The sequence below is a fragment of the Prionailurus viverrinus genome, chromosome A3 (assembly GCF_022837055.1).
Source record: "Prionailurus viverrinus isolate Anna chromosome A3, UM_Priviv_1.0, whole genome shotgun sequence".
In the NCBI taxonomy this organism is placed as follows: domain Eukaryota; kingdom Metazoa; phylum Chordata; class Mammalia; order Carnivora; family Felidae; genus Prionailurus; species Prionailurus viverrinus.
In genome coordinates, this window is record NC_062563.1 from 27,203,823 (window position 1) to 27,273,578 (window position 69,756).

The 69,756-nt window shown below is 51.8% G+C and overlaps 2 protein-coding genes and 1 long non-coding RNA gene across 10 annotated transcripts in view; 1 reads left to right on the forward strand and 2 right to left on the reverse strand.

Moving 5' to 3' along the window:
- Positions 1 to 857: 857 nt before the first annotated feature.
- On the forward strand, positions 858 to 11,017 carry LOC125161766 (uncharacterized). 2 transcript variants are annotated; one of them, XR_007150744.1, is made up of 4 exons: positions 858 to 1,199; positions 8,041 to 9,288; positions 9,972 to 10,184; positions 10,657 to 11,017. It is a non-coding gene; the product is annotated as an uncharacterized LOC125161766 (long non-coding RNA). The 2 variants fall into 2 exon arrangements; XR_007150743.1 differs by having other exon boundaries at positions 8,041 to 10,184.
- On the reverse strand, positions 3,993 to 43,790 carry HM13 (histocompatibility minor 13). Of its 5 annotated transcripts, none has more exons than XR_007150742.1 (13): positions 43,515 to 43,790; positions 34,656 to 34,754; positions 28,863 to 28,945; positions 23,705 to 23,793; positions 21,726 to 21,811; positions 21,522 to 21,647; positions 20,658 to 20,715; positions 17,394 to 17,477; positions 14,256 to 14,292; positions 11,570 to 11,672; positions 7,234 to 7,319; positions 5,302 to 5,504; positions 3,993 to 4,454 (listed from the first exon to the last, which is right to left on the reverse strand). XR_007150742.1 is itself a non-coding variant. In XM_047851816.1 (13 exons), exons 1-13 carry the CDS (start codon positions 43,695 to 43,697, stop codon positions 4,352 to 4,354), a joined length of 1,284 nt encoding a protein of 427 aa, XP_047707772.1. In that variant the 5' UTR covers positions 43,698 to 43,790; the 3' UTR covers positions 3,993 to 4,351. The 5 variants fall into 5 exon arrangements, 3 of the variants coding, with proteins under 3 accessions (XP_047707772.1, XP_047707771.1, XP_047707770.1); XR_007150741.1 differs by having other exon boundaries at positions 21,726 to 21,865; XM_047851816.1 differs by having other exon boundaries at positions 5,358 to 5,504.
- A 24,190-nt stretch (positions 43,791 to 67,980) lies between these two features.
- The window catches only part of REM1 (RRAD and GEM like GTPase 1), an 8,551-nt gene continuing 6,775 nt past the window's right edge, over positions 67,981 to 69,756 (reverse strand). Inside the window, exon 5 of one of the 3 annotated variants that reach the window (XM_047854256.1) lies at positions 67,981 to 69,224. In XM_047854256.1, the coding sequence (XP_047710212.1) occupies positions 69,166 to 69,224 (59 nt within the window). In that variant the 3' untranslated portion in view covers positions 67,981 to 69,165. Of the gene's footprint in view, positions 69,225 to 69,268 lie in introns of those variants that run through there. The other 2 variants (XM_047854255.1, XM_047854257.1) reach the window with 2 other exon arrangements.

Sequence of the window (69,756 nt, forward strand, 5' to 3'; positions counted from 1 at the left end):
GCAGGTTTCAGACCCTTCCTGAGTTTTAGATGCCTCCTTTGCCAGAGGCAGATAATAGTTAATATTTCTTTCTGCTGGGGTTGGATTTCTTTTTATTCTCCATTTCATTTGTATTATTTCAATTGTGTTTGTTTTTGAAAAGTATGTTCACCTGGCTCAAAATTTTAAAAATACAAAATATACAAAAGAATACCAATACAACAGAATTTTCCTCCTAAGCTGACCAATTCCTTTTTATCTTTCTGGCCCTCAAATTTACCCCAATAATATCTCTTTTTACACATCTGGTAGATGCTTTGGTAAATATCATCTATGGAGGACCTATTACGTGTGCTTCCCGTGATGATTTCACTTAATCCTCACGGCCACGCACGAGGTAGATGGGGAAACAGGCTCAAGAGACAAGAAGCCACTTGCTTGAAGCTATACCTCTGGTAAGCGGTGGACTCAAGGCAACGTGTGTTCGTTTATGAAGTGCCTACTATGTGTCAGGCCCCTAGGGTACTGAGTGTTCTCATCTTTCGGTTATTGGGCCAGGTTCAAATGGTGGCGAGGGCGGCTCAGCCCTCTCAGAGTTGGTATTCTAGTGGAGATGGCCCATCACCGTCACCCCATTTCCCGGGTAAGGGAACAAAGGAACAGAAGGGCAAGAAACTGCCCCGTGTCACGTGGTGCTGAGAAAAGAGCTAGGAAAAGCAGACCCGTTCCACTGGTGGGGAAACTGAGGGCCAGAGAAAGGGAGAGGTTTGCCCAAGGGAGTTCAGGGACCACACCCGCTGACCCGACACCACGCTTGGCCGCTTGGCCCCTCCCCACAGGAGGCGGCCCCAGATCGGGCCCCGCCCCCGGTGCTCGCGGCCGCGTCCCTGGCAGCCCGGGCGGCCGTTTCCTGCCTGCGTCGCTGGGCGGGCGGCCGGCCCATCTGGCGGCCCCCAAGAGGCGGCGCGGGGAGGCGGCCCAGACTCGCTGGAGCCAGGCGCCGGCCCGCGCCCCCCGCCCGCCCGGAGAGCCCAGGTGTGGCCGCGGCGGGGGTGGGGGTGGTGCCTTCCTTCCCGCTCGGCCCTTCCTGACGCACCCGCGGGCAGGATGCGTCCGCCTCCCAAGACCCGGCCTGGAATCGCGGAGGGAATCCCAGCGGTGGGAAAGCCGGCTGGGGTCGGAGCACCCCTCCCCAGTATCCACTCCTTGTGAGACCCCGGGTAAGGCTTGCCCTTCCTTGGCGGGGTGGGGCCCAGTCTTCCCACGTGTGCAAGGACAGATGAACTCTGACCTCTTGGATCTCGAAAGCTCTCGCCTTGCCTCTAAGGGACCCCGGACAAGATTGTGGAAACCGGAGGCACCACTCCTGCCGCAAGTGTTGACATTATTCACTTTTTCAGCCGTTTCAAGTCTATTTCCCCATCACAGTTTCAGCTCGGGGGGGGGGGGGGAGGGGCGGGGGGGGGGGGAGCTGACCTGTGTTCCCTGCTGTGCCCACTGACTTGACCGGTGCCCAGCTCATTCCTGGTGCTGAGCTCTGACAGGGTTATCTCAAGGCTTTAACCCCAGAGGTTGGAGCGGCCCTGGGAGGGTCTTACCCATTTCACAGCTGAGGAAACAGGACAGAGCGGGCAGGCCCCTCCAGGCACAGGGTGGCAGCCAGCCCTGCTCCGCCAGATGCTGACCCTCTTCTCCAGCGCTGCTCCCAAGGAAGGGAACCCGGAATCCAGTATCCTGATTTATGTCAAACAGCACCTGTGGTGAACACCGTGGTCTTGGAAGCCAGACATCCTGGGTTCAGATCCCCCCCTGAGCACTTAATGTCTCTTTGCTTCAGTTCCCTTTATCTGTAAAAATGATGGTACTACCTTACAGGGTTGTTATAACGATCACATAAATGTTTTTAAAATACATAATATCTTGCTAGAAACATGTTAAATACAAAGGAAATCGTATCAGGGCTCTCAGCAGGGCTGGTCCTCCCCATTGGAGCCCCCTGCTACCTACTGTAGTCAGGGGAAATGGGAGGCCAGAGAGGAACACTTCCTCTATCAGGGACAGAACTTGGGGGTTTTGGAGCAGTTTGTTTCCCAAGAGTCCACCCCTACCCCAGGGTGAGGCTGGCACCAGGCCCACCCAGAGCCCTGCCCAGCCACCCGCCCACCCCCACCTCTCCCGCGTGCAGGCCCAATCCGTGCCCGGCCTGGTGCCATTTTTCCATGGGACTCTGGCGGTGGCGGTTCACATCTGGAGTCTAGACTCGGAGGCTCTGCGGGCCGGGCCTACCGCCCGGGCTGGGCCACCGCTGCCCGCTGTTTGCTCAGCTGAAGCTGGTTAATTGGAATTAGAGTGGCCTCTGCGGTGCCGGCTGGCCGGGCGGGCCCTGGATGGCCGCTGCCGAGGTCTGTGGAACATCTGGCCGGGCCAGGACGGTCATTAGGTGGCAGGCGCCCGGCGCCACTGCCACCTCAGCCTCCGCCGGGGGCCGGCGGTGACTCAATGAAGCCTTTGTGGGCCCTGGGCCGCAGAGCCAACCATGCTGTGTGCCTGGGCTGCCTGCCCCATCTGCTGCCCTCAGAGGGGCCTTGTTCCAGGACCACACGGCCTCCCCTCTGGAGGCGGCAGGAGCCGGCAGAGATCCGAAAAGCCCCTGAAAGGGACCCCATGGCTGGGAGAAACCTTTGAGATTTCCTACCCTTCCTTTCCTTCTCTGTAGGCCCAGAGAAATTGGGCGGCTGTCTCAAAGGTGCCCAGAACAACAGTCAGTGACGCAGGCCCAGGGTCTAGAGGGGAGCTGCACAGTCCTTAGGAACTTTGGAATTCAGCGTGGATTGCTTGAGGTCATATCCACCTCCGTGGGCAACCCACCTCAATTGTCTCACTTGCACAAGGGGATTAATACTAGCACCTGGAGCCTAAGACGGAAATGAAGTGAAATCCCGTATGGAGGTGTGATTATTATAGAGGTACTTCCTATTCTCTGCTCATACTTGTCTTCTGGCCACCTCCAAACTGTCTGGAAGCCACTGTTATTTCCAGCCTTTGAACCCGAAGCCTGGGCAGGAGAGCTCTGGAATGGGAGTTGGAGGCCTGAGTCTCAGACCGGTGGTCACCCCCTCCCACTTGTTTCTCCACCCAGTGACCCCGCACCAGGCAGGTGGAGAAGGGCGGTGCCCATGCCTCGCCTGGTCCACTGGAGATTCTCCTACAGGTCTGGGCTGCTTGCTGTCTTCAGCAAACTTTGGAGAAACGCTGGCTCTGAGATCTCCAGCTCTCGGGCCTGGATCACCTCCCAAAAGCACTGGGCCTCCTGTCCTCCCACTCTAGCCTCTCAGGGGCCCTGGCCCCTGTGCTGTGAGTGGCGTCAATGTGGGGGTGGGGTGGGGTGGGTGGCTTCTAGCAACAGCATCTTCCTGGCCTTGCACAGTCATTGTGGGAACAACCCTGGGAATGAGCAGAATAGGAATGATGGGGGCTTGATCTCCAGGGTGACCTAGAGTCCAAGTGCTCTCCAGCTGAAGCCATATGGACATCAGGCCCAGAGAAGCAGGCTCCTGCCAGCCTGGGAATAAAATTTAAACTCATCCCTGGGGTCCATGAGGCCCTGCACATTTCACTAGCTTTGCAGATACTGGTCCCCTTGCAGAGTCAGGTCGGCTTTTTGGTACTTTCCTTGTGGACTTGCTGGGATGGGTGGGTGACACATAGAGCACCTGTCCCATAGCCTCATAGCCCCCAAATGTTGGAGGAAGTGGCAAGGAGAACTGAAAGGGTGGGGGGCGGGAGGGGGGGGGGGAATGAAGGCAGGCTCGTGGGCCCCCTCTGCTGGCTAGAGGGTATCCATGGGAGGCTGAGCTAGCCAGGCACTGGGTGGGCATCCAGGAGTATGGAAGGACCTGGAGGTCGGGACCTCTCCCCCAGGTTGTGAGAGTTCACAGTCCCCAGGAAGGGGCTTGCAGGGAAGTTTCTGGGTGGGAGGGTGAGAGCTAGTAAAGTCAATGCAAGATGCTGGGTGCAGAGAACCCCTCCAGGGGCACAGTGGCCTGCCCGGGCAATGGGATGAATTTTTAATGTAAGGCAAAGTCAGTCCACAATACAAAAGTCTAAAAATCAGACCCACTTTTCCCACCTGGCCTCTGGGAGGGTGGGGGAGTTTAGGGGCTTCCTTTGCCTGCAGGGGATGTGAAGGGGCAGAAGGCCAGAGAAGGGGGAAGAGGGAATCAGGCCATGGGAGGCCCTGCTGGAGGGATCCTGCTGCCCCCGCCCCTCTCCCAGAGCTGCCAGGCCTCCTGCGCCCTCTGCCCGTGCAGGCCTATGCTGGTCCGTCCCCGCCTGCCTGGTCTGGCCCTCAGAGGGTCAGGCACCAGCCGCATCATTTCTCCTTCTTCTCCAGCCCCTTCGATGCCGAGGCCTCTGTTCCCTCTTTGGATCCCTCTGTCACTGCTGCTGGATCCTTAGGATTTGACTCTTCATAACTGACCGAAAAACAAAACAATAAAAAACAACACCTTTAGAGGAGGCGGAGGGCAGAATCTCTGGGCCCCGCCTCCCCACCATCCCAGGAAAATCCCTGGGCACACGAGGAACACCAGCCTGGCATCCATGGCCCAGCACCTTCCAGTACTTGGCCCTGGCCCCACTGTATGCCCTCCTCGGACAGGCTGCTCTCTCCTTTCTCTGTGCCTGGTGGTGCCACGAGGTGGCAAGGGCAGTGGCAGATGGAAGAAGGGCTGGTTGGGCTTGGGTGGACTAACTTTAAGCTTCTTGAACTTTCCACTGGAGAGAGTGGGGAAAAAATGGGGCAACCAGGACGAGGCTATGGAGATGGGCTGCTTCCCAGAGCACATGGCAAGGGTCAAACAACTCAGCCCCAGGGGTGCAGGCAGGTAGGGGATTGCTCTACTGGCAAGTAGCAAGGTGCCACTCTCGAAGGCCACCACCCTGGCTTAGCTCTTGCTATGGGCCCCATTTATTGAACAACTGAGTTCACACCAAGGATAGTACCTGTATCTCTTCCCCAGGTGAACCCCATGAGGCAGGAATGTGCCCACTTAACAGATGAACAGAGCGAGGCTCCGGGAGAGGAAAGTGATCTGCCCAGGGTTACATGTAAGAGTATCTACCCCTGGACGACAAGGGCTGTACTGTCCGCTCTCTCGCATGAGCCCCACGCTACCGGTGAGGACAGTGAGGTTCTAGAGGCCTGTTCTCGGCCCTGAGGCTGGGTGTAGTGACTGCCTCATGGCTGTGGAGGTGCCACTTGCTGCCTGCCCCTGGCAATGCTCCCTGCCCCGTACACTGGAGCTGGGATGTCTGCCCTACCTTGGGCCCCGGGGCAGTGGGGGGAAGCGGGCAGGTGGACACCCGCCGGGCATTACATGGCGCTGGGATTCTGCGGGCGCCGGCGGCGAGGGCCAGCTAGCTTCTGCTGCATGGAGTCGGCCAGGCTGGCTGGGGAGCCCGAGACTGTGGGGAAGTGGGTGAGTCTCGGGGTGTGAGGCAGGATTTCCGCCGAGGACTCGTAGCTGTGTGAGAGACAGAGAAGACAGAAAAAAGAGATGGAGAGGAAAAGACGGGGGAGGACAGAGACTTCTCTTGCAATGAGCAGGGAGCAGAGCCGTGTCTTAATTTTGTCTTCCTCTGCACTTTTGGACTCCGTGGAAAGAAGCCGGAATTACTAGGAGAATAAAACGATGCACCCGTACAAGGGGACACTATGCAGCTGTGCAAAAGAGCAAGGATGCTCTAGATGTGCACGTGCTGCTGCAGAAACGTCTCTGAGATCTACCGTGGTGTGAAAAACCCAGATGCAGAATGCTCGGAGAAGGCCACCGGCTGTGCAGGAGCGTGCATGCGCACACGTGCTGTTAGGAGCAAAGTGTTCTCGGAACGTCTATGCGACAGAGCTCTGAGATGGCTGGGGTGTCAGGGGGTTTTCCTTTCCATGGCTATGAAATTTGGAGCCATGTGACTGTGTTACCTATTTAAAAATAAACAAGTGAATAAAAAAAGAGAGAGCCTCGTAAGGGAAAAGTAAAATAAAAGGTAAGGTGGAGAATTAGGGAGAGATGGAGAAAGAGAGAGACCACCTGCTTTTTCACCTTAACCAGAGGATATCCTGGGGGTGGGGGGTAGAAGGGGTGTAGAGTGCCTAAGTGGTAGAATATTCAGGGGAGCCCAGCACCGAACAGGTGCCCTGGCTGTGGATATTCAGAGCTTGGCCCAGTGTGGACACAACAGGACTGGGACTGGCGGGAGGGGGTTACCCCAAGGCAGGCGGGTGGCTGAGAATGGATGGGCCAGAGGGTGAGGGCAGGTGCTAAGCTCAGACATCAGATCCCACCCCTGCCCCCAGATCTGCCTCCAAGTTCATCCCCCGGCCTTGCGTGAGTCCACAGGGCTTTGCCCGGCCAGGAGATTCGGGCAGGCAGGTTGGGAGCCTGGGGCTTCTAGGCAAGACAGGGAGGGCAGAGGCAGGTACGGGGGAGGGGGTGAGTCACAGGTTCCCCTGCAGGCAGCCAGGTGCACAGATGGCCCTGGCAGGCACTCGAGGGACAACTTGGAGGCCAGGCAGGTGGAGCTGGGTGGAAGGCCCCCGAGTGGGCAGCTTCAGTCGCAGCTGGCAGCTATTTCTGGGTCCCTGGCAGGCGGGGTCAGTGGTGCTGGGGAACAGACACCTGTCAGAGTCACGCAGGCCTTGGGGTATGGGTGGGGCTGTGCACAGGGCGTGGCAGGTGTGCGTATGGCCACGGGGAAGGGGTATGTGTGTGAGTGAGACATTGGCTGAGACAGAGCTGTGGGTCAGAGCCATTGAGGCGGCTCAACAGGGACTGACATTTGATTTCCAACCTGGGGCACCTCCCATCACACTAGGATCCTCCCTATTACTCACATGGGAAAGCTGAGGTCGGGGAAAGGAAGGACATGCCTGAAGTCATGTGGCAGAGTCAGGCTGGGAACCCAGGGCTCCTGACAGTGGGGCGGCCTGGGGGGAAACTCTCCCAGCCAGTCCCTTCTCAAGACCCAGCAGGCATCTGGATGTGGGGGCTGCCTTCCCCTGGCTCTCGGCCCGAGGAAAGGTGCCTGCTGGCGCCACAGGCCAGGCACCCACATGCTGGCAGAAAGGACAAGAGGTGGGCTGGTGGCAGGAACAATGTTCCCCTGGAGACGTGTACAAGCAGCCCCGGCAGGCCCCACTAGCTGCCTGCAGGTGCACCTGGGCCATGCGGACGTCCGCCCCCTGCCCTGCCTTACCTGAACATCTCTGTCACTTCTCCCTTGGCCAGTGCCACCAGGACGGGAAAGCCGATGCAGGCGGGGACCAGGTATAGAAGGGCAGGCTATGAGAGAACAGAGGCTGGTGACAAAATGCTATAGGGTACCTGCTCAGGGCCACGCCCATCACTCCAACCCTCTTCTGGGAGCAACTGAGGGACAGTGACTGCCCAGGTTCCCAGAGCAAGTCAGTGGCTGGGCCCTTACCTGGGGCTCCTGGCTCTCTGACCAGGCTGCTCCTCCTTGGGAGGGAATGCAAGGAACCCAAAGAAACTCAAGCATGCAGGGCTTTAAGGGTCCCCAGGAGTCTGGCTGGCAGTATCCTAATCACCTGGGACATCAGGTTCAAACAAACAACCTCCTGGGTGGGTCCTAGTCCCAGAGACTAGGGGGGTGGCTGAGAACAGATGAGCCAGAGGGTGAGGGCAGGTGCCGAGCTCAGGCTTCGGATCTCACCCCTGCTTCCCGAGTCTGAGGGTGGAAGTCTGCGTCCTTAACAAACACTCCAGGAGCTGTTGTTACAATAACATGACCCAGGCAGTCTGGCTCCAGAGCCTGTGTGTGGAGACTCCTGCTGAAGCTGGGTTTGGAGGGCAGGATGGAGCATGTGCTGGACACACTATGCTGAGCTCAGCCTCCCAAGGAACACTTCAGCCCATCTCCAATTCCCTATGACCGTCCTCTTGTTCACAGGAGGAAGGCTGAGGCTTCGGGAGGACAGGGGACAGCACAGGCCTCAGCTATTAAATGGTAAACTGGGGACTGAACCTATTCTTTTCCCCACAGCATCCGAAAGTTGGACATTACTGCCCAGCCCTCCATGACCACCAATGTTCCCAAGGGCCTGAAGAACCCGTGAGACGTGACCCCACTTCCTTCTCCAATGTCACCTGACCTGCCCTACTCTGGCCACAATGACCTGATTTTGGTCCTCCTTGTCACCTCCAGCCACAGGACCTCTGCACCGGCAGTTTCTGCTGCCTGCGATGCTCTTCCCACCTTTGCCTAGACTCCTCCTCCTCGGACCTCTGCTCAGTTTTATTTCTCCGGGGAAGCCTTCCCTGGCACGGAGCCAGGCCCCCTTGTTATCCACTCTCAAGGCCCCCTGCCATGCCCTGCAGCATTCTCTGGCAATGTGGAGTGGAACACTGCTGTATCATTGCAGACTTCAGCCTCTCTGCTGCTAGGCTGTGAACTTCATGAGGGCTGGGTCCACGGCTGTCTTGGTCACTACTCTATTCCTGGCATTTCGGGAGGAGGCCTGGTAAATCCTAAGCAAGCGGCTTCTTCATGGGTGCTCGCAAAGTTAAGAGGGTGTCTTGTAGATGTAAGGTGAGACCTCACTCCGAAGGGGAAGCCAGCCCCTGCTCAGAGGACAGGACTCCAGAGCCCCCCAAGCCTGACCTTCAGGCCATTTCTTGGCACCTGCCACGCATGGGTCATGAACCACACCGCTTCATATGTATTACTTTTGGAGCTAGTAACACAATCTGAGTTCTACAGACGATGCTACTGAGGTTTAGATAAGGAGAAATGACTCACCCAAGGCCACACGAGGTGTGTAAATGGCTGAGCTTTTCTCACTATATTAGGTGTTTGCGGAGTCAGGACTTGGGTGAGTTAGGCTTTAGGCCTTTTGGAGAGCGATAGAAATGACAATGACTAAAGTCCACACCAAAACCTGTGAAAGGCAGCCACAGGAGTACTCAGAGGAAAATCTATAACTCTAGGTGCGTTTATTAGAAAACACCAAAGACTTGAAATAATTTTAACTTTCAAGTCAAGAAGCCAGAAAAGAATAGAACACCAAAAAGTAGAAAGCAAATAATGAAGGCGAAAAGCAGAAATTTGTGAAACAGAAAATGAAATAAATACAAACTTAATAGAATTTAATTCCTGAAAAGATCTCCTTATACTTTACAGATGAAGAGACTGAAGATCAGAGGAGGGAAAGGACTGCCCTAATCACACAGCTGGCCAGGATGTGGCTCCAGGGGCCTCTGTCTCTAAGTCACCAGCACCAGGCTGGGCAAAGTACAGGGCTTCCCGGGGGAGGGTGGAAGAAGTGTGGCTCCCTCCAGGCCTGCCTCACTTGAGGGCCGGGGGCCACTGAGGCTCCTCTGAGAGGTGGCGACTTTGCTATCATCACAGGAATACACGCCTACTATTTTCCTTCCTCTCCAGGCACCAAGGAACCTCTCCAAAATTGGCGCTGAGGAGAGGCTAGGATGTATAGCTTGGGATGGTGAACTGGGTGTCAGGCTCCCGGCTTTCCATCTGGCCTCTGCTCTACTGTGTGACCACAGCTAAACCGCTTCCCTCTCTCTGTACAATGAGGACACTTGATCATCTTGGAGGGGCTTTTCTAGGAGGCTGCCAGACCCCTGGCTTGGAGTGGGTTTTTGGTAGAGGCTACATGGGTTGAAAACCACTTAAGCAGCACCACTGGGACTTCCACCTAGGGAATTACTGGCACTGGGATTGCCTGTGTCATGGAGAGGAAGAGGGTCTTCAAGAAACAGGCTGCCCTTGTGTCCTGGATCCCCTTCCCAAGATTTCCAGGGGGAGGCCCAGGTGGATGACGGGGCAATGGCTGCGCTGCTGCTTAGGGGGCAGCACAGGCCTGGGGCCAGGGGTCAGGAGTCCGGGGCTCCAGCCAGGGCCCAGCTTAACTTGCTGTATGACCCAGGAAGTCTCCTTTTCTCTCTGGCCTACAGTGTCTCTGCACAGAGGACCACCTCTCCAGCCAGTATGGGAGCTCCCAACCAGATCCTCCAGTCTAGCCCAGGCAGCGGGCTAGGCTGCCACCTGGTGGCCTCTCGGGGAATGGCTCCGGGCCTGGAATCTGGGCTGGGAGCAGAGACCTCCCAGACCACTCTGAGTTCGTCCCCCAAGCCAGGCCCAGTCAGTCTCGGAGACCTTCTTGTCAGGTGTGTGTCACTCTCGGCTTGCAGGCCATTTGGGGTAGAAGTGAATAAGACATGGCTCCTCACTGGTTCTTGGTTTCTCTACCTATAGGCTAGGGGACTCTGGCCCTTGGACATTCTGTAGAAAGAGACTACTATTTGGTTCATAAACATCATAGGTACTGTAGGAACTAAATGAGTTAATGAGCAAAAGGGTTTAGCACAGCGCCTGGCACAGAGTAACTGCTCAACAAACAGCTCTTGTGATTAATTCAAAGGTGGCTTCTCTGTGGCTGGTGCCCTGGGGAGGGGAGAAAGCGGGGGAGCAGAGGGAGTGGAGGATGGAGGGGACAGTGACAACAATGACAGCTACTACTACCTGGGCCAGGCACAACCGTGAGCACTTTCCTTACGCTAACTCATTTCGTCCTCAAAAAACTCCAAGCTAGCTACGATTAACTAATCTCACTTTTTTTTTCTTAATTAACTACCACAGGAAATCAAGCAGGACTTCTGCAACCTGCCCACAGTCCTGCTCTGAACAGATGGGGGAGTCTGGACTTCCTCCCCCGAGTCCCCTTGGCCTCCATTTCGCCCAGCCTCTCCCACTGCCAGGGGTTCAGAGCCTGGGCTTGGTTTCCCCATGTCACAATCTGGGATCCTTGCTCTAGCACATGCTTGCCATGTGGCACCTGACTTCCAATTCCCTTACCTGCTCGTGAGGACCCTCGGGAAGAACTGAATGGAGACTGGTATACGGGAAGGGCCCTGCTTTCCAGTACTCAGCAAGCCCATCTGCTGGCGGTCTCCTCCTTGTCGCCCCCTCCTCAGGTCTCAATAAAAGCTCTCAGCCCTCATCCACCCTGCTTCACTCTGCGGCGGCTCAGTACCCATCTTGGTGGGAGGAGGAAGCAGAGGCTGGATGCTTGGGGAGTCAGGGAGGGCCCCGAACAGCTTCTCCCTCATCCGGTAGGGTGGGCACCGGGCTGAAACACTCAACACCCACCCGACACTGTTCCACTGGCCCCACTCCTGAGGCTCAGAAGCTGCAGCCTCTCTTTCCCAGGCTCCCTGCAGTAGGGGCCACGTGACCCTGATCTGGCCCATGAGATTCGAGCAAAAATCTGACAAGTGTTCCGGGAGAGGTTCTGCCTTCCTGATGAAGGCCACGGGCGTGGCTGGTATCCGTGCTCCTCTCCCTTGCCACTCATGTGCCTGTGCTCCCTGGAGAAGCAGCAGCATCCTGCCATGGGGGAAAGGCCAAGGGTCACAGGCGTGCGCACTCTGACATCGTTGGGGAGCACCTACCTCTGGGTTGCTTGTGTATGCGACAGACAAGCCCCAGGTATGTAAGTCCCTACTACCTGCAGTGAGAACATTCCCGAGGCACCGAGCACGGTCCTACTCACCTGAGCGTGCTTGAAGATGTGCATGATGAAGATGGTAAGGCCCAGGCCGAAGATGTAAGCCGCGAAGCTGGTGTAGAAGTACGTGTGGGTGTTCTTCTTTAAGCTTCAAGAAGGTGTGGGGAGAAAGAGGAGGAGGGTTAGTTACAGGCATGGGAGCAGCGCCACCTCTTCCGCGGGGAGAGCCTCCATGGAGGCTGGCTGGGACGGCTGAGAGTTTGGCACTGGCTGTGTATTCAGGTGCTGCCCCAGCCGTATGTCTTTGGACAAGTCACTTTCCTTCTTTAGGCCTCAGTTTACTCATCTGCAAAACGGGAAAACCACGACCCATCTGCTCAGTGGTTGCGAATATCAAGCGCCATGACCTGTAACAGTGGCTTTAAGACTTCAGCCAACATACAAGTTCCCTAGAAAGCTTGTAAAAAATCCCTCAAAACCAAAAAAACAGCAGACTTTCAGGTCCAAATCCCAGGGAATCTGATTAAATAGGTCTAGGGCAAGGACCAGGAACCTGCATTTTTATTTATTAAAAAAAAATTTTTTTAATGTTTTATTTATTTTTGAGACAGAGACAGACCATGAGCGGCAGAGAGAGAAAGAGGAAACAGAATCCAAAGCAGCCTCCAGGCTCTGAGCTGTCAGCACAGAGCCCAATGCAGGGCTCAAACCCACTAACTGTGAGATCATGACCTGAGTCGAAGTTGGACACTTAACCAACTGAGCCACCCAGGCGCCCCCAGGAATCTGCATTTTTAAAAATTATTTTTCATATATTTTTTAAAGTTTATTTTTGAGAGAGAGAGGGAAGGAATGCGAGTGGGGGGGAGGGGCAGAGAGAGAGGGAGACATCTGATCCGAAGTGGGCTCCACACTGACAGCAGAGAGCCCCATGTAGGGCTTAAGCCCATGAACCATGAGATCGTGACCTGAGCTGAAGTCAGGCACTCAACCAACTGGACCACCCAGGCGCCCCTACATTAAAAAATATATATTTATTTTGAGAAAGAGAAAGCACATGCAGACGAGTCGGGGAGGGGCAGAGAGAGGAGAGAGAGAATTCCAAGCAGGTACTGTGCTGTCAGCACATAGCCCGGATGCAGGGCTCGAACTCACGAACCATGAGATCATGACCTGAGCTGAAATCAAGAGTCAGATGCTTAACCGGCTGAGCCACCCAGGTGCCCAGGAATGTGCACTTTGAAAAACCACCCAGGAGAATCTCACACGGGGGAGTCATGCTTTGAGAAACACTGACGCAGGAGCTGCAAAGCTGAGTTATTACTTTTCAGTACAGTGGATGTAACAGTTCAGCAACCTGTTCTGTACGCTAAATAGACCCTGACTACCATGGATAAAGTGCCAGTAGCTTCCTGGAGGCAATTCATCCAAGATCAGCCTCAGAAGGGCTGGATACATTGCCATGACGGGACTTCCCTTTCACATCAGCTCTATGACCTCCGTGTGTTCCCAGCACCATCTGTGGAGTGAATGAGTCCTTCCAGTCCTTTTTCTCCTTGTCCTGGCTGCTGCTGAGCCCAGAGCTGCAAGTGCTCTCGAAGCTATGCTGCCGTGGACCCTGGGGTGAAGCTGACCACTTCGGGCATGCCGCCCGGATTCTGGAACCAGCTCTGAAGGGCTAGCTGATCCTGCAAATCCAGGCTAGGAAGGAGATCCCGCCTCTGAGGATGCTGGCAGCCGAATGTGAATCTGTGTCCCTAGCCAGTGGCCCAGGGACTCTCCTGGGGTTCTCTCTGTATTGCCTCTGAACATCCAGGACTACAGCCAGTTGGCACAGATGTGCCTCTGCTCACAAACTGGCCAGGTCCCTTCCAAAGGCCGTCTGTAAGCCCATGTTCGTGAGCTCCGAGTGGTACCACACAAATAACCCAGATGTACGTCGGCAGGGTCAAGTTTCATAGGCCAATTCGATTTCAGTGACACTGGTACAGAGTTTCTTGCTATCACTGTCAACACCATTACTGCTTTTGCAACTACTGGGCACGAGGAGATTAAGAAAAGTTCATGAACCACCTCGAAATTCAGCATATATGCTGCCAGCGTTACACAGGGAAGACCGGGCGCCACCTGCTGGTGGGAGGCCCAGGGGCCCAAGTGCTTAGTTAACAGTGCAACCTCTTCTGTTGGAAGTGGGGACTCAAGTTGGCCCCCTTCCCTCTCCCTGTGCTCACCTCCTACAATGGATTGAAAAAAATCTGAGTAAAGAGAGGGCGGGAGCAGCTAGAGCAGCTGGGATGCAGTGACCCGACCCTCGGTTGATAATACATGACGGCTGACTGGGCTGCAGCTGGGTTGCCCTGAGGCCCTGTGCTTACTCCCTCCAGATTTTCTTGGTAATACACTACATTCAGAATGCGAAACCTTAGCACAGAAAGGTCAGCTCACTTGGCAAGGACACACAGTAAAAGCACTGTGAGTACCACTAGGACCTTTCACGTTTAAATCTCTCGGACCGTGATCCTTTTTTCTTTCTGGCCGTAGGCTCTCTGAACACTCAGACGTCAAGTGCAGACAAAATCAGAATTGCACTGGCTGCCGTGGAGGTGGAGGGTCTGATCTCCAAGTTACTCTTCTGGGCGTCTGAAAGCCTCTGGGAAGCCCCTGGAGTACCTTGCCCAGAGAAGGCCCCCCACTCATGGAGCTTGAGGGCTAGAATTTCCAGGTAGCTTACCTGATGTCAAAACGTAGCAGCAAGGCAATGAAGATCCCTGTGGGCAGAGAGCCAGGGTTAGACGGTGGCAGGGAAACTGGCACTCAGGAAGGCTCGGGGATGGAGTCCCCTGCCTGGGATGGGGAGGAGTGGGGGGTAGTAAACTAACACGCAACCGGGTCCCCAACCTCGTGTTCCCAGTCATGCAGCAATCACTGGGGAACAAGGGTGTGGCCAACACTGCCAACTGCCAGCAGAAATCCCGCTTCTCTGCCATCAGGCCACCTAGAACAATGAGAAGGTCCCAGGGGTTTGCTTTGGTCTGGGACCACACTGACCCGGCACCTCAGAGCACCACACTGTGTCACACTGGGCCCATCCACCCGTATGTGTCTTGAGGCCTCCTAAGTACCAGGCACTGTAGGCAACAGTAAGCAAGACCACTGCGCACACAGAGCTCAGCTGAGGTGGCAGGAGGTAGACAAGCTGATCAAACAGTAACAAAATGCAATGTAAGATCATACCGTGAAAGGGTGCTTTCTGTGTCATGGGAAGGTCTATCAGGAGATATGCCAGGCTAGGGGGAGTGGACGGAAAGAGGAAGGCAGGCTTCTTTGAGGAAGTGACACTTGCCAGGGAGAGGGAACGGCACGTGCAAAGGTCCCGAGGAAAGAGGGGCTGGAGTTGTGGCAGGGGTCAAGGCGCCAGCTGAGATTGCACGCAGCCCAGAGCAGGAGATGCAGGGGCTGGAGCAGCCATGCAGGGAGGGCCATGGGGCACAAGGAGGAACTGGGTCTCCATCCTGACTAAGGGACCACGTGGAAGAATTAAATTACAAGCAGGGGAAAAACCTAAACAGATTCTGAAAACAAATCATGTGGCAATTGCTTGCTTGGAGGGAGTAGGAGCAAGAAGACCACCCGGAGGCCCTGGGGGAGCGCAGGAGAGGATTAACTCTGTCTGCCCGCTGCACTCCTATTCGCACTTCAAAACCCAGCCCAGACACCCCCAAAAGCCAGAGTCCCCGAGACACAGCAGGCTAGCCCAGACTCTGTATGCTGTTCACATACCAATGTCTGTCCCCCTTACTGGTCTTTGGGCTCAGACAGGGCAAGGGCTGAATCTCGTTGAGAGCAGGCTCTCAAGAAACAAAACATTCTGTACTGATCAGAAGCACCGAATGGCAACATACGACTCTTTTTTATTTTATTATCTTATTTTTTACTTATATTTTTAAAAGATGCTATCCTTAAGCAATCTCTACACCCAATGTGGGGCTCGAACCTACGACCCCGAGATCAAGAGTCACGTGTTCTGCTGAGCCCGCCAGGCGCCCTGACACAGGACTCATATTAAATTGGGAAATCAATTAATCCTCCCTGAAGACCATGAGGCTGTGTGTGAGAAGGAGTGGGCGGGTGCAACGAGAAGATACATGCTGCCTTTCTGGAAACAAAGCTGGGAACCCAGTGCCCTCCCCCCCGCCCCCCACGGCCGAATTCTACATCTGCTCTCCTACCAATCCAGGGGCCAGAGTTCTGCTAAGAGCTTTCACTCCTAGTAATGCATCTGGTCCTCAAAACAACGGTCTGCAGCAACCCGTTATCCTCTGAAGAGCATCACTGGGGCGCTGTGAGGGTGCCATCAACCTCCACCTACAGAAATTGCTCAAAGACTTAGATACACAGGGACGTGCAGTGACGCCCCGTGCACGCCTCAAGTCCAGAACTATAGCCAACAAGGATACCGGGGAAGTCTGTGGGGGTGCCTGGGGCGGTCGGTGTCCTGCACAGTGGGTTGACTGCTTTCCAGGATTCAGTTTCTTCTGTCTGACGGAACTGCGTCTCCCTGCCTCCCAGCACTGCAAATTATGGAAACTCCTGAGTTCAAGACCATACCCCCACGTGCCCAGGAACGTGAGCAAGTCTCTGAATCTCAGTTAACTCATCTGTAAAATGGAAATACCCTCTAGCTCCCTGGGCTGCTAGGAGCAGCAAAGACACTGTATGAAAAGCATCCGGCAGGGTGGTGGGCACGAAACAGGTGCCTGGCGAATGGTAGCTGTGCTCATCATCCTCTTCTCACTGTAACTGCTCGTAGAGGGCAGTTCTGACAGTGAAGCCCTTCTCTGCGGACAGACAACTTGACCTGAGTCCTGGCCCTGGCCCTGAGCCAGTGTGTGAAGGTGTGTTAAGTCCATTTACTTCTGAGCCTCAGTTCCCTCACTGGTAAAAGAGAAAACCGCTGCCTTACCGCACACAAAATCCAAGTGTCACGACGGAAGTGCCTGTGCCACCTCAGGTTATTAGACCTGCTGTTACTTCTTCGAGTGAAGAATAGGTTGGCTTTTCATTTGTTCTTTCTTTCAAGCAAGCACCAGGGGTGCTTCTGATCCTTTGAGTCTGAGCCTCTGGACTACAGGAACAAGTGTCCCCTTTGGACCCCTGTCACCAGGATGTGCGTATCCCGGGCACAGTCGCTGCAGCTACGCGCAGAGCAGCAGCTCTGAGTCTTCTGACTGGTGGTTCAGGCTGCCGGCACCCCAAGGCAAGGCTGTGGGCCCCCAGAGATGCATGCCCACGGCCACTGGTGCACTGGCGCCCACATGCAGACGGTTCAAAGGTCAGCTCATGTGGACGAGCAGGCGCGTGCCACACGTCCCTCTGCCCAGAGTACAGGAGCCCACGCTCACGGCGCCGGTGTCCACACACCCGGGCACATTCTCCTGGGAGCTGGGGGAGGAGGACCACAGGGGCCTTGGCAGTTCTAGCATATTGGTAATACCTATAAACACTGGCAAGGGAAGCGTACGTGTGTAGGTGTGAGAAGGGTCATGAACTGTGTTTGTCACAGAACATGGTTCGGTCGGCCACAGACACTCTTGCAGCTCTTGAGTAAGGTGTGTTCCGTCAGATCAGAAGCTCTGTGGGGACAGTCTCACTCACTGCCGTCCCTCCAGTACCCAGCTCAGGGCCAGGCATGTGATTGGCGCTCTACAATGTGTGCTGAGACCCTGGGCTGAGCCACGGGGTGGGTGTCTGGAATCGCCCGGCCTCACCCTTCCAGGTTCCCGGCGGGCGAGACTGTCTCACAGTGCTCCTGCCCCACCTTTCAGTCCCTCCACCACTCGCACTGCGGCCCCCACCCCATCCCCGTCACCTGGAATGACGATATCTCCAAGTCCCAGCATGGCAAAGTTGTCTGCCTCGAGGCCCTTCTCCAGCAGGTCCTGGGGAAACACCACTGTGGGGGGGGGGGGGGGGGGGAGGCGGGGATGTAAGGAATCGGCGAAAGCCCAGCTCTGACCACCTCCCAGCCTCCCCACCTCTGTGACACAAAACTTGCACACCCGCGGTCAAGGGGGCAGGGGAAGTAAGAGGATGCTGACAGGTTGAACGGCAAAGCCTCCACCTGGAATCACGGCCGGTTAGAAGAGGAAGAATCGAAGCTAAGACTCGCACACCATACCCTTTCGGTGACCTCTGATAGCTCTGGACCCCTTTGGTTAAGTGGGATTGACCCTAAAGCCACATGTACAAAAGAGACCAAAGAGCCCACGAGGTGCTGACATCTCAAAAGGCTTTCCGTCTCACTACAGCAGGGGTAGAGACAGGTGGTGGGCCTGGTCCGCAGCAGGGAGCGCCCCGGCTATGGGCTCCTTCTGGATATGCTGAATGGAAAAGGCCACATTCCTACACTCTCTGTACTTAAAGCCCCCCACTCGAAAACCACGCTGACCCACCTGCTTATTTATATAAACACACACTGAGATAAGTGCCTCCTTCTGTGTCCAGTTACGGCAAGAGGTGGCTGTCACCGGACTTCACCCACAGCATCTCGCAAGCTATGCAGGAGAGCAATTAGGTGTGGGCTTCAGGGTCAGACTGAGTGGGTCTGAATCCTGGCTCTGCTTGTGACTTTGCACAGGTTACTTAACTGCTCTGTGCCTTAATTTTCTCATCTGTGAAACAGGTATAACAGAACTGACCCCATAGAGCTGTGTGAGGATCAGACGATTTGCACACATTGTTAACCGTCACCCCATGCCTTCTTTTTTTAAATTTAATTTTGGTATGTTTTTATTTATTTTTGAGAGCGAGCGAGCGAGCGAGCGAGCGAGCAGGGGAGGGGCAGAGAGAGGGAGTCACAGAATCTGGAGCAGGCCCCGGGCTCTGAGCTGGTAGCACAGAGCCTGCTGTGGGGTCTAGCTCTGACCAATGATATGCAAGCAGAGGTAAACTGGGGGAGGCTTGTGCCTCCCTAGTGAACACCCAGATGCCCTTCCCCTCCTACTTCTTCCCACATTGAATGCACAGTCAGTGATTTACAGATCTCATGCAATCTTCCCAATCCTGCTACCATCCACTTCGAAGTGGCGGATGTGGAAACCAGGCCCCAGAGAGGCGAAGTCTCTTGCCTAAGGCCACACAGCCAGCAAGTGTCAGATCTGGGATTCTAGACCAGGCAGCCTGACTTAACCACTGTGCTATCCTTCCTGAGCTCTACGCCTAGCAGTGGAGGGCAATGGGGCTTCTCCCCACGCTGGAACCCAAGTATGATAGTGTCACTTCCCCCTTCAGAGTCTTCCAGTAATTCACTCACCGCCCACTGGGCAGCCCAGGCTTCTTGGCACGATACTCTTGACTTCCCCAACCTGGCCTCTTTTCTGCTGCTCCCCTAAACTCAGCCATGAGAATCCCTGCCCGATTCTCTGCTCCCGGGGCCCTCCATGCATTTCTGTGCCTCTGCCCTTTGCATACTGCTCCCGCCTGCTCCGCAAACATGCGTTCATCCTTCATGAAAGCTTTCCTGGCACCCTGGCTGGCTTCATCTATCACAGCACGTGGGGAATAGCTGCTGTTCCGGCTGGCCCAGCATCTGTTCTTCTGCTGGAGAACTGCCTTGCTTTACATCCTTAGTTCTGGGGGACGGCCAATTCAAATACTGTGCTCCCAGACACTGAGGAGGGCAGTGACCCAGGCCTGTCCATTGTGATACCCCATCTTCCCAGTGGGAGGGCCTGGCTCATGGGCTGGGTTGGGCCCCATCAGTTTATTCAAGCCCAAGCTGGCAGAAACTCCTTTCCTCGGGGTCTCTGAGCCGGGACCATAGCATCTGGGAGCAGCGTTGGCCAGGAGCCTGTCTAGCTCATGGAGGCCAGTCTGCAGCAGTGGTGGGTATGACTGTGAGAAGGACAGTTATTTCTTGCTTCTCCAAGGCTGGCTTCACCCTGGCTGCCAAGTGCCCATGGCGCTCACTTCTCAATGACGATGCCTTCCCAACAGGACGCTATCCTCTTCCTTGCGATCGGCCTGACTCATCCCATCTTCTTCTTTGGGTCTCGTGATCCCAGGAGGTGACTGAGTGGTTTGAGCCTTAAACGTAAAGCTAATCATACTTTTCCCACCTCCTTGCTGATGACCAGTTTGGATTTGGGCCTGTGGGGGAAAAATTTCTCTCCGATGAGAGAGACACAAAGTTCCCTCTCTGCCCCTGGACACGGGCAGTTAGTGCTAGGAACTGCGGCAGCCAGCTTGGGACCACGGAGTGATGAGCTGAAGGGACAGGGGAACGTGTTGAAGACGGTGGTGTGGACACGGGAGCAAGCCAGCTCTTGGGGCCTCCACCCTGTGAGGGTCATTAACTCACTCCTGAGACGCTCTGCCATGGGCCTGCTATAGCGTGAGATAAAATTTCCGCACTGCTTGGGGCGCCTGGGTGGCTCAGTCGGTCGAGCGTCTGACTTCGGCTCAGGTCATGATCTCACGGTTGACGAGTTCGGGCCCCGTGTCAGGCTCTGTGCTGACAGCTTGGAGCCTGGAGCCTGCTTCGGATTCTGTGTCTCCCTCTCTCTCTGCCCCTCCCCTGCACATGCTCTGTCTCTCTCTGTCTCAAAAATAAATAAATATTAAAAAAAAAAATTAAAAAAAAATTTCCGCACTGCTCACTGACGCCTAGGTGCCTACAGCTAGACTTTCTCATATTTATACAACGGGTAGCTACACCAAAGAACAAAACCTGAGCAGTGGGAGGGGTCTGGGACAGACGGCGCCCATAGCTAGGCATCTAGTGAGGCTTCAGGTCTCAGCGTGGAATCTCCTTTCCTGGAGAGTCCTCGCACGCCCCACCACAGGCTGTGTCAGATGCCCCCTCTGTACTGGCTCCCCTCCAGCTCATCCCGTGTCACACTCCACCGGGCCCGAGCGGCCGGACGCCAGGCCCTGGGCAGAGGGTGGCTGCGCACGAACACAGCCAGATGAGTCTAAGAGGGGAAAGAAACCAGCCTGAGACACAGGGCAGCCTGGGGGAGGAGGAGGTGCATGGGGAAGAGCCAAAGGAGAGGTACTGACCACAACGGGACCACGAGGGGAAGGGCCATGAGGCAGAAGCAGAGGGGCTCCCCACAAGGATGTGGTCACTTACGTTTTATTGGTGCCTCAAAGGACTTGGCCACTGTCACCATCACGTTGGTGCCAAATACCTAGGAGGAGAAGACAGGAGTCTGGAGGGAGGTGAGGGCCAGGTGGGAAAGAATGGCTGTCCTAGGGGTTCTGGATGCGATGCTGCCTGAGATCCGCAGGGAGGGGCAGGGAGTGAGGAGGCGCTCCAGAGCAGATGTGAAGCTGAGATTAGGTGGCCACCGATACTGGTCACATGGACACCTCATGGGGCTCCTGGTTCTGGGCAACAAACGGACGCTTCGAAGGAGCTGGAAGAGGGCCTCCGATGGCCACAGCCAGGCCTCCTGCTTGCCCAGGGCTCTGCCCCTCCCAAGAGATAAAGTCCTTCAGTACCACCCACTTAAGGTGGAGAGAGGCTGCATGAGGCCAGGGAAAGGGGGCCTAAGTCAGGCTGACCTTGATGCCTCGGCAATGCCTGTCGGGAGTGTGCGTGGCAGGTCCCTCGGCCCAGGGCTGGTGTGTGCCAGGGCGTGCTGCCAACAGCAGCCTCTGTCCTCGGATCAGTGCCCTCACTGGGCCCATTCATCATCATTAACCGCCCCTGCCTGAACTCTGAGTCTCAGTTCGCTTGCTGGGAAGACATGGGAAAGGAAGTGCCCTGCCAGGGCCACCAGCGGGAAGAGGCGAGAGTGGCTGGAAGGCACCGGGCACACCGTGGGCTCGTAGCCGAGGGGGGAGTCTGTCCTCTCATCGTTTCACAGAGGAGGGCAAGCGGACCCAGAGAGGACCCGCTCCGGGGTCTTGCCTTCCACCAGATGACTGCCACCGGGGCCAGAGAGACAGGGAGGAGGCAGCGAGGGGCCCTCTGTGTCCCTGCCCGACTCACCCAGAAGACATCGTAGATGAAGAGTCCGCCCAGCAGGATGCAGCCGGTGCTGACATTGTTCAGGTGTAGGAGCTCCACCCCGTTAAGGGAGAAGGCCAGGCCGAAGAGGTTGTTGGCAATCCAGTGCTGGGGAAAGGGGGGAGTGAGATCAGCTATCTGCCCCCTCTGCCCCCACGTCCCCTCCCCCGGGCCCTGGCTCCTTACCTTCCTCAGCAGGTACCAGACGCCCACAATGCTGCTCAGGCCCAGGCACACCAGGTCCTTGGCGTCAAACTCATAATTGATGATCTCTGGGCAGAGAGGCCGGGTAAGTCCACTCCCCGGGGCGGGGCTGCCCCTCCCACCTGTCAGCCCCTGGACGGAGGAGGGCATGGCTGTGGGCACCGTCAGAGCCTCCCCAGCACCCCCCCCTCCCCGATTTCCTAGCAGAGGGACTGGAGGCCCAGAGAGAACTCAGGCCTGGCACAGGGTCAGTGGGAGGTGGTCCGAGGTGCCGGAAGCACAGACACAGCATTTGTAGCTGGGTGACCTTGGGGGAGGCAGTTCCCTCTCTGAGCTTCAGTTTCCTCCTCTGTAACAAGGGGGTTGCAGCACCTCCCCGATAGAGCCGCCACGGGGACCAAGTGAGATGGTCCTTAGAAATCACTCAGCACAGTGCCTGGCACACAGTGGGTGCTCAATGAATACTAGCTGCCACTGAGCCCCAGTCTTTAGCTAGGTCCCAGTTCATTCAGGAGTCTCTCTACTTTGCCACCAAAGGAAACCAAGAAGGTTGCTGGCAGCCCTACCTCACCAGCAAAGGAGGAAGAAGAAGTAGGTAAGAGTGGGAGGCCTGGAGAGAAAGCAGGAGGGAGTCCGAGTCTGCTCCCGTGGGGAGCCCTACGGTAGACGTCCCTTTACAGCCAATCTCTGTCACTTTCAAGTTTCCTAGTGAGGAAGCCTAGGGAGGTGGTGGGGTTTGCCCACGATCACGGAGTGCAGCCATTTCTTTCAGATTCTGGAGTGGAGTGGACTGCTGGTTGGCCCCAATTTCTGTTCTCTCCTCTGCGGTAATAGCACCCTGGCGATTTTTTTTTTTTTAATTTTTTTTTTTCAACGTTTATTTATTTTTGGGACAGAGAGAGACAGAGCATGAACGGGCGAGGGGCAGAGAGAGAGGGAAACACAGAATCGGAAACAGGCTCCAGGCTCTGAGCCATCAGCCCAGAGCCCGACGCGGGGCTCGAACTCACGGACCGCGAGATCGTGACCTGGCTGAAGTCGGACGCTTAACCGACTGCGCCACCCAGGCGCCCCCACCCTGGCGATTTTTAACTGGACATGAGGTCAGTTAGCTCACGGCCACATCTTCTGGCTTGCCCTGTAGCTAAAACGGGCCCATGATACAGCTGCCTCTCCCTCCCTGTGGAGGGACGGTACATCATCCTGGGCCTAAGGGCCACCCGAGTGTGGCAGAGTACAAGACAGATGAAACCTGGGACCCCAAAGACTCTGTGGTGTAAGCTTAGCCTTTTTTTTTTTTTAATTTTTAAAAAATGTTTATTTATTATTAAGAGACAGAGCATGAGCATGGGAGGGACAGAGAGAGGGGGAGACAGCAGAATCCCAAGCGGGCTCCAGGCTCTGAGCTGTCAGCACAGAGCCCGAGGTGGGGCTCGAACTCACGGAGTGTGAGATCACGACCTGAGCTGCAGTCGGTCGCTCAACCGACTGAGCCACCCAGGCGCCCCTCATAGTTCTCAATTTTTTTTCAAGCCAAAGAACCCCTTTTCCAAGTCTTGGTGGGAGAGTAATCACACTAAAAGTAGGTATGACACAAGGAGCCATGACAGCTAGCTTGACTGAGTGCTCCTGTGAGCCAGGCAGGGTGCTGAGTGCTCCCCTCATCACGTACTCACAGTCCCAACAACATGCCTATGAGGGAGGTACTAGATTATCATTTTCATTTTACAGATGAAAAAAAAAAAACAAAACCCAACAAAACACCCAAGGCTCGGAGAGGTAAAGGCGTTCACCCAGAGTCCTATGTGTAGGTAGCAGCAGAGTGGGGAGGGGAGCCCAGGCGGTGTAATTCGAGAGCCCACCTTTTCCATCACTCGCTTTGTTGGAGAGCCCCGAATTTGGAGACAAAGGGGAACGGAGGTGGGAGATCCCCAAGGCAAGGGAAAGCGGGCAGCACTGACCTTCCTTGTTCTCCCCAGAGCCCTGTGTGAAGAGCAGCTGGTACTGTCGATTCGGGAAGTTGGCTGGAAAAAACTTATTCATGAAGGGGCTGGAAGGAAAGACAAAGCAGGTTGGCAAACTGGGCCCCCACGGGCAGTCACAGCCCCAACACCACCCCAGCGGCACCCACTCACAGCTCTTGCCCTCTGGCACCCTCACGGCTGCCCTGGTGGGGAAGAGTCATTGTCCCTATTTTACAGATGGAAACAGAGACCCTCAGAGAGTTAGTGACCGCCCGGGGTCAACACCTGAGGGTCTCTGAGCTGAGACGCGAACCTAGGCCTCTGGACTCCTAGTGCTTCCACACTGCCTCTTGGTTATGGTCCAAGAAGCACGAAGCAGGGGCAGACTTCCATGTAAAATGCACTTTTAGGACAGCAAGAGAGGCCAAAGCCTGGTCCGCTTACTGTCTCTGTGAGAGTCCTTTGTCAAGAATGCCTATTCTTTGACTCCCTTCCAGACCTATCAAGTCAGATGACCTGATGGCTACTGCCTACCTCTGACTCCATGACTTGTCAGGCCTGGATTTTTATAAACTCAGCTGGACTCAATTAGCTGGATGAATCACAGCCCCAAGGTGGGGGGTAGGGGGTGGGGGGAAGCACCTCACATTCACTTCTTCCATGAGGCCTCTGTTGCTCAGGATGGGCTTAGCTTCATCTCTGGAAAAACTGTCTCTGATTATCCAGTGTACTCTATGCCTTGGCCAGGCAGGCAACGGAAATTCTTTTCTGGATCACCTTCAGAGAAAGATGAGCAGATAAGGACCTCTTGGCCCAGCCTGGCCCTGGGGGTAGCCCAGCCCGGAAGACTATTCTGTCATATACCAGGCTGTGTGGCCTTGGGCGACTCACTTCAGTGGCTCATCTCCTCAGCTGTATGTCAGGGTAATAATACCACTGTCTGAAAGGGTTGCTGTAAAGATAGAGAGAAGGCAGGGAAGAGGGTTTAGTCCAGCTCTGGACCCACAGCAGGGAGGTAAGAACTGTGAGTGTCCATCAGCGTTGGCACTTGTCCAGAGCATGAGCTCAAAAGCATTTGGCAACACCGGATCAGACTGACAATGGCAGATGAGGTGGGCAAATCCAGGATGGTGCTCCCGACTGGTAGGTAAATGGAGGCAGGCCAAGAGGTACCCAGGGCACAGCAGTAAAGGCAGGGAAAGAGAGCTCCCTTTCTAAGACCCTGGAGGTTAGAGAAAGAAGATGTGGAGTTAAGAACTATTTTAGGGCCTCAGTTTCCCCACTCATCACACAGCCAACGCCTGTCTGCAGGGCTGTGCCACGAACGAGAAGGCTTTGTGAACAGAAGTGTAGTGGGCACAAGGACGGAACCGGGAGCAGGCTTCCACAGGAGGGCTCTGAAGAGGTGGGGGGGGGGGGCAGAGGCTGGGACAGGTAAGGCTGGAAACTACTTTCAGCTCCGTTTGCTGAATCATTTTTGGGAGACGCTGGGCCAGAGCTTGAAGCAGAGGCCGAGAAAAGGCGGAGAAGCTAAGCCCTTCACCGCAGCTCGGTCTCTTCCTGAGGAGCTTGATGCTGAACTTGGGAACCAGCAGGGTGCAGTGGCTGAGAACACAGACTCTGGGAGCCAGACTTCCTGGCTTTAAATCCTGACCCGGCCACTGATTAATTGCGTGACCTTGGGAAAGCTGCTTAACTGTTCTGTACAACGGTCTCTTCATCTGGATCATTTGGAACACTACGATAATATCTTTCTCTTAGTTATTAAGGGTATTAAATGAATGCTCGACACCCTGTAAGCTCGACTGCAGCTTCGACTTAAAGTAGGAAGTCTCTAGACCGACGACTTGGTTATCCCTAGAAAAGAAGGGCTGCTGGAGGACATGGGACAGGAGTCAAGCAACCTGGCTGGTGAGGCTGAACCTGAGAGTAGGGGTCCTGTCTCATCACCTTCACCCCCACCCACCACAGGCCTGGTGCCTGGGAGGCAGGTGGTAAGCAAACGCTTGCTGAATGCCTCTGAATGCAGACTTGGTAGCAGGCAGATTCTTTCTGGCCCTTGATGGTTCACATCAAACCTAAATAAAGGTCACCGCTTCCTGCTGGGAAACCACATCCTGGTGCCCTTCTCCCCTGGGAGTGGAAAGCAAGGGGCAGTGAAACTGGCCTTTTCCTCCCGGGGTGGCAGATTTTTGCCTTGTGGGCCCTTTTCCCTCTAAAGGTCAGCGCAGATATGATAAAAATAAGCTGAGGTTCCCTTGGCAGGAAGGGTGCTGGCAGGGGCTCGAGTTTCGGTGGCTGTACGAGGTGAAGGCAGGTGGCCGGCCAGGCGATGGCAGCGGGGGTGGAAGGATCCATGAGAATCTCCCCCCGGGGCTGACCTGGCTCGGGGCGGGCTCTTCCAGCCCTTCAGCAGGTCTGTTCCCCACCCCAGTCCTCTGGGGACCGCAGGACTGCTCCAAGGGGACAGCCAGTCACCCCCTCCAAGCTCTGCTTCCCCTTTACTCTCACCAAATTGGAAAGAACATGGGCTGCAAAGTCGGACAGACCTCGGCTCAAAACCCCGTCTGCTCCCACCAGCTGTGAATCCCAGTGGTCACACAACCCCTTGGAGCCACACCTTCCCCGAATCCCACCTTCAGACCCTCTGGTTTGGATCCCGACAGAGGTCTGACTCCAAGTCTGGATATAAACAGCTCATGGAAATGCTAACAACACTGTAGACTTTCTTCCATAAAGTATTTGAGGAAACTCAATTTGACTGAAGAAGAAAAATAAATTTAATTTTTGGCTCAGCTTTCTAAACAACGTGATTAAATTATGCCCTCCGCCCTTTTTGCTAAAATTATTTGCATCTGATCAGTTCTTTTCCCTGCAAATTTTCCAAAGCAATTTCTTTCATGCCACTGTTTTTGGTCCATATGCAATTTTTCAGAGGACAGCCCTGACCCTGTGCGGTGAACACCTTGCCTGTCCCTGGTCATCTGTTAGCCTTAGGATGTCGGATTTTCCCATGTGTCAAATACTGTGCCCTCAACTTTATCAAGAAAATGACTCCTCTGTGAAGTTTCGGTCACTGATGTAGTTTTTACTACACGCGCTTCCATTTGCTGTTGGTTCTATTCCCGTCAGTAACTTCTACCAGGCAAAATCACGAATTAGTTAAAAGACAGACAAACAAAATATACTGGGTTCTCTCATTCTGAGGTGGGGGTTGGGCCACCAAGAGGCCTGGGAATCTCAAGCCTCTCAGATGCAGGGGTGGGATGGGTGAAAGGGGGGGAGGGCGATCCTAATCATCATGGGGAAGGAGGGGTCTCAGTGCCTGGAAGTGACTGCCCCCACCCCACCCCAGATCCATCAGATAGAAAGGTCCGCCCTTTGAGACCGGGTCTGCCTCTATCTTGCTGCTAGGTCCAAGTTACCTAGGTAGGTTCTCTGAGCCTTAATTTTAAGGATGGGGCTGGACTAAAGTTCTCATAAGATGGCCAGAACAAGATTCTGTGGCTAAAGGGTAGGTATAGTTGAAGACAACAATGAACTCCGTCAAAAGACCAGAATTCAAGTATGCGACCCTGGGCCAGAAGCACAACTCACAGTGTGCCCAGCACCGAGCTCCAGGCAGGTGATAGATGTGGCTCGCTTGCTCCTTCCCACGCCCCAATGAGGAGGTGCTGTAGTGCCTCTGTCTTATAGGTGAAGAAACTGATGCTCAGATGGCTTGAGAAACTTACACAAATCATGCGGCCGGCAGAGCCGGCCTTGGTCCCAGGGCCAACTGTCTCTTGAACCCACGCTCTTGATTACCAACCACACTGTCCTGCCAGTGTGCCTAGAGGAGCAAAGCCAAACTCAAATGGCTTCCAATGCCTTTGGTGAGCAGGCCCTGCGCTTCCTCTCTAGCTTTCTCTCTGACTACTGTGGAAAGATCGTGACTATGCCTTCACTGGATACAGACCTTCCAGCTCCTGGCTTCCCCCTCTCCTTCACACCTCTTCCAGGTCTCCTACCCTTCAAAGTTGACTACAAATTGAGTTCCTTCCTTCTGGGAACTTCCGGGTCTGCTGGCCACCTCATGGTCAGTGGTTCTCAACCTGAGGCTGTACCACCCCAAGGGATCAGGTGAAAACAGCTGGGGACGCTTTTGTAGTCACAAGCTAGGGGATGGGCTGGGGACACAACTCCCCTTTGGTAAGCAGGGCTAGGGATGCCAAATGTTTACAACACACGGAGAACTGGCCTGTCCACAACGTTAACAGCAGCACCCCCTGAGGGCCTCTGGCCTAGGTCCTTCATCCCCACAGAACGGACATCAGCACGTGGCAGTCTTAGCAGGCTGGCAGTGAGAAGATGGGCTTCTGGGGTCACCCAGACCTGGATTTGAATCTTGGCTCTGCTGCTTATCCAATGTGTGATCCTAGCCAATTCCTTGATCTCTTTGAGCTTCAGTTTCTGAAGATAACACAGGACTAAAAGCAACAGCTAACCTCATAAAGTGACCTGGCAGATGAGCCCAGGTAATAACAGCAATGACAGTTAAGTCACCGGACACATCAGGTGCCAGATGCTATGCGAAAAGCTTTCCACACGACCCACGAGGAAGGTTCCGTTATTTTCCTCCACGTTCAGGTGAGGAAATTGAGGCCAGAGAGATTAAATACCTGGCCCAAAGCCACAGGGCTATTAAGTAGCAGAGTCTGGATTCAAATTCAGGTAATCAAATTCCAGAGCCTGCACTCTTCTCACTATACTGCCTCTCTCTCATTATGAAATAAGATCACGTGGGAGAAGCCGGGCTCAGTGCTTGGTGCACAACAGCCTACAACACCTGGCAGGTGGCACTGGTATTCCCCACCTCAGCACCGTGACGACTGACATCACGTTACTGCTCACAAATTAACTTTCCCAACAACCGTGCTGGTGGGAAACACCCACTGGATACTCTTATGACTCCTTGTAAGGAAACTGTGTCCCCCAGAGGTTAAGGTTCTTGTTCTAGGTCATCCACGGTGTAACACAGGGGAAAGGTGCCCTTGGGTTTTACAGCCAGGATTCAAACCTGGCTCTGAATGACGCCAAAGGTCATGTTCTCATCCAAGACCCTGTACTGGTTCCTGAGAAAGCTGCTTCAAATGTTGCAGAGATGCCTTCTGACCTGATGGTGTGGGACAGGGCCAGGATCCCCAGCACGAAGAAATACATGGACAGCAAGAGGTTGATGTACTCCTGGGAAAATATCTGAGGCAGAAATAAAAAAAGAAACAGGAAGTCAGGGTTGCCAGTGGCTAGGAGGAAACCAGAGTCCCCGCTTCTCTTCTCCAGGCTGGTCTCACCCGCTGGAGTTAGGGAACGGTGTCAGGAAGAATCTCAGGGAGTGCTAGGGGCCTTCTAGCTCCTGTGGCTAAAGAGAAGAAGGGAGGAACCTCAGGTCCCCAGATGCACTCGCAAAGGAGTCTGTACTTTTGGGCTTGGTGGCCCCGCTATCGGGAGACAGGCAATAGATTTGTGCTCAGTGTCCTCGGGTGGGAATCACGGGGGAGGACAGTCTGGAGTGCAGAGTCCCAAGGCAGTCACCTGAACCTCAGAATGCCCTCTTCCAAGTTTCCTTCTCCTTGCCCAAATATCTAGGGAGCCCCCTACGGCGGCCACCAACGCCCCAAGCACACTAGTTACAAGTCACTCGTGCCTGGCTCCATCCTCTACGTTATGTGCTTCTGGATGACTCCTCCCACGGTGAGGGCCGGAAGTTACGACAGCAGGCCCGGACTTCTGCTTCTCGGCCTTACTGTCAAGCTCTCTTTCACCGTGTTCCGAAGCCAGCTGTCACTGTTGTGAATTCAGGAGTCTGGGAAGCCTCTGCCATCTCACTCCATGTTTTCCGCACCCTCTGCTGAGTTTGTTTTTAGGAGGGTTTGTAGCCGTGGTATGGGGCAAAGGGGCACCAGGCACTCGCAAGGAGGCTGTTACGCAATCTGTCTAAACGCCTATCTCCCCTCGCTGCTCCCCTACTTCAAGCCTCGCTTTCAGAAGCTCGAGACTCCTACGCTCACTTCGGCCCTCACCACCCCCGACGGTCACTGCAGACCTTCTCAGCTGCGGCTCATGCCACACTGTTCTCCTTCTACTTGCTGTGGCCACAGTGGCCCTTCTGCGGGGCCTTGTCGGCGCCACAGCCCCGGCACAGTTAGCCAGCCTGTGTACACGCTCTTCTCTCCTCGCCTAGGCCACTCTTCCCTCCTTAGCTCTCAGCTCGGAGCAGCTCTCCTGGGTACAACCACCCCTCATCAATTCAGCTCACATTTACTGATTGCCTACTATGCGCACGGCATCGTGAGAGCCCCTGGGGATACAGCAAGGAATGAGGCATACAAGTCCCTGCCCTCACTGAGTTCATGAGCCAAAGAATCCCAAAAGAAACAAATATGCACTATATTTGGTCAGGGGGTAATGCTGCTCAGAAAAGCAGAGCCGGGCAAGGAGACAGAGAGAAGAGGGGAGAGCTGCTCCTGTAGACAAGTGGCCAGGGAAAGCCTCCCAATGGGAAGATATTTCTGTTGTTCAGGAGGAGAACCTTAACGAAGCAAGAGAGCTGCTGTGAGGATACTGGAGGGCCGGGGGGCGGGCAGGGGAAGCATTGGGGGCAGAGGTGAGGGTGAGTGCAAAGGTCCTGAGGTGGGTACGTTGCTTATGTGTGTGGGGAACAGTGAGGGCCTGTGAGCTTGGAGCCGAAGGAGTAATGGGACGGTGTATCAGGAGATGAAGCTGGGAAGGTAAGAGGGAGAGAAACCCTGCAGTGCCACGAGAAAAACTAGATTCTTCTGGGTGAGGCAGGCTGGTATTGGAGGCTGAGGGCAGGGCTATGACTCGATCTGACGGCGTGAGAGGATCCCAGGCTGCTGTGTGGAAGACGGACTCCACAGGGCAAAGGTGGAAGCAGACAGCCTGGTGAGGAGGGCACTGCATAGTCTGGCAGATGGAGGATGGTGCCCTCAGCTGGGGGACGGAGGGAAGGGATGAGCAGCAGTCAGATTCCAGATCTGTTCTGGACCGGCAGAAGCGGAGGTGCTGCTGTCTGAGATGGGGGGTGCAGGGGTGGGGTGGGGGCAGGAGCAGGTTCCCGCTAGCTAGGCTGGCTTTTCCGTGCTTCCCTGGTGCTACAGACCTTGCCCCTGCGATGCTTCCCGGGACCGTCACTTCACATTTATCGATGTGATTGACTGGTGTCCACCTCCACCAATTAATATGAAGCTCCTCGAGGGCAGGGATGGGTCAGCTGTTTTTCTCACTCTGGGCCTTGTACATAGCAGGCACTCAATAAATGTTTGCAGAATGAATAGATAAGCAAAGTAGTGGCCTATGATGCGACTAGGAAAAGAAAAGGCCCCATGGACATATTCCATGGCATGTGGGCCGTGTCTTAGAAGATGCGGCATAACCTCTCGGCTGCGTTCCTTTCACGTGGGCCCTTGGCGAAACCTCTCTGGCTGCAACTCTGAGCTACCCAGTGGGTTGACTGTGCGGCCTGTGAATGGTGCACCAGATCTGGCTTTCTCTGTGCTTTAGCTGTTAGAAACTCAGAGCCACATGGGTTTCAGAGTCACTCTGACAAGAGTACAAGTCTTTCAAGTTTAGAGCCTGGGGTCAGGGTGTGGTCCTTACCCAAGGCTTTGTTTTCTCCTGTTTTAATTCTCTCCTTCACCCCAATTTCTTCCTTTACTTTTTTTCCTTACACTGTTGGGTATAATTTTTATAAGCTGCCTCGAATAATCAGTTTTGAATGAGGTAAGGAGAAGATAAATTTTAGGATATTGAAAAACGTTACAAACTCTCTCTGTCCCACCCGGCGGGAGAGGAGGAAAGGGGCTGAGGGCTACCACCGTTTGGCAAACCACTCCACAAGCTGCCAGCCCAGAGTTTGGTGAGAATCCGCTGGCTGTGTTGTCCAGCTGCCTCTCAGAAATCTCAGTATGGACCCTCTAGAGACGTGGGCAAGAGGTATGCTGTGTCCTCTGCCACAGGGTAGGCTGGGGCTTACCTACCTGGAGAGGGGGACAGGCTGAGCATCCAGTACTTTAAAGAAAAATGCCCATGCCTTCTGCTGCCAGAAATTTCTCTCAGAGGGAACCTGGCTGAAGGAAAGAATCCTAAGTAGTAAAAACGTTAGAAGGTCTTGAGGCAAGGGCCTGGGTATGTATCCCTGGCACTCAGCACGGCAGAGACTTGAGAATTATCTGCCAAAAGCCAAGTTGGGGGCAATGGGCTGGAGGTAGAGACAGCCACAGAGCGCTCTCAAAAGTATAGGCGCTGGGGCGCCTGAGTGGTTCAGTCGGTTAGGCGTCCGACTTCGGCTCAGGTCACGATCTCACGGTTTGTGAGTTCGAGCCCCGTGTCAGGCTCTGGGCTGACAGCTCGGAGCCTGGAGCCTGCTTCGGGTTCTGTGTCTCCCTCTGTCTGCCCCTCTGCTGATTGGACTCTGTCTGTTGCATTGTCTCAAAAATAAAATAAGAACATTAAAAAAAAAAAAAAAAAAAGAAGTATAGAGGGGAGAGAAAACATACAGGGAGATGTACCACACAGTTCTAAGTAGGGAAGCTAGACTCTCGACACACACAGATATACTAACACCATACATTTTATAAGAAGACACACATCTGAGGACATAAAGCAAACGCATCAGAGCAGGTGCTGCTCGTGGAGAGGGAGATGAGGTGGGAAATGGAGGCGGGCACTAGGGGTGAAGGGGAGCCTGGCACAGACGCATGATCGTGGGCTGTGAACCAAAGCAGGAATAAATTCAACTCTTCACCCGAGGTCCAGGAAAAAAAAAACATCAGTCAGTACCTAACGTTATTTGATGCACTCTTATTTTTAAGAGTAAAAACCGGGGTGGCCTCTTCTGTTTAAAGTGAGGGGGATGCTGGAGGTGAGCTGTGGGGAATCTGCTTGTGGGGGTATCCTGAAACCGTTAAGAAGTGCAGTTCTGATCCAACAACGAGGGAGCGATGGAACAGCAAACCAGCGTTAAAAATTATGTTTCTGGGGCGCCTAGGTGGCGCAGTCGGTTAAGCGTCCGACTTCAGCCAGGTCACGATCTCGCGGTCCGTGAGTTCGAGCCCCGCGTCGGGCTCTGGGCTGATGGCTCAGAGCCTGGAGCCTGTTTCCGTTTCTGTGTCTCCCTCTCTCTCTGCCCCTCGCCCGTTCATGCTCTGTCTCTCTCTGTCCCAAAAATAAATAAACGTTAAAAAAAAAAAATTATGTTTCTGACTCACTCACAGACTGGGAAAGAATTCGGATACTGCTCCATGCAGGTGAAAGTACAGGGGAGTCAGCATACTCCTAACTGTTAGAGGCAATGTAAATGAGCGCAGTCTTTTCGGAGGGATCTGGCACTATCTATTCAAATGACAAGCGGAGGTGGTATGTGACCTGCTTCTCCCGCTGCAGATACACTTGAGAATACGGGCCGGGCCAAAATACTGTGCGTGATGTTCACACGGCCCTGCGGTGATAGCCCAGCATTAGATATCCCTCGGGGCCACCTCTGTAAAATACAACCACAAGCAGCTGCTAAAAAGAATGAGGTAGATGTGACTTTTGCTGATACAAAAATATCTCCGTGGTAAGAACCCTTTATCTGACACAGATCTATGCTTCTAAATTTTCGCATAAACGTAGATCTATGCGTATGACTCACAAGACGCTACGCTAGGGAGAAGCTTACGGCTCACTGACACCTTCCCTTAGACTGAAAACAGTGTTTTAAGTGTATTTTTAAAATGTAAATTAGGGGCGCCCGGGTGGCTCAGTCGGTTAAGCGCCTGACTTCGGCTCAGGTCACAATCTCCCAGTCTGTGAGTTCGAGCCCCGCGTGGGGCTCTGTGCTGACAGCTCAGAGCCTGGAGCCTGCTTTGGATTCTGTGTCTCCCTCTTTCTCTGCCCCTCCTGCACTGTTCTCTCGCTCTCAAAAATAAAAACATTTAAAAATGAAAACATGTCTTAAATGTAAATTAAAAGTCCTTCTTGAGGAACTTTCAGTGACCAGGACAAAAGCGCGTGTGACGCAGCACTACCGCAAAACCAAAAGACACACCGCTTCGGTTACAAGAGGACGATTAATTACGTTAAAAGCGTGCGTGTTAAAAGCCTGGAAGGAGACCTGCCCAAATGTTAACAGCGATCGTCACCTCTGCGTATTCTTCCCCCTCTTGATATCTTCCCCTCCCTTTAAGTTTTCCGCAGATACCACTGCTTTCACAGTCGTGGTATATTACGTGCTGCGTTAAAAAAAAACATGGAAGCGTAAGAAGAGTTTGAGGTCACGTGAGCGAATGCCCATGACGTCATTAGTGGGGAGGGAAAGCAGCAGCTACGCAAGTGAGTACGCCAGCCGCGCGGCCACAGCGACGGACAACCACGCACCGGGAAGACAGAACAAGGACACACCTCCAAAGGGAATCTGTGATTGTCTCTGGTGGTGGGGTTTTGGATGACTGCTGTTTTCCCCTTTTTACTTTTCTGTGTTTTCCAGGTTTTCAACACTGAGCCTGTGTAACTTTTATTGGGAAAATAAACCTCGGTAAATTAAAAAAAAAAAAAAAAAAAAAAGAAAGAAAAAAAAAAAGAAAAAGAAGGCAATTAGTAGGGCAGAGGCGTGGCGGAGACACAAGCTACACACCCCGTCCCAGCATGAACACGACAGTGCAACCAAAACAGCGTCGTGAAAGCAAAACACAAGAGCTACGTGGAGAAGAGAAATAAAGACCATGGGAATGAGTTCCAAACACCGTCAGTGGTTATCTCTATAGAGTCGGTCTAGGGGTGAATGATTAATGGCTTTCCCCCTGCTCTTTATTTTCTACAAATGAACATGCATGTCGCCTGTGATGGGAAAAACAAAACAAAATAAAGTTATCGAAACCAAATGACACACAGGTGGCAAAGGACTTACTTTGAAAAAGAGATAGAGCCCCAAAAGCGTGCAGCTGGCGATGATGGGGAACCGGGCGGCGTCCCGGCTGGTGATAGTCTCAGGCATGTCCGAGGCGTTCTGGAGCAGACAAGAAAGGTGGCTGTGAGCAGGGGTTGTGGTTCGGGCCTCCAAAGGCCACAGCTCATTCACCTCCTTCCCCTCCACGTCTTCCGGACCCAAGACTTGTCCGTGTGACAAAGACGGTCTGGAGCAAGATGGTCTACCCTGCCGTTTTGCCATTGGGGAGATCTGGACCCCGACAGGGACAGTCCAGGGAGGACACGGGGCACATGTGGCCCATCTGGGGAGAAGGGTGACAACGAGAGCAGTTCCAGCATATGATAACTGAGACAAAAAACCCTGGAAACTGGTAACACTAGAGTAGTCCTAGACCTCGTGAGAACTATTCCCAATTTCCTTCTGGATTAGCTCAACAGGATGAATTTTTTATCCAATAGGTATGAGTAGAAACAAATCAACAACAGCTGCGGACACCGTATGTGGGAAGACACCAACGTGCAAGAAGCAAATCTGGACAATACTTAAACTTAAGGAATCTGACTGGGAAAAGTGAATCTGGTAAGAGTCAAAGCCACAATTAAATCTACAATGGCAGATGCCATAGTTGGCGACAATGCGATTTGGGTGAAGAGATGACAGAGGATAAATGTTTACATGAAAAAAAACCCGAATGTAGTCAAAATAATGTCAGTACTTTAAAAATGGAAAAAAATGAAAGTAGAGCAACAGTGCAGCACAGGGACTGTATCAGCTTCATAGAATTCCTGCCAGAAAACGTTCTAATGAAAATCCACCAACGGTAGTAGAATTCTGGTTTAAATTTATAGTAAAAAGACACAGAGTCAACAGCTTTCAAGATCATCACGCTCTCCATGCCCTCTCTGCTAGGCAGGATCCTCAGTCCTCAAGGACCTGGCCAATGTCCCTGCCACCAACCTTTCCCAGATTTCCCACCACGCTAAGCCTACTCCCCCCAAGGCAATTCCTATTATATGTGTAATTCTATTTATAACCTAGCTACCTGAAGTCCTAGCAATGCCAGATGAGACTTCTGCCCATGTCAAAGTGAAGTTCTCTTGTCACGATGCCCGAGAGTCCACCATCACCACATCTGTCCTATGAGTAAGGTACCAGCACGCCTGGGACAAGGGATCATGTTCAGCCGTAGAGTCTCATTAATTTTTTGGCTCACAGCTGCCTCTTAAAAACCAACAGGACAAAACATGCTCAAGGGGAAGTTGCCCAGAGAGGGAAGATTTTGGCTCAGGCAGGCCTTCTGCTCAAGGATGGAAGGAAAGTTGCAGGAGGGGAAGGTGAGGGGGGCAGAGAGCAGCAAGCCCGTTAAATGGTTATGAGATGGAGATGGGGGGGCGGGGGAACGGGGATGCACATACACTGTAGGTTTCAGTATACACTGGTCCAGCCTTTTGAGGAAGACGACTTAGCAGTTGCATCAAATTGTAATTTGCACATGTCCAAGGACAGAGAAGGTTCCCAGAGCAGGAACCACCTAAAGCTCTTAATCGCAGGTATAAATGTTCACCCTCACTTTTTTAGTAAGAGAAACTTGAAATGAAGTACACAGAGATTCCATTTTTCATCTATCAGAATGGCAAAGGTCCCCATGCTGGCTAACAGGTGGAGCTGGTAAGGCCGTGGGGAAACAGGGCCTGACCCACGGTGCCTTCAGGAGGGTAAATCGGTCTTCCTGCAGAGAGCATGTTGGCAATATTTGTCAACACCATAAATGCGGATGCCTGGGTAGCTCAGTTGCTTGGTGGTTCAACTGTGGCTTAGGTCATGATCTCACAGTTCGTGAATTCGAGTCCCGCATCGGACTCTACACTGGCAGTGCTGAGCCTGCATGGGATTCTCTCTCTCTCTCAAAATAAATAAGTTAACTAAAAAAAAAACCAAAAAAAAACCAACAAATGCACATACCTTTGACCAAGCAATTCCACTGCTGGGAATTTTTCCTACAGATAAGTCACACATCTGCAAATGACGCATGTAAAGCATGGCCAAGATATGCAGTGCTCTATTAATAGCTTGCTGGGTGACTGTGGCAAGTCCTTGTTCTCTGAGCCTCAGCTTACCCATCTGTCAAACAGGAGCACAATCTCTAGCTTTATTTACCTCTAAAAGGGCCAAAAGACTTCAACGAAATGAGATGGGATGTGAAATAGCCTGGCAAACTGTAAAGTACCATGACTGTATGAGGAGCCATGATGGTCAGGGAGAGGTGAGTGGGAGGCACTTCACCAAACCCCAACACGCATGACTGAGGTGGGCTAGGCACCGGGCTGGGAGGGAGACCCTCGTCTCCGGAGCCCCCGGGGGCAGCTCTGTTGGGAGGTGGGGAGTGGGGCAGATGAGTGGTACTGACAGAGAGAGGCAGGGCTCTCTCCCTCCTTCTCCCCTGGCCCTAGGTTTCTGCTTTGGGCAGCAGTGTGCTAGGGGGTGCTTGGGAAAATTCCTCCACAAATCCAGAGTATGTCCCGTGTAGCAGGAGCTTAGGCACAAACATAAATTAGACAGCTGCTGATCTCAGAGTTCACAGGCAGGCGGGCCAAGACCCTGCTGTGTAAACAGAATATCACAATACAATGTGACACGTGACAAAGTAAGATGTATACCGGTGTGATACCCAGTACGAGTGCCACATGGTCGGAGAAGGTTCTGACGTCAGAAAGCCCAGCCCGACTTCCAGTTCTGCCTCTTCTCAGCTGTGAGACCCAGGAATGTCATTTTCTCTCTCAAAGCCTCGATTTGCTCATCCTGTATGAGCTTCAGGATTCTATGACTTTTGCATTGGAAATACTTAGTGTTGTGCCTTGAGCTATCACACAAGCTGTCTAGAGTCTCTGTAAGATGATGATGGTGATGGTGGTGGTGGTGGTGTAGAAGGGAATCACATGAAAGCAGGGCAAGGCCCTGAAGGTCAAGCGCAGGGTCTGGTATGGGGCAGGAGCGAGATAAATGCTGAATTGAGGAATCCGCTCTGTGTACAAGGTAGGGAACAAGGCAGAGGGAGCTGCAGGTGCAGAACACATGGGACTCTGGCCTCACCTACAAACCGGGGTTATGGCTCATTTCCACATATTCCTTTTAATTCGGCCCAGTGACCTGGGTGGGGAGAGGCTTAAAATTACTTGATAACAGGGGCGCCTGGGTGGCTCAGTCGGTTGGGCGTCCCACTTCAGCTCAGGTCACGATCTCGCGGTCTGGGAGTTCGAGCCCTGCGTCAGGCTCTGGGCTGATGGCTCAGAGCCTGGAGCCTGCTTCCGATTCTGTGTCTCCCTCTCTCTCTGCCCTTTCCCTGCTTGTGCTCGCTCTTGCTCTCTCTCTCTCTCTCTCTCTCTCAAAAATAAATAAACAGGGGCGCCTGGGTGGCGCAGTCGGTTAAGCGTTTGACTTCAGCCAGGTCACGATCTCGCGGTCCGTGAGTTCGAGCCCCGCGTCGGGCTCTGGGCTGATGGCTCAGAGCCTGGAGCCTGCTTCCGATTCTGTGTCTCCCTCTCTCTCTGCCCCTCCCCCATTCATGCTCTGTCTCTCTCTGTCCCAAAAATAAATAAACGTTAAAAAACATTAAAAAAAAAAATTACTTGATAACAAGCCAAGGTGGGACACATGCTCCACTATACAGAGGAACCTGGTCTCCTTGGTGGGTGACTGTGTAAATACCCATGCTGCAATGCTGGGTCTGAATGGGAGACTGGAAATGTGACAACAACAGTAATAAGCATAACATTTACAGACAGCTTTCTAGATGCCAAGCACTGTTCTAGGTGCTTTACATGATTTCAACTTCGCAAAAACTCTATGAAGCAGGTATTTTTAAGAGCTCCACTTTACAGATGAGGAAACAGGGGCTCAGGGAGGTGAAGCAACTTGCTTAAGGTCACACAGCTGGTGAGTGGTAGAGCTAGGATTCAAACTGAGGCAGTCTGGTTCTAGTGTGCCGACTCTTAGCTCCTACTTCCTAGATGACCTCTACCTTCCCTACCTGGAAATTCCTGCTGGAAAGCGGTGACGGGATGCTCAGGGGGCCTGTGGCAATAAAACAGTTGACCTTCACCATTACAAAAATACAAAAGGTTATGAGGATTCTCCATCAGTTCAATGTGGATTTTTAAGCCAGACGCTCTTGTGCAAACACAATAGCTCCCGAAACGCAAAACGTAATTAGAGAATATGTGTGTGGGGGGGAAGCTGACACAAATAGGAGAAATAAATTTAGCTTCCAGTGACATTCTGGACGTTCAGTTAGCAGGGCAGAAGCAAAAGTAGTGAGGGAAGACAGATGCCCAACCTCAAGTCATTGGCTCGGCCTGAGCTCTGGGAGTACTGCTTCCAGGCCATGCCCTAGAAATGATCTGGGATTTGTGGACCATTGCGTTCCTCTGACACCCCAGCTGGAGACCCCAGGGTCTCTTCTCCTTTCCACTACACTCACTCACTCACGTCACCACAACTCTGCTTCGTAGGCGTTTCTAGCACTACCCACTCCAATCCTGTGCCCCACTTGAGTCTTCACCACGACCACCTCACCAGCCTCCTTCCTGTCCTCTCTCCCGCCCATCACTGACCCCGCCAGGAGCGCTTTCTGAAGCCTGGGCTTGACTGTATCATATGCGTACCTGGCTCAGAAAGCCCTGGAGACTGGACTATCACACAGCCATCACCCAGGAATTGAGGTGCATTTACACCCCCACTGCTGGTGGGGGTGTAAAACTTATACAACCTCTATGGTGCAAATGTGGTAAAATCCATCTAAGTCAAACATGCACATAGCCTGTGACCCAGCAGATCAATGAAAAAAAAAAAATCATCCCACAAACACAGACAAGTGTGAAGTAACAAATGTATTAGATTAATTTCAGCATGGTTTGTAATAGCAAAAGACTGACACCCGTCTGAACGACCAGTGGAGGACTCTAAATCGCACTTGAGCACACATCAGAATTGCCAGGAGGGCTTGTGAAAACAGGCTGCCAGGCCCACCTTCGGTTCTAATTCAGAATCTGCATTTCTATTAAGTTCCCAGGTGATGCTGTCGCTGCTGGTCTAGGAAACCACATTTTGAAAACCAGTGCTCTAAACAAACTGTGGGACACAGGTAGGCTACTATGTAGCTGTTAAAGAACATGACCACTCCGTATGTACTGCCCTATTTGATCTCCAGCATATATTTGGTGAAAAGAGCAAGGTGCAAATAAGAGAGTACTTATAACAACATAGAAGTTATACAACAAAGACGGGGGAAAGCATATGCTTATTTATTTGTAAAGGCACGGAATTTGTTGGATGGACAGCTAAGAAACAGGTAAAGGGGGCTGCCTCTGGGGAGGGAAAATGGCTAGCGGGGGTGGGTGGGGGGTTTTCACCATGTGTCCCTCTGCGCCTTTGGAAATCTATGCCACGAGCATGCAGTACTCACCCTCCCCACCATAAAATGAGGCAGATCTGCATGTACTGACATAGAAAAATGACCAAGACATAGGGCTAAAGCAGGAAAAAAAAAAATCAAATTGCAGAGCAGTAAGTACTGTAAAATCCCACTGTTGTAAAAATAAACCTATGTACGTGTATACACATAGGCACACGCATAATACATTTGTATACACACAGGACAAGTTCTGGAAGATTACACACCAAACAGCTAAGTGGGTTCCTTTGAGGAGTGGCACTGAGGAGGTTCTTCCTTTATACTTCTGCGCGGCTTTACGAGCGCCAGTGTGTGGTCGCTTTGTTAACTATGAAGATGAACTGCTGTGTTGCCTTCAGGATGCTGTCGCCCAGGAAGGCTGCAGGCTGCCTGAGCATCTTCTTGTCACGGTCTCCCAGCCCCTGCCCCGGCTCACATCACAGTGCTCACTGCCTCCCTGAACACACTCCGCGGTGCCACGCCTCCCTCTCTCCTGTTCCGCCTGCTGAACTTGCGCCCATCCGTGTAAAGGCAGCTGTGCTCTCCCCTGGAAGGCATGTCAGGATTCGGTTTAGGCGGCTGCTCACACATCTGTTTCTCTATGGGGACTAAGCTCCGGGAGGGCAGGTCCTGGCCTTCGTTGTCCCAGCACCCCTGGTACCCAGCCCGGGGCCTGGCACACAGCAGGAGCCCAGTCCAGTTGGCTGAGGGGCTCCTCTGAGTTACAGGCCAAGAGCCTCTGAAGCAATCTGATCCCCAGCTATTGCCTGGGCTGGGATCTGCTCCCTTCTGGGAACACAGGTCTCTGACAGGGATGGGCACCCCTCTCAGGCTGCTCCTCCCATGGCTACTTCTTCCCAACACACTCCTGGATGCTCCACCTTCTTCTCCCCATGATTTCACAATTTGCTCTGCCTGTTATGGACAACTTGGCTCCCGGGAGAACTCTGTCCTCACATGCCCTCTCTCAGCTGGCTTTAAGGTCTAACACTGGTGGGAAATCAAAACTCCTGGGCCCCCACACTAACTTTTCTCTCTCCTTGCCACATGACCAGGGAAACATGAGTCAGGGTAGAAAAAGGGAGCTGTTTGGCTTGTTTTTTTTTTTTTTTTTTTTTTTTCCTCCCCTAGGCCCAAATGCCACTTGTGTGGGTCTTTGGAGGCACCTGGACTAGATATAGCAACACCTAGTTCTGTCCCTAATTGGCAGAGGGATCATGAGAAGTCATTTCTCTGACGCTCAGTTTCTTTCTCTGTACCGCAGGGAAAATAAAACTGGCTCCATCTGTCCTATTCAGTTGCTGGGAGAAGCAAAGATGGTGAAGGCTCTGTAACTCTCAGAATATCCTAGTTATCGGTGGTGGGTCTGGCTGCCTGCGATTTCATGCGGCTTTCTAACTCCCCTACCCTGCAGGAGACGGTGGTGGAGGTATTTAGAGGCTACGGTGGATCGAAAGCTCCCTTCTATGCACACCCTCTGTGCCTGCCACACCAGACCTTCCACCACCTCCTAAACTGCTTCATACAGCTCCTTACCTGGTTTCCTCTGCCTAGAATGTCTTCTAGCTGAAATTCTACTTCTGCATCAAGGCTCAAGCCCACCTCCAGCACAAAGCCTCTCTGCCCTGCCTCAGGTGTGCTCCAACTTTCTCCCTAAACTCTGCAGCACGACTGTACTGCAATCACATAACTAGTTATTCCTTCTCCATTCAGGCACCTAAAGCCCTTGGTGACAGAGCTCTGACCGATTCATTTTTGCAGCATGCCCCCCACAACAACAGTGGAGGTTCAGGAAATTCTGTTGTCAGTAACGTGTTTTCTTAAGAGATTAGTGATCCTTGTGGAGAAGACACCAAGGAGAATTACTCAGTTTTGGAAGCCCCTCAGATCAGCTCACGCCATGCCACCTTCACTTTCCTTTGTCCTGGTCTATTTCAGCACACCCCCCCCCCCCGCCCCCTGCCCCCCACAAGTGTCTGCCCAAAAGGCATGGCAGGGAGGCTGAAAGCCATCTGAACTCTGCTTAGAAGAGGCAGAATGGAAAGGCAGGCAAATGGGGCCACCTAAGCCCTGCCTGACTACTCCCCTTTGGGTTTGTCCACAGAAGGAGCTAACAGCAGGTCCTCTGTCTTGGGGAAGGAAGGTGCCAGCCCTCAAGTTGGGTAATGTTTTGAGAACCCAGGCTCGAGCAGTTTCCGAAGTGGCAGCTGCTTTGTGGACCTGCCCTCTTTGGGTAAGACAGCTTCCGCTTAGGTTCAATTTCAGGTTCGGGCCAGGGAGGAGTTACAGATCAGGAGGGGAGAGGGTGCCAGGAAGTGAGAAGCCACCGGTGTAATGGGCTGGAGAGAGCTTAATATAGGGAAGAAGGGTGAGGGGAGGGAGTCAGGGGGTGGAAGGTGCCAGGGTCCTCTTAGGTATCCAGTGGGACATATACTGAGGAAGGTCAGGAGTGGATCTGGCCTAGTCTCCTAAGAGAGGCCCATAGCGGCTTAGTTCCTCAGCAGGTAAGCCAAAGTTGGTGGAGGGACTGTTTTAGGAAGCACAGGAAGAAAAGCTACTTTGAGGTAGGGTCTGGGTTCAGCCCCGGACAGGTCCAAGGTAGGAGGTGTCTACCAGTCAGGAAGAGCAAACCAGCAAAAGAAGGGTCTATGCCTGGTAAAAAAGAGAAGTGCTATGGTGTCAGGCTCTGAGGGGCTGACAAACCCACTTCCAAGTGGTTTGAGAGGTGATGCAAAAAATTGGGGCCTCAGCTGCGGCTATATCCTTGGGTTAATTTTTTTGAGGCAGGGCAGGGGCCTGATCTGGGCGTTCTAGGAAAGCGCACTGCGGTTCACAGATTCCAGTTAGACAGGTGTCACAGCTTAGGGATGGACCTGGATCCTAGAACTTGCCCTAGAGTGGGTGAGGCAGAGTTCCTAACGGAGGAATGACAAGGGATTGTACCACCCAGTTGTCAGGACCAGCGCCCCATCAGGTACAGATTGGGGTTGACCCAGAGCCCAAGATGAGGTGTCCCATATGGGATGAGCAGCCAGAGCAGAGGGTGCGGCCGATCTTCCTGGGTCCAGTAGGCTCAGAACAATACATGCCCGAGTCGCATGTGAGGCTGACAGTGTTTGCAGCATGATGCGCGGAAAGGGAGGGATGTGTCAGGGTCCGATTGCGGGTAGAAGCCAGTCCCCTATCTGGGAAGGTGTCAGATCCCGGGACACCTAAGGCCAGCTCCCGGATGTGGTGGGGAAGCGGTGGTGATCCAAGCTGGGAAAGGTCAGTGTCCGGGGAGAGGTAGTGTCTGTCCCGTGTAGGGCGGGTGGGGGAAGGATCCGCGTCAGTCACGTCCCGGAGAGGAGGTGGAAAGCGCGCGCGGCTTTGCCTCCGACCCGACCTACCTTGCCGCGGGCGCAGCGCACGGAGCGAAGGGCGCCGAAGAAGATGGGCAGCAGCGCCATGAGCAGGAGGCTGCCGTAGGCCAGCGCGATGCCCTCGGGCGTGGAAGGCGGCCGCGCCGTGCCGTTGGCTGCGCCGCCCGCCTCGGCGCTGCCGTTGTGCGGGTCGCTGAGGGCCGAGTCCATGGCGACGCTGCGCTCGGGGTCCGACTCCAGCTCCGGCCGCCGCAGCAGAGACGCAGACAGGAAGACAGGCGCTGCAGGGAAAAGCCACGTTCCCTTAAAGAAACAGGAAGTGACGTGCCCCGCTTGCCGGCCCGCGCCGCGCACGCGTGCGCGTTCACGTCTCCCCGCCCGCGCGCCCTCTATTGGAAGCGGAGGGCCGGGCGACCAGTTGCTAAGCAACTCGCGAGTGGTCGGGAAAGGAACACTGGACCGCTGCGGTGGGCATCCATCCGGAGAGAGAAACCTGAGGACCCCATGCCCCGGTGCTCGCCGGCTTCCTTGATCCCAGGCTGTTCTGCTCCCTACAAGTCCTCATCCGAATAACTGAGAATTTGTTTATGCATGCATCATTCATCCAATATTGAATCTTTGCATCTCTCTTTAAGTATTTGAATATCCCGTTATATGCCAGACGCCGTCCTAGGCTCTGGGCACACAGGGAGAATACGGGCAAAAGTCCGTCCCTATACTCATGAGGGTTGTTGCATTTTTAGTGCAGTGGTAGGGGGAGGTGTTGGGAAGACAATAAATAAAATGAGCAAAATAAAATATGAAGCGTGTAGGATGTTAGTGTGTAGTTGCGTGTTCCATAGCATGTTAAGGGACATAAATAGTTCACAGATATCTCCCTCTCTAGGAATCTAGTGTACTTCTGCATATGGCTTGGGCGCTTCTGTAGAGTGATTCCCTTCAGTCAGTTCCAGCGGACAAAAGTCAGGTGGTTGGCTCTGTAGATGGACAGTCCTGTGGAGCTTCCAGTGTATGTGTGTCCAGGGCTGAGAAGGTGTGGTAGACGTGATCTGAGTTTGGGTGCAGGCCCATGCTGTCTGGGGCTCCTGGCTATGTTATTGCTGCCCTAGTTAAAAGCTGGAGAAAGTATGTGGCAGACAAACTGAGAAAGCTACACCCTGCAGAAACCTAGCACTGGAGAAACTTTGGGCCAAGTGATGGAGAAAAAGTATGCTCTCCTGGAACCCAGGAAGCAAGCCAATCTGAAACCAGGAAGGAAGATCCATTCCCCTCCAATGTCCCTTTATTATTATTATTTAAAAAAATGTTTATTTATTTTTGACAGAGAAAGAGAGAGAGACGGAGCATGAGTGGGGAGGGGCAGAGAGAGAGAGAGAGAGAGAGAGAATCAGAAACAGGCTCCAGGCTCTGAGCTGTCAGCACAGAGCCCGATGCGGGGCTTGAACTCACAGACCACGAGATCATGACCTGAGCCGAAGTCAGACGCTCAACCGACTGAGCCACCCAGGCACCCCTCCAATGTCCCTTTAGTACACGGTACTGAAAAAGCATAACTACGTCAGCTGGAAAAGGAGAAATACTTACAAGGCCCATCTCCATCAGCCCAGAGCAGGCAAAAAGAGTGGACTGAGAGCTGAGAGGCAGTAAGTTGATAAATGACACAGAGGGTATAAAATCCCATGGCCTGGTCCAAGCTTGACAGGTGGTGAGGTGGGGTTGGAGCGTGGGACTCATGGTGAAGGCAGACAAAGGCAAGGAGTCAGACTATAAGAGTTTGAATGATAGAGTTATTTGCCTAGGACATGCCAGGCACTGTACTAGTAACTTTGTGTGTGTGTGTGTGTGTGTGTGTGTGTGTGTGTGTGTGATCTCCACAATACTGGTAGGAGTTGATTGGTCCCAATTTACAGATGAGGAAACTGAGCCTCACTGAGGTAAGCTAAACTAGCCAACCCAGGACACACAGTCAGCAGTGGAAAAGCAGACCCTTGAGCTCAGGTCTGTAGGACTGCAAAGCCTTTGCTCTTTGCAATATTCCAGCTACACAAGAGGCTAAGGAGTTTGGACCAGAGTAACTTAGTTTTGGGAGGATGGCGTACAGTTTCAGGCTCTGTTCTTCACTAAGCTGGACCTGACATGAATGGATGGGTGAAGATGGTGTGCCCGATCAATTCATCCATCAATGATTCAGGCCACAGGATTTGCCCAGCAACCAGGCCTCACGGCTCTGTGCCTCCCCAGCTGAGAGTCTGTGACCGGAAGTTGGACACTCCTGTTTCCCGCCAGGCTGAGCACTTGATTTAGTTTGTTCTAAGGCAGATCCGGCCATCTCTCTTCACACTCCAGAGTGGGAGGTTGTGAATGTGACCCAGGAAACTGAGGACTTGACCCGAGTTCAGAAAGATCCTGTCAAGGCTTCTGGAGGGGTGGATTTCTGGCTTGGAGCAGACCTGTCTTGATATTGTCTGGAGACGGGGATGAGACACTCTGCAGGTGGGTGTCCTGAGGCTTTATCTGCTGAAGCCTGCTGTATGGGGTTACTTTCCCAATTTCTGAACTGACGTCAAGAAAGGAGCCTGTTGAGAGCCTGAGGTAGCTAAATGACCAAATATTTATTCCAGAGAAGGATGTGGTCCCTCTCTCTTGTTCACTTATTACTGTGTTCAGTCACCGTGAATGGGTTTCAGATTTTCTAATTTTTTCCCTCATACGTGCCCACACACATACTCACTCACACTTACACACGCTATCAAATATTTAAATATTTCCAGACCCCACAAGCAAAGAGTGTGAATGGATGCTAAAGTTGTTGTGAGAAAGGTTGAGGAGCTATCCATACGGTCTTAGAGTGTCACCTCACAGATTACCTGTTAGCTACAAAAGGTTTCCTTTACAATGGAGTGACAAAATGGGATGGCATGGGACAATATGACAACAGGTGATGTGATGTGTGGGACACATCATCTGGGTGGTCTTCTTGCCAAACATGTTTGACTCCCATCTACTCATGAAGGAACCTCAGAAAATGTCAGAAAAGTACAGACTGTGGAAGGTTCCACAAGACAAGTAGCCTGGACTCTTCAAAAATGTTGGTGCCATGGGGCAAAAATTCTATGGGACGATTGTTGCTGATGAAAGGAAACAAATGTAATGTACCATTCTTGATTGGTTCCTGGGTCACAACATTTTTTTTTAAATTTTTTTTTCAACGTTTATTTATTTTTGGGACAGAGAGAGACAGAGCATGAACGGGGGAGGGGCAGAGAGAGAGGGAGACACAGAATCGGAAACAGGCTCCAGGCTCTGAGCCATCAGCCCAGAGCCTGACGCGGGGCTCGAACTCATGGACCGCGAGATCGTGACCTGGCTGAAGTCGGACGCTTAACCGACTGCGCCACCCAGGCGCCCCCCTGGGTCACAACATTTTAAAAATGTTTATTTATTTACTTATTTATTTTGAGAGAGAGGGAGAGACAGAGCGTGAGCAGGGGAGGGGCGGAGAGAGAGGAAGACACAGAATCCGAAGCAGGCTCCAGGCTCTGAGCCGTCAGCACAGAGCCGGACGCGGGGCTCAAACTCACAAACCGCGAGATCGTGAACTGAGCCGAAGCCGGACGCTCAGCCGACTGAGCCACCCAGGCGCCCCTGGGTCACAGCATTTTTAAAAAGGCTGGAAAGGAAAGTTTGAGAGGAGTGGGAAAATTCAAACATGGATTGTTTAGGTGTGATGATTGTCTGGCGATTGTAAGACCTCGCTAATCCAGGTGCGGTGCCCAGGTTAGCCCCATCAGCATCACCTGGGAACCTGGAAGAAATCCAGAATCTCAGCTCCACCCAGACTACTGGATCTCTACCTGATCCACATGCACATTTAGTCTGAAAAATGCTGGTGTAGGAGAAGCTCCTTATTCTTAGATGGTATACGTCTGCCCGAGGGCCCAGATAGTCCCATGTTCTTGATCCCTGTAAGAGAATGGGCAGGAAAGCAGTAAAACTCTATAAATGTTTACTGTTCTCAATATCTTCCAAGGCCATGGGGCCTTTACATATATGTGATCCATAAATGTTTGTATATGAATGAGGGAATATATCATTCTCTTCACGTAACCTTCACTTTCTCACCCCACAATCCCTCCGAGCTTGAGTTGAACGTCAGCTCTGTGTCAGGTTCCAGTATCGGGGAACCCCGAGGAACCCCTGTATTTCTGGCAGAGTAGAGCTGGCAGAAATGCCCCTGGGGTTTCACTAAGATGAAAGAAACAGGGAGAAACACTTTTGGTGCCTCCATACCTCCTTGCCTTAGGGCTGGAATTCTCATTCAGGAAAATCTTTTTTTTTTAATGTTTATTTATTTTTGAGAGAGAGAGTGAGCGAGAGGGAGAGAGACAGAGAGAATGAGCAGGGGAGGTCCAGAGAGAGAGAGGGGGACAGAGGATCTGAAGCAGGGTCTGCCCTGACAGCAGAGAGCCTGATGTGGGGCTCCAACCCATGAACCACGGGATCATGACCTGAGCTGAAGTTGGCCACTCAACCAACCGAACCACCCGGGTGCCCTGGAAAATCTTTTTGGAGGCCCAAATGGCTCATGTGGATTATTTTCAGCTCCATAATCCTAGAGAAATTTTCACGCGGGTCTATCAAGGGACATGCCCAGGGATTTCCAGCAGTGTTTGTTATTTTTCTTGGTAGCAGGAAGTTAGAGCAAACTTAGGTCTGTGTCACTGGGGAAGGATTGACAAAATGTGATGGATGTGTCTATGGAACGCTAGCCAGCAACAGGAAGCAATCTCAGAGCATGCTCAGCTGGGGTGACGCTGCCTCCTGGTTTGGCGGGGAGTCATGGTATATGCCCTTTGCCCTGGCCTAATTATTATTTATTAAAAATTTTTTAAACATTTATTTAGTTTTGAGAGAGAGAGAGAGTTTGAGCAGGGGAGGGGCAGAGAGAGGCAGAGACACAGAATCTGAAGAGCGTTCTAGGCTCTGAGCTGTCAGCACAGAGTCTGACACAGGCCACAAACCCGCGAGCCGTGAGATCATGACCTGAGCCCAAGTCAGAGGCTCAACCGACTGAACCACCCAGGCAGCCCTCCCCTGGCCTAATTATTAATAGAACTCTTGCACTCTCAAAAGGGTACTTGTTGGGATGATAATGGTTATAGTCAAGTCGTCAAGTAGAAGCAGAACCTGAGATGAGGATTCTTACTTAATAGATTTTTTGAGAGAGAGAGAGAGAGAGAGAGAGAGAATGTTTGAGCAGAGCAGAGGGGCAGAGGAAGAGTGACAGAATCTTAAGCAAGATCCATACTCAGCACGGAGCCCAGCACGGGGCTCGATCCCATAACCCTGCGATCGTGACCTGAGCTGAGATTTAAGAGTTGGACGCTCGACTGACTGAGCCACCAGACACCCCATTGTTTAAGCGATTTTGAGGGAGAGTGTTTTTAGGGGGACGGGCATGAATGAATGCAGGAAATAAAAGGCTAAGTGAGGAGGAGGTCTCAGCCAGAGACTTTGTTCTCTGTGACCCCAAGGAGAGCTCTGGGGCATCACAGAATCGTTCCTGCCTTGACCTCTTGTACCCTGTATCTGTCCGTCACTGGCCAAAGTGTGAGAGTCGGGGGTGAGGTACCCTGACTACTTGGCCCCCGTTTGACCAAGGGCAATTCTCCAGAGAAGGTGGCCATTGCCAGTGGCTTTCAGCCAACACTCCCAACAGCTGGGGGATGGGCCACTATGTCTGTTAAAGGGGATCTGGGTGGGGCACCAAATACATCCCTTATAATCTCCCTAATCTTCATCAACATGTAGAGATCTTTAAAACGTGGAGCTGAGTATGAAGAAATGTGCAACATGATTTCCATAAATCACAAGTCCTTATCCCATAGCAACATTGCAAATCTAACAGGAATATTTGCATATTAAAGAATATACATCTGGGAATGCAAACTGGTGCAGCCACTCTGGAAAGCGGTAGGGAGGTTCATCAAAAAATTAAAAATAGAACTACCCTACGACCCAGCAAATGCACTACTAGGAATTTATCCAAGGGGTATAGGTGTGCTGTTTTGAAGGGGCACATGCACCCCAATATTTATAGCAGCGCTATCGACAATAGCCGAAGTATGGAAAGAGCCCAAATGTCCATTGAGGGATGATGAATGGATATATATACACAATGGAGTATTACTCAGCCATCAAAAAGAATGAAATCTTGCCATTTGCAACAACGTGGATGGAACTAGAGGGTATTACCCTAAGCGAAATTAGTCAGTCAGAGAAAGACCAATTTCTTGACTTCACTCACATGAAGACTTTAAGATACAAAACAGAGGGACATAAAGGAAGGGAAGCAAAAATAATATAAAAACAGGGAGGAGGACAAAACATAAGAGACTCTTAAATATGGAGAACAAACAGAGGGTTACTGGAGGGAGTGTGGGGGGGGGTGGGCTAAATGGGTAAGGGGCATTAAGGAATCTAATCCTGAAATCATTGTTGCATTATATGCTAACTAATTTGGATGTAAATTAAAAAAAAAATAAATTATAAAAAAAAACAAACCAAACCCTGGGTCTGAATAAATCCTAAAAAGAAAAGAAAAGAAAAGAGTATGCATCAAGCACATTAGAATGGTTCCCTATAGAGGGGTGGGAATGAGAGTGGGAACTGGGGATTAAAACAACGACAATGGGGGTGCCGGGTTGGCTCAGTTGGAAGAGCATGTGACTCTTGATCTCGGGGTTGCGAGTTCAAGCCCCACGTTGGGTGTAGAGATTACCAAAAATAAACTTTAAACAACAACAGCAACAACAAAACTCACATAAGTAAAACGAAACAGGGACTTTGCTGGACAGCAGTGAAGACAGTCTGCCACGAAGGAAGGAGTATGTTGAACTCATCCCTCTACTTTGGAGATTCAAGAAAGAAAATACATGGGGCGCCTGCCTGGCTCAGTCGGGAGAGCATGTGCCTCTTGACCTCAGGGTCATGGGTCCAAGCCCCACGTTGGCCATGGAGCCTACTTAAAAAAGAAGGGAAAAACAAGATCTCTGAAGACTTGAAGCAAAGACTCATTTCAGAGTTCTCTTTCTTCTTTGTTGGGTTGGGGACAGAGGTTGGATTTGCAAAAGGAATGAAGTGCCCTTCAGACAGTGAGTCAGGGTTCTTTGGTTGGCAAGGGCTGAAAACCCAGCTGCAAACACTTTGGGCAACGATAGGAATGTTTGGCTCTTGAACAACAAGGAAGAGGTGAATAACCGAACCTGTGGACAGGACGTCAGGGACCGAGCTGGGCCTCAGTTTCCCTCCGAAACCAGGGCACCTGTGCTGCCAGGATTGTCTCTCGGCTCGTCTCTGCCCCCTGTCTTTATTCTCTTTCACAGCAAACCTGTGCGTTACAAATGGCATCCCCCATGAGCTGAGCTAACATGTTATGATTTGCCTTCGGAACCCAGAGGCTCCTGGGTTCATGAACCCTCTTGGTTCAGGGTGGTCATGATGTGCCGCCCCACTGTCAGAAGGCCTCTGGGGTGGGTGAGCCTTCCATTACGTGGTGGGGGTTGGGAGGGTCAGTGACGATTTCTGTAACCATGGGCCAAGCCATAGGATGTTGGAATGATGAGACATTAGAGTCCTAGCATGTTAGCATCACACTGTACTCAGGGTGAAAGTGTTATCGCCTTGGCATTGGTATTTTCCCCAGGGAAGCAACTGTCTATATGGTTAGCAGGGGAAGACCTTGACAATTCGCACCAGGGGAATGTGAGCCCCCGAGAGCCCTGGCTGGCAAGTGCCAAAGAAACAGAAATAGCAAATCTGCTTTGTGGTAGACATGAACAGGAGGCAGAGAATGAGACAAACAGCAATGAAGGGGAGGATGGAGGAAGGAGAGGAGCCAATGAAAGGACATGAGTCTGGGACACCACGTAGAGAAAGGAGAATTCCCAGCGGTGGGGCGGTGTGTATGCCAGGGATTTCCCCGTTGGGCTCCACACTGAGCGGTACGAGGAGCTATGCATTGAGGAGAAAGAATTTTGGCATTAGAGGGTATTATGAGGGCTCTGGCTGCCCAGTGGGAAATGGATTGGCCAGAACAAGGTAAGTAGACCAAAGGAGAGAGGGAAGCGGCTTTGGCTACCGTGGCCTGGTGGAGATGGGGAGCAGTGGGTGTGATTAAGATATACTTAGGAAATTTCTGATTTAGGATTCTATTTAGGAAACGGCATCAACAAGACTCCCTGATGGGGTGTAAGGGAGGAGGAGAAACTGAGGCCTGCATTTCGGAACAGAGTCACTGGATGATAAAGGTGCTGAGATAAAGATGAACTGAGATGGGGGAGATTTGGGAGCCCAGGTGTCCTCTCTTTCCGTTACTGTTTCTTCCAGAGGCAGATGCTCCCGTTGCGCTAGTGCCTCCTTCTGCCAGCAGAGGGCAGACTAGGCCAGTGAACGGACACAGCATAGGCGGTAGGAGGATATCCAGGATGGTCCCAGGGACCCTGACTCTGGAAAAGCCATTCATCGCCTGGCTTATGGAAAAGCAGTAGGTTTGCTCTCAGGCCTAAATCCAGCCTTTGACTTTGAGGCCAGTTCAGACACCGGAGTCTGGGGCTGTCCATGCCCAAAGCTGCTGGTCAATCCAGGTCACATTGTTTCTTCTAGGCCATTTCAACAGCTTCCTCATGCAACTCCTGGAGACCCCCTCTGTATCTTATCTCTTTGCTTGAAACCCTTCAATGGTCCCCCTGCCCTCAAGATAATCGCATGCTCCTTGCTCACCATGGTCTTCAAGGCCCTGAATGCCCTGTCCCTGCCAAGATACTTAGCTCATCCATTATTGCTTTCCTCTTTTGCATTAAACTCTTTTCAGCCTCAGGTCCTTTGCATAAGCTGTTTCTCCTTTCCTGGTCTTCTCTCACTTTGATTCTCTTGGCTAAGCTAGCTCCTTCTCATGAGTCTTAGCTTAAATGTTGCCTTACTTTTTTTTTTTTTAATTTAAATTCATGTTAGTTAACATATAGTGCAGTATGGATTTCAGGAGTAGAATTTAGCGATTCATCACTTACACATAACACCCTGTGCTCATCCCAACAAGTGCCCTCCTTCATGCCCATCACCCATTTCGTCCATTCCCCCACCCACCGCCCCTCCAGCAACCCTCAGTTTGTTCTCTATATTTAAGTGTCTCTTATGGTTTGTCTCCCTCTCCGTTTTTATTCTTATTTTATTTTTCTTTCCCTTCCCCTATGTTCTTTTTTTTTTAATTCCATATATGAGTGAAATCATATGATATTTATCTTTATCATCCAGTGACTTGTTTCACTTAGCGTAATACAATACTTCCATCCATGTTGTCGCAAATGGCAAGATTTCATTCTTTTTGATCGCCGAGTAATATTCCATTGTATATATACACACCGCATCTTCTTTACCCATTCATCAGTCGATAATGTTACCTTAAATTCTTTATCTCAGCATCTTAAAAAAATCCTCATAGCACATAACACTGCAGTGGGTAATGTGCTGTGTACCAGGGTAATTTGACATATCAGTTTGTGGTTTTGTCCCTCTTTTCCCCTCCCCTTTTTGTATTTCTTGCCTAGGGAAGGTTTGGTCATAGAGTTCAAAGCTGAAGCTGCCTCCACGACGGTTTCCTTTCTGGCTTCCATTTTGTACACGTTTAAACATCATAGAACAGATACGGAAACGCAGCTCCCTAGGTCCAGTCCTGTTCACAGATGTGTCTTGTATAACCTTCACCTTCACAGGTTCAACAACTGTTTTCACTGTGTTGCCAAAGTTCAAAAATAGAGCAATTTGGGGGTGTCTAGGTGGCTCAGTCAGTTAAGCGTCTGACTCTTGATTTCAGCTCAGGTCATGATCTCATGGTTCATGAGACTGAGCCCCACATCCGGCTCTGTGCTGACAGCTCGAAGCCTGCCTGGGATTCCCTCTCTCCCTCTCTCTCTGCCCCTCCCCCACTCACGCTCGGGCTCTCTTTCTCTCTCTCAAAATAAACAAATACACATTTTTTGAAAACGCAATTTCAAAGCAAAAATTTGGATCTCTAGCTTCTCTTGAACACTTAAGAGGATCTGGCAACCTCACGCTTGCATTTCCACTAATATTTATTGAGTACCTACTGATGTCAGGCACCGTTCAAAGTGCTTTCTCCCCTGGAGCTGTTGTACAGGTAGGTACATATATTCTTTTTCATGGCTAAAGAAGCAGGCACAGAGGGGTTAAGTGGCTTGCCTAAGAACTCACAGGCAGTCGGGGCGCCTGGGTGGCGCAGTCGGTTAAGCGTCCGACTTCAGCTCAGGTCACGATCTCGCGGTCCGTGAGTTCGAGCCCCGCGTCGGGCTCTGGGCTGATGGCTCAGAGCCTGGAGCCTGTTTCCGATTCTGTGTCTCCCTCTCTCTCTGCCCCTCCCCCGTTCATGCTCTGTCTCTCTCTGTCCCAAGAATAAATAAACGTTGAAAAAAAAAAAAAAAACAACTCACAGGCAGTAAACAGCAGCATCAGCATTTGAACCCAGGTAACAAAGCTCTAGAATGTGGGCTCCTAACCTTAGACCGCATGGCCTGATGGCAGTTTTGTGGGCTGAGCTGTGCTGCTCTCTCTAGGTAGAGCACCTGTTCTCTCGTTACCAAGCTTCACACTTTTGTTGCTGTTGTTAAGTGTTTGGTCTCCAGAGACTCTTGAGTTTGCAAATTCTTGTTGCAGAGAGAATGCTCCTTGCTTCTGAGGGCAGGGACGGTGGGAGACACAAAGGAGCTCTAGGAAGCTGTGAAGGAAGGTCGATGGAGGCTGGCATGAGGTGGGGGGAGGGGAGGGGATCCTCCTGCCCCCTTGATAGTGCGGCAACAGGTGGCCAGACTCTGTGGGGATGGATCCAGGCCAGGAGATGCCAGACTCCAGCAAGACTTTGAGGCCCCAGGCTTGGAAGCAGGCTTGGACTTTAGGGCTTGTTGAGGCTTTGGGCACAGCCGTCAGAGGCCTCCCGTGGTCCAGTGCCAGGGAGAGCCCCCTGGCTTCCCTTCTTGTCCTCTGGCGGGGAGTAGCCTTCAGTAAGGGCAGAGATTAAATTTCTCTCTAGTCCAGAAGGATGGGGGCAGTAGGGGTAGAAATTTATTTTTTTGTTTCTTAAAAAAAATTAAAAAAAATTTTTTTTAATTTTTTTAAATGTTTATTTATTTTTGAGACAGAGAGAGACAGAGCATGAACAGGGGAGGGTCAGAGAGAGAGGGAGACACAGAACCCGAAATGGGCTCCAGGCTCTGAGCTGTCAGCCCAGAGCCTGACACGGGGCTCGAACTCGCGGACCGCGAGATCATGACCTGAGCCGAAGTTGGACGCTTAACCGACTGAGCCACCCAGGCGCCCCTTAATGTTTATTTTTCAGAGAGAGAGCGCGAGCAGGGGAGGGGCAGAGAGAGGGAGACGCAAAATTGGAAGCAGGGTCCAGGCTCTGAGCTGTCAGCACAGAGCCTGGCGTGGGGCTCAAACTCACAAGCTGCGGTATCATGACCTGAGCCGAAGTCAAAATGCTTAACCGACTGAGCCACCCTGGCAACCCATGTTTCTTTTTTTTTAAAGGGTAGAGACCCCTAATGTGGGGCTCGAACTCACAATCCCGAGATCAAGATTCACATAGTGTCCCGACTGAGCCAGCCAGGCATCCTGAAATTGATTTGGTTTTTGAGAAAAGAAAGAAATGAGTATTTCTTGCACACCTGAGTCTGGGGGTTAAGGTTTACATCTGATGTGACAGTCTGTAATTATTATTATTATTTTTATTATTTCCGCTTTTATGAGGTTCTCTTTTTTGGTTTGTTTCTTGCATTAGACTGTGAGCCCCTCGAGGGCGGAATGACGGACAGTGTTCATCCGTGTTCACCCTGCACATCTACTGTCTAGAGAGCGCCAGGCATATGTGGATACTCAATTATCATCATGGTCATTGTCACGCACACGCATGGAGTGCTTACTTCCCGGGCACTGTGCTTGACATCTATATATAGTAACCAACCAATTTGATCCTCACGCCATTCCATGGGCAGGCATCTTCATTGCCCTCACTTACATGTGAGGAATCTGCAGTTCAGAAAGGCTAAATAACTTGCCCAAGGTCACACAGCCTGCGTCATGTCTAATAAGTATTCATGAATCAACGGATGAGGGACTGATTCCTGGTATGCTCTCGTCTCTCCTCTTGCATGGCTGTGTCCCAAGGCGCCCGGGAGCACAAGGGTCAGACCCAGGCGGGAGTCCCTGAGGCGATGTCCTCCCCCTAGAACTGCCGATCAATTAAGTTTTCACTCACCTCTGGCCTCTCCTTCTGGCCTAGTCTCTCTTCGCCCCCAGCATCATACCTACACTTCAACATATTAACTACTCTTGGGTCTCCAGATTCTTTCAGCCTGTCTGTTTTGGCTCCAGCTCTTGCCTGTGCCAGGACCGTCCTTCCAATCCTGAGATTCCATTCTTCTAAAAGGAGAAGCCCGGAAGGGAGGCCAGGTCTTTGAACCACATCATTCTCTGGTAACACTAAAATGCTGGATTGCATCTGGTCTCCAGCAGCCTTCGGGCGGTGGTCGTGCTGAAGAAGGCCAGTATTCTCGTGCCCGTCTCTCTGGTGGGGATACAGGGTCCCAGAGAGAAGAAGGGACTTGGGAAAAGCAACAGGGGATCAGATTCAGGACTGTGCTAGAAATATGAGCCACTGTCCTCCCAGCCCAGAGCCCTTTCCACGATGGGGCAGCAACTCTGGTGTTACACAGAGAACAGGCCTGACCGCCCCCCAAAGAGCTTCTCAATTCTGAGCTAAGAGTGCCTGAAGTTCCTCCAGTGGAGAGATCACTTTCTTTGGGGGGCAAAGGGTGTCAAAGACGTTTTGGCCCCCAGGGAACCCCAGCGAATGATGAAAACCCCTGTGAGGAGTCCTACACTGAGCTCATGTCAGCCTGTTCCCAGGAGGGTGATCTGGCTGACAGGCAGCCAAGGGTGAGATGCCGTGGGAAGGAGACCCTGACTGAGGGCTGGAGGAATGTGGGAAGCACCAAGGCAGGCAGAAAAATGGGTCAAGGGTGGGGGTGTCAGCCAAAGGACGGAGTGGCTGTGAGAGCCTTCACCCTCAACTTGCTGTGTGATGTCAGGCAAGTCTCTTTCCTACTCGGAGCTCCGATCTGGGTCAGTGCTATGGAAAAGACTTGCTTCTGGTTTATCTTAAGGCTCTTGGTGTCAGGAAGTTGGGGCCCTAGGTGGTGGTTGCCTTGACGACTATCTCTGTGGAGATAGTGACGGAGGAGACTGTTGCCATGACTATGATTACAAGGTCCAAGAGCCAATGGACTGGCTATCAGTCCCGCCTCGACACAGGTCCCTCGCCGTCACCTCCTTCCATCACCCACTGAAGTTCAGTGTTTGTGGGGGCCAGAGAAACTGACGCCCAAAGATGGCGTCAGGAATCAGGGACCTGTCTTGTCATGCCTTCTTATCCTCACCTGCTGTGTAACCTGGGGCAAGTCTTTGCTTCTCTCTGGGCCTTTCTCCACATCCGGAAAATGAAGATGTTGCACAAGGCCCTTTTCACTCTAGATTCCTATCAGTTTGCCTTTAAATAAGAGACAAAGTTTTAAGCCAAAGGGTAGTTTCCAGGAATGATCGGAAAAATATTAACAACTGTTATGACTGGCCATCGCTCATGGACCCATCCACACAGGCCTGGACTGCCCTGCAGTGGCAGGGGTTATCCCTTTAGTAGCTGTAAGTGGGGAGGTCTGGGGAGTCCCAGAGGAGGGTCCAGAGTGGCCAGTATGCTTGAGGGGTACCTGGAGGGCACTCGGGACAGGGGTTGTTAACAACAAGTAGGCAAATATCTAAGTATTTTGACCACTGGGGTGGCCATAACTCTGCATACTGGCTGAGCGCAAGCCTCTATTGTGTCTCTGATAGTGGCATTATAGGCACTGAGTAGCGAAGGATCAAGCCAAGCCCTCATCAAGATCTCTGAGAGGAGGATCCGTCCTTCTTCCTGGTCACTGCACCTTCGGACTAGGCTGTGCATAATCCCTAGAGAGTCAGACTTGCCAGCGTCTCAATTCCGGGATGACTGATGCCCAGACTAGTGGGGGGGGGCACAGCAGGAGCTGGCAAAGCAGGGGAGCCCAAGGAGGAAGCAGAGAGCTCACGGGACGCCTGCTCCCCCTCTCCCAGGAGACTAGGCCCTGGGCGGAGGCCAGACCCTTGGCCCCCGGGATCTGCTCCTCTCCCCCCGCCCCCAGTCCACTTGTCTCTCTCAGCAGGACTTTGCAAACAGCTTCTCCGGATGGACGGATGGACGCGGCTGCTGCCTCCTCCCTGCACACTTTCTATTCCCAGCCCTGAGCCCCAGCCAGGGTTCCTCAGGAAAATTGGCTGAAAGAGACATTTTCCATGCTCTTGACTCCTCTGCTGGGTAGCCGTCCCTGCCTCCACTCTCTCTAGCCTCTTCTCCAGCTGGTCACCAGGACCCAGAAGGAGGGGAAATACTTGGTCAACTGGTTGCCTCTCTGGGACCCTTTAATTTTGTATGTCATTTTATCTTCCCGGGCCTCAGTTTCTTAATCTGTGAAATGAGCTAGCTACCTTCGGAAGCAGGCTTGAGAGTCAGACTTTTTTTTTTTTAAGATTTTATTTTTAAGAAATCCCTACACCCAATGTAGGGCTAGAACTCACAACCCTGAGATCAAGAGTTGCACGCTCCACCAACTGAGCCAGCCAGGCACTCCAGAAGTCGGACATTCTTGATTTATTCATTGGCTTAGCTGGTTACTAAACCGTGTGACTTTGGACAAGACACGTCCTGGGGCCTCAGTTTTCCCCATCTGTAAATGGTGTTGTCTCTTACTGTTGTGAGGGTAATAAAATAAGCTGAGCACTCTGCACGTGGCAAGTGTTCAACGAATACCTATTTTTTTAAATTAATTGTTATTAGAGCCTACTAGAGGCCAGATGCTGTATTACATGCTTTACGTATCCGATTTCTTTCTTTTTTTTTATTTTTATTTTTATTTATTGTTAGGAGAGTGCAAGTGGGGGAGGGGCAGAGAGCGAGAGGGACAGAGGATCTGAAGCGGGCTCTGCGCTGACAGCAGCGAGCCCGATGTGGGGCTTGAACCGTGGTATCATGACCTGAGCTGAAGTCGGACGCTCAGCCACCCAGATGCCCCTATGTATCCGATTTCTAATCCATACAACACCTGTGCAAGGTGCTGTCACCCCCTTTGTAAAGTCGAGGGTCCAAAGGTTCAGAGAGGCTAAGTAACTTGTCCAAGGTCACAGATGTCATATGGCTGAGCCAGAGGGATTCAAACCCAGATCCGGCTGATTCCAGACTTCCTCTTCTAACCAAGGCTCTGGTAACTGGAAGAAAGAACATCCCTCTGCCTCAGGCAGATAATAAAGAGCAGAATAGCTCTGGCTGAGATTTTTAATCCAGCCCTTACAGGCTGTAATTTCAAAGCTTCACTGGTGTTTTGGGCAGCTAAGGGGCACAATCACCAAGAGGAATACTGCTCAACTTGGTTATAATTACGGAAATGCAAAGTAAGTAATGAGGCATCTTTGTTTCCACACTTTCCTCATCCTGGCCCCAAGAAAATGTGAAACGAGAAAAAACCAGTAATACCTAATGTGGGTCATGGTATGGGGAATTGGGCACTGTTGGTCTGAATATAAAAAAAAGCAGTCCTTTTGGAATGCAATTTGGTAGTGCCTGTCAGAATGTAAAAGGTGCATGTTCTTTGACCTAGTAAATTTGCATTTGGTGATTTCTCCTATATGTGCAAAAATATTCACTGCCACCCTGTTTGTAAGGGCGGAACACTGACAGTAAACTAATGTCCTTCAATGGGTGAACTATGTACATCCATATTGTGGAATATCTGGCACCCATGAAAAAAGAACAAGGTGAAAACAAACAAATAGACAGAAAGAATTGACACAACACAATTATAATTGGAGGTTCTGGCATTGCTTTCTCAGCAACTGGTGAAGTGATAGGGATAAAATCAGTGAGTGTGTGGAACACTTGAACAGCATTAGTAATTACCTTGACCTAACTGACATTTTAGAGCACCCCACCCAATCATGACATCGAACAGTATTCAATAGTATCATGGAATGAATAGTATTTTCAAGTGCACAGTGGAACATGAATTGCGGTAGACCAGATGTTGTGCTATAGAACAAGTTTCAAGTTTGCAGTCGAATTAAATTAGAAATCGGTAACAAAAGAGATACGTAGAACTGCCCCCGTCAGTACTTGGAAATTAAACCACATGCCTTTGAATCACCCGTGGGAAGAAGAAATCACAGGGGAAATTAGAAAATATTTTGAACTGAGTGATCATGGAAACAACACGCTAAAATTTCTGGGCTGCATCTAGAGCAGTGCGTAGAGGGAAATTTATAGCTTTATATAAATTATGTAGTTTTTTTCTAAAATAGCTTTATTTTTGGGGCGCCTGGGTGGCGCAGTCGGTTAAGCGTCCGACTTCAGCTCAGGTCACGATCTCGCGGTCCGTGAGTTCGAGCCCCGCGTCGGGCTCTGGGCTGACGGCTCAGAGCCTGGAGCCTGTTTCCGATTCTGTGTCTCCCTCTCTCTCTGCCCCTCCCCCGTTCATGCTCTGTCTCTCTCTGTCCCAAAAATAAATAAACGTTGAAAAAAATAAAAAAAAAATAAAATAGCTTTATTTTTTATTTTTAAAGGTTTTATTTTTAAGTAATCTCTACACCCAATGCGGGGCTCGAACTCACAATCCCAAGATTAAGAGTTGCATCCCTTTTAAAATAGCTTTAAGTGCTCGTACTAGAAAAGAAGAACGTTTTTAAACGTTCATCACATTCATACATTTCAATGACCAGCAGAAGAGAAAGGATGGTCTCCTCCTGCTGCAGCTTGGTTTGTTTATCTACAAGCCCTTTTTAAGAAAAGTTTATTGGGGTGCCTGGGTGGCTCAGTCGGTTTAGCGGCCGACTTTGGCTCAGGTCACGATTTCACGGTCTGTGAGTTCGAGCCCCGCGTTGGGCTCTGTGCTGATGGCTCGGAGCCTGGAGCCTGTTTCAGATTCTGTGTCTCCCTCTCCCTGACCCTCCCCCGTTCATGCTTTGTCTCTCACTGTCTCAAAAATAAATAAACGTTAAAAAAAAAGTTTATTTATTTTGAGATAGACAGAGGGCATGAGCGGGGGAAGGGCAGAGAGAAAGAGGGAGAGAGAGAATCCCAAGCAGGTTCCGCACTGTCGGTGTGGAGCCGGACTCCAGGCTCGAACTCATGAATCATGAGATCATGACCTGAGCTGAAATCAAAAGTCGGACGCTTAGCCAACTGAGCCACCCAGGCACCCCTCCCAGCTCTTTTTTAAGAGCAAAGAAACTTTTTTCTAGAACCCTCCAATAAAATCTCCCTCGTGTCTTATTGACCATAGCTGGGTTGTAGGCCCATCTTTAAACCAATCTCTGGTTCTGAGCCATCAGGATTTATTTTAGATCCCATGGAAAAGAGAACAACAGAGTAAAATTGCAATTCTGACAATGTGGAAGAGAAGAAAAATGACCAAATGTCTGCATGTATGTACCAAAAAATCTGCAAGGATACAGCCCAAACTGCTGCTAATGGTGGGAAAGTAGTGGTACTGGGGGAGAAGAAAGGAGTTCTGTAGCAAATCCTAAAGTTGCCTATCCAATGACCCTCCCCACTTATCCTTGGCTTGCAAAAACCATCTTGTTAGGGTAGCATAGGGATGAATCATGATTGGCCCGAGCCAGGTGTGGCAATCTCTTTCCTTTTTGCCAGATAGTTGGCTTTCTCAGCCCACCTTGCATCTGGTCGTGAGACCCAGTTTGGCCAGTGAGATATGAAGGGAAACTGCTGGGAGAACAGTTTCCTCTTTGGTAAAAAGAAAACCTCTTTCTGACCTTTCCCTTTGCATTCTTGCTTGGGATACTGGGGTGAAGATGTGATGCTTGGGGTTGTTGCAGCCATATTGCAACCATGAAGGAAACGCCGAGAGAATTATAGAGATGCAGACCCAGTGACCTGGCATTTTTAGGGCCTCTGGACACCTTGTTAGAAAATATCCTTATAAGGATTTCTATCATGTGTAGCTGAGGGCAGCTTAACAAATAAGTGCATCTTTATTTTTTACCATATATTTTCCTGTTGTTTTGATCTATTCTTCTAATTAACATGTATTCTTTTTGTAATTCAAAGTTCAATTTAAAAAATATACTACTTGGCACTGGGCACCTTTGGTATCCCAATAGGCTTGAAGAGGCACTTTTGGAAAGGGGAGGGGAGGAGTTGAACAAAAGGGACAAGCTGTTCCTTATAATTAAGTACTAACTTCATGGTCTGAGGGTTGACCTTGCAGATGGGGGAATGGCTGAGAGTACATTCTTCTGTCACTGTTTGAGTTCAGACCAGAGGTTACAAACTGTCGGCCTCTGGTCAGAATTTGGTTGGACATGTTTTGCTTATCTTGTCCAGGCTTTTTATTATTTATTGATTTATTGATTTATTGATTCAATATAATTTAATTGTCAAATTGGTTTCCATACAACACCCGGTGCTCATCCCAACAGGTGCCCTCCTCAATGCCCATCACCCACTTTCCCCTCTCCCCCTGGGTTTTTAAAAATTAAAATTAGCAAGGGCGTCTGGGTGGCTCAGTTGGTTAAGAGTCCACCTCTTGATTTCGGCTCAGGTTATGATATAGAGGTTTGTGCGATCGAGCCCCGCGTCCAGCTCTGTGTTGACGGGCTCTGTGCTGACGGCATGAAGCCTGTTTGGGATTCTCTCTCTCCTTTTCTCTCTGCCCCTCCCCTGCTCGTTCTCTCCCTCCCTCCCCCCCCCTCTCTCTCTCCCCGCCTCTCAAAATAAATAAGCATTAAAACAAATAAAAATAAAAATTAGCAACTAGTATTTAAGAATTAGAATACTTTGGGGCGCCTGGGTGGTTCAGTCAGTTAAGCGATCCACTTTGGCTCAGGTCACAATCTCACAGTTCGTGAGTTCGAGCCCTGCATCGAGCTCTGTGCTGACAGCTCAGAGCCTGGAGCCTGCTTCGGATTCTGTGTCTCCCTCTCTCTGTGCCCCTCCCCTGCTTGCACTCTGTGTGTCTCTTTCTCAAAAATAAATAGTCAACACCATTTGTTGAAAAAAAAAAAAAACAAGAATTGGGATACTTCACATAAATATCTGCCTTGCTGGCTTTCTTGGAAAAACCTAAATTCAGGCAACACTGGATTCATTTCCTAACAGCAGTAATAGGCAACTCTGATCTGTTGCTCCCCGTACACAAGGCAGGTGCTTCCAGTTGGCTGCAGACCTTGGTGCTCCCTAATGTCCTCCATTCAGTCTACTTCATGATTTATGTTACCTATCTGACTCTATGAGCATCTGTTAGTGACCCCTGGGTTTGGGGTTTAGAATTAATGCACATGTGGGTATGTAAGATTCAATGATCGCTTCCTAGACAATTGGCCGTCTACAAGGCATCTACCCTCATTCACATAGGTGGGCAGATTTCTCAAAGAACACTGGGTTTGGCGTGGGCTGTTCTCTAGGCTGTTCTGTAAGACCAGAAGAGCTCTAGCACCCTTGACTGCCCTGCTGGAGTAGCTGGGGGTCTTGATCCAGTCCCCATAACCCACTTCTGAGGACGCATTACTGCTGGGGGAGAGGGGTGATCCGGAGGCAAGACCTACATCTGTGGGTAAGGAGTAAGGTTTTCTGAAAGGTGGGGGGATATTTGCCCAGTGGAGCTCTAAAGAAGCTGGTGTTCCTGGAGAGAAACAGGAACCTGAGGAAAGCAGGCAAGGTCAGATTCTAGGAACAGTGTTCCAGGACCTCTGACATTCCACTAGGAGGGAAGCCCTTCAGTTTAGGGTTTTCTCTACTCATTAGAACAAGACTGAGTACGTGTGTGTGTGTGTGTGTGTGTGTGTGTGTTGGGGGGAAAGTGAAGACCCAGTCACCACCTTCCCGCACCCTTCATCCTACCCTGCTGTGGTAGGCAGAAAAACGGTTCCCCAAAATGTCCACGTCCCAATCCCTGGAACCTGTGAATATGTTACGTTACATGGCAACATGGAATTAAGGTCACAGACGGCATTGTTTGCTAATCTGCTGACTTGAAAACGGGGAAGTTATCCTGGATTATCTGGTGTGCTGCACGTAATCACAGGGGTGGAGAGGGAGGCAAAAGAGGGAGAACCAGAGGGATGGAGGCATGAGATGGACTTGGCCTGATGTTGTTGGCTTTGACGATGGAGGCAGGCAGGGGTCATGAGCCGAGGGAAGCGCTTGGCCCCTAGAAGCTGGGAAAGGCCGGAAACAGATTCTCCTCTAGAGCCTCCAGAAAAGAATTCAGCTTTGCTGACACCTTGATTTTAGCCCAGTGAGACCCACGTCGGACTTCTGTACAGAACTGCGAGATAACAGATTTGCGCTGTTTTAAGCCCCTATGTTTGTGGTAACTCATTACAATAAAAACAGGAAATAAAGACACCAGGCCACGTGTAAGTGAGATCCCTACACTGCCAGCTTCAACCTCCAGACTCATGAGATGATTCCAGTCACCCGAGTCTTCAAGTTTCTCAGCCGAGGCCCTAGAGAGGAGTTGTATCCACTCTGCCCTGCCCGAATTCCTGACTCACAAAATCTAGAAGCATAATAAAATGCTTGTTTTTATGCCACTAAGCTTTGGGGTGGTCCCTTATGCAGCCTAGAAACCGGAACGGTGACCTATCCTAGCCTTGAACTTGAACCAGATGGAACTGGAGAAAATTGCACACATTGCTGAACCCAGAGCTCCCATCCCATCATCAGCATTATTTTTAAACTGAACCCTGATCCGAACAGAAGGGAACGCTGCTGAAATTGAAACTGAGCTTGTGTATTTTTTCAAGCTAAGGTACTAGAGTATTCCAATATTCTTGAGTCAGAGACAACCACATAGAGAATTTTACCCTAACGCCTTCGCTCTGTATGTTTTGATTTGCCTAAGGTTTTACGGTCGTGGCAGAACTGAGAGATTCTTGGTCTTTATGAAGCAGACAGCTGTGACGCTCTTTACCCTCCTTGCCCTCCTTCAGAACACACACCCTTGGGGCGCCTGGGTGGCGCAGTCGGTTAAGCGTCCGACTTCAGCCAGGTCACGATCTCGCGGTCCGGGAGTTCGAGCCCCGCGTCGGGCTCTGGGCTGATGGCTCGGAGCCTGGAGCCTGTTTCCAATTCTGTGTCTCCCTCTCTCTCTGCCCCTCCCCCGTTCATGCTCTGTCTCTCTCTGTCCCAAAAATAAATAAACGTTGAAAAAAAAAATTAAAAAAAAAAAAAAAAAAGAACACATACCCTTGTCCAAGTTTGCTGAGTAAAGGGAGGCTTCAGCCGCCCCTAGCCCCTAGGGGACGGGAATTTCCCACCATCCGGGGACAGGCAGTTTCAGCCTGAACCTGATAACTCAGGAGGGGGGCTCCCTGAGTGGAAGCTTTGTGCCCTTGGCTGAGAAATTGTAACTTTCCATCGAGGCCAGTGATCCTCAGTATTCAGGGAGCCTGGCTGGGGTGTGTCAAGTTCCAGGTGGCCTTCGTCTCATCTGGATCAGGCCGGCACAGTTTGTGGCCGTCTCCTACTAAGGAGGCTGGGGGGGGGGGGGACTGTGAAGAGACTTGGGGCCCTTTGGGAGACATTCATCTTTCCAGCGCTTTATCATTTTTTCCATAACAGTACTCTCCCTTCAAGGTGGAAAGTCCCAGCTGGCGGCTTAGAATACACTCAATGTGCTTTTGTTTTCTGCCCCCCACCCCCACCCCCCACCCCCAGTCCGGGAAGCAGGGTGCTGGTGCCCCTTCATTTACACCAGCCTGCTCTGGACTTGCCATACTGACAGATGGTGTAACAGAGGCAAGCCCTTAACAAACCGCAGGACGACACGTCCCTGGTTCGAATCTTCGCTCTGCTATTTGCTAATTGTGCAAACCTGGCAGGGCAGTGAACCTTTCTTTCTGCGATACAGTGTCCCTATCTGCAAACTGGCATGGGTGATAATATGACCGGTGTTGAGGACTGAATATACGGAAAGTACTTAGAACAGTGCCTGATACATAGTAAGAGTAATGTAGTTGCTTGCTATTATTATCACATGCCTTTGGACAATTTGTCTCCTTTCTCTGGGCCTCGGTTTCCCCAACTATACAATAAAGAAAACAGTTCCTACCTGACCTGAGTGCAAATCCTGACTACGCTTTCTTGGACAAATTTCTTGGGTTTTCTTAGCCTCACGCTGCTAAATCTGCTCATCTGTTAAAGGGTACTTATTAAGTAGATGGGTGTGGTGATAATTAGATAAGAAAATGTGTATCGAGCATATAACATGGGGCCTAGCACACAGAAAGAGCTAAAACAAAGTTAGCTTTTTTTTTTTTTGATGGGTGAGAAAGACTTTTCTAAATTATCACGGGTCATGTCCCTGGGAGGAGTATTGTGGTTTTGTCACACGCTTTCCCAGCTATGCTTTATTCACAGACTCCTAATGTTAGAGGGGTCAGGATTGGAAGGGCCATTTTGCAGATCCATTCATCACTCCATTCAATAGGTATTTATTGATCACCTATTATGAGCCAGGCACTGTTGTAGGTGGCTGGGGAAAGAGAAGTACTGGGGGCCCTAACCTCATGGGGCATTTATTCCCGGGGGGTGGGCAGACAGTAAATGGGTTCGCACATGAATATATGATACAAGTTCACATTCAATCTCTTTATTTACTGATGGGAGAACTGAAGCCCAAGAGGGGAAGAGATTTTCCTAAAGTCCTCCAGTGTCACAGCAGGGCAAAGACTCCCAAGCAAATCTTTACAGTCCCAGAGTATCCCACCCTTAACGAGCCCTGGTCAGGGCGCCTGAGTGGCTTAGTCTGTTAGGTGACTGACTCTTGATTTCCGCTCAGGTCATGATCTCACGGTTCCTGAGTTTGAGCCCTGCATCGGGCTCTGCACTGACAGCACGGAGCCTGCTTGGGATTCTCTCTCTTTCTTTCTCTGCTCCTTCTCCGCTCGCAATCTCTCTCTCCCCAAATAAATAAACATTTAAAGAAGATTAAAAAAAAAAAAAGCCCTGGTTTCCCCAAGGTCTTAAGATATGCTAGTGGGAACCAACAGTCACTGAATCTTCCTTGACACAGGGACTGTTTTAAGAAATTTACACATCTTTAAAAAAAATCATTTTAAGGGGCGTCTGGGTGGTTAAGCGTCCGACTTCAGCTCGGGTCATGATCTCGTGGTTCGTGAGTTCGAGCCCCGTGTCAGACTCTGTGCTGACAGCATGGAGTCTGGAGCCTGCTTCGGGTTCTGTCTCCATCTCTCTGTCCCTCCCCTGCTCACGCTCTGTCTCTCTCAAATATAGAATAAAACAAAAACATTTTTAATAAAAAATTTTTAATGTTTTTTATCTTTTTTTGTTTAAAATTTTTTTTTAATGTTTATTTATTTATTTATTTATTTATTTATTTATTTATTTATTTTTGAGAGAAAGAGACAGAGCGTGAGGGGGAGAGGGAGACACAGAATCGGAAGCAGGCTCCAGGCTCTGAGCTGTCAGCACAGAGCCCGACGTGGGGCTTGAACTCACAGACTGTGAGATCATGACCTGAGCTGAGGTTGGACGCTCAACCGACTGAGCCTCCCAGGCGCCCCAAGAAATTTACACATCTTAGGTCATTGAATCCTCACATCAATCCTGAGGAGGGAATTGTCGTGAATCCTATTTTATAGATGGGGAAACTGAGAAACAGAGAGATAGAGGATTGAACACAGACCCTCTGGTTCAGGACCCATGACCCACCTCAACCACTGAGCTGCCATGTTGGCTGCATACTTTTCCCCCTGACCCTGGTCTGCTCTTCCTCCCTCCCTCCCTCCCTCCCACCTTCCCTCCCTCCCTCCCTTCCTTTCCTCCCCTTCCATCCCTAATCCTGGTCTCAATGACTTCTTCCACACTCTGAGTAGCCTGCGGTAAGCCCGCCCCCTCTCTCCGGTTCTCAGTTTCCCCATCTGTAAATTGGCCGGATTGCACTGGATTATCCTCAGGGCCTTCCACCAACACCCTCATTAGTCCCTTATCCGTTTGTAACCATTTTATTCACTTACTTGTGTTCTAGCTTGCTTTCCCCACCAGACGGGGGCTCCAGGGAGCAGCATCCTCCTGCTTCGGTTTGCCTCTACCTCCCCAGAGCCTGGCACTGTGCCCCGCACTTAGTAGGCCCTCAATAAATATTTGTGGATGAAGAAAGGAAGAAATGACAGCGATTACCCTCAGTGTTCTCAAAACCAGCTCCTGTGCTCTCCCCCTGGCCCCTCTTCCTTTCTCAGCCTGTGGGGCCCCCTCCCTCCCTCCCTCTCACCTCCCAGGGCCGACTCAGGCCCTCCATCCGGCTTGCATTTTTCCGGGTTTGATATCATTTTTTCCACTCTCCGGCTGCTGCCGGCTGCCTCTGCCAACTTTCCACAACTGGAGCCCCTCCCCCACAACCGCAGGCCAGAGACAGCTTGGGGTGGGGGAAGACCCCCCTCCTCCTCCCTTAACCCGAGCTGGAGTTAGGATGAGGAAATAAGTGCCATCAGTGCCCTGTTGGCAAGACTGGGGGCTTGAAGACGGAGGATATGGGGCTCGTCTGCCCCAAGCTCCAGCCTTCTTTGGCACCGTGTTCCTGGTGGCCAAGGCATCCGGGCGGGCAGCTGGTTGGGGGCAGGGGTGTCAGGCGTCAGGGACATGATGGTCCCAACCATTCGCATCTTGTTCTCCTCCCAAAGTAGTGACACCCCTTTCCCCTTCGGCTGGAAACTCCTGACCTGACCCCTAAGGTCCAGCCTCAGCCCCACAGCCCCAGCCAGGCTGGATGCCTCACTACTTCTACTTCCTGCGCAGACATGAGAGGAGGCTGGGTCCTGGGGTCTAGTCCTCACCCTCCCGAGCTGGGTGACGCTGGGATGCTCACTTCCTCTCTCTGGACTTCAGTTCCCACACTCAGAAAAATGAATGAGTTGAACTAATCCTGGGGATTAATGGATGGGTTTCATGGAGGCAAGGATCCCCCTCCAGGTTAAATCATATGCAAACTTGTGTTTGAAAGTCCCCTTCCCCAGGACTCTATAGCTTTTTGTCACATTCTCCAAGAGGACTGCAGATAAGGGCACAAACCCTAGCCTGACAAGCCTGGATTGGAATTTTGACAACTTCACTTATAGTAGCTAAATGATCTTGACCGCGGACCTTCACCGTCTATTGGTCTATTTTCCTAATTAGTAAACAGGGTTTGTGAAGATCAATTCCTAGTTGTGACAGCTTAGAACACAGCTCCTAACAAACGATAGCTATTACATCGTGAGGATGAATGCTGAGATTCCTTCCAGATAAGATTTTATGAATCTACAATCTAAAAAAATGGGTTTATGAGAAAATAGGAGGTCAGCCCACTGAACTGTGGTTGTTTATGCTCCACGGGGTCTCCCTCGAAGATGGGGGAGGGGGCGCGAGGGGTGCCGCACAGGGGCCATGCCCAGTGGTTCGGAGAAGGGGAGAAGGGCCTGAACACACAATTGATCCGATGATTTGACTGACTGACCTTGACCCAAGTCAGCAGGTTAACCCAATCCGCGACCAGTGTAGATGGGAGAGTTGGGAGGTGGAGATGCCTGGAAGATTCCAAAAGAAGAGGTCTGGGCATGCAGACAGGACATCCTTCTGGTCTGGTTTATTGTGAGTTGGCCAGAGCCAAGGGACAAGGAAGATTTTTACAAAAAGACACGCACCGCGTAAAAAAACAAAAACAAAACCCTACTCTGTGCCCAACTTGAGGCTTCGGTCCCATAGTCTGTCCACCCCTTCCTGGAGCGGAGGGGGTCCCTGAAGCTGCAGCTTTGGGAGATGCTGCGGCCCTCGGGGCAGCGGACAGGCACAGCCCACTGTGCCGAGTCCAGGCAACTGCGTCGAGGACCCTCGGTGGCATAGGTGGAGCTCAGAATGCAGCCCAGTGTTCCGCCACCCCCAGGAGGCAGGGCGGCCTCAGAGCACCGCCAGGTTGTGGCAAGACTTAGAGCGGGCCTTGAGTGCCCGGCGGGCGCTGCGGGCCGTCAGCCGTGCCAGGAAGCGACGAGCCCGCTGACCCAGGCTGGCGCGCCGTCGGGGCGCGGGAGGGGCCGGGGCCGAGCTGTCCCGGCGGCGCAA

Bases quoted from the DNA above. Each gene is read 5' to 3' on its own strand.
- HM13 (XM_047851816.1), bottom strand. From the start codon at position 43,697: ATGGACTCGGCCCTCAGCGACCCGCACAACGGCAGCGCCGAGGCGGGC. The intron at 28,946-34,655 runs GTAAGTCCTTTG...TTTCTGCCTCAG, and splicing joins GGCTCTATCTCTTTTTCAAA to ATATTTTCCCAGGAGTACAT. The intron at 7,320-11,569 runs GTGAGTAGGACC...GTTCTCTCATAG, and splicing joins ACATCTTCAAGCACGCTCAG to CCTGCCCTTCTATACCTGGT.